General features: G+C 44.0%; 4 protein-coding genes across 4 annotated transcripts; 2 read left to right on the top strand and 2 right to left on the bottom strand.

The window, feature by feature from the left end:
• Positions 1-3,064: 3,064 nt before the first annotated feature.
• Positions 3,065-3,916, top strand: LOC309572956 (placenta-specific gene 8 protein-like; the record flags this gene model as incomplete). Its single annotated transcript, XM_082281522.1, has 3 exons — positions 3,065-3,170; positions 3,396-3,520; positions 3,809-3,916. 3 exons carry the CDS (start codon positions 3,065-3,067, stop codon positions 3,914-3,916), a joined length of 339 nt encoding a protein of 112 aa, XP_082137648.1.
• Positions 3,917-18,890: 14,974 nt separating this feature from the next.
• On the top strand, positions 18,891-31,653 carry ABCG2 (ATP binding cassette subfamily G member 2 (JR blood group); the record flags this gene model as incomplete). The annotated part of the gene is made up of 15 exons (XM_082282681.1): positions 18,891-19,096; positions 20,364-20,423; positions 20,889-21,003; positions 21,735-21,887; positions 22,332-22,489; positions 22,869-23,020; positions 23,454-23,558; positions 24,559-24,809; positions 26,461-26,543; positions 27,298-27,387; positions 28,031-28,155; positions 29,049-29,203; positions 30,113-30,202; positions 30,909-31,006; positions 31,503-31,653. The coding sequence occupies 15 exons, from the start codon at positions 18,891-18,893 to the stop codon at positions 31,651-31,653; spliced, it is 1,992 nt and encodes a 663-aa protein (XP_082138807.1).
• Positions 31,654-42,946: 11,293 nt separating this feature from the next.
• PKD2 (polycystin 2, transient receptor potential cation channel) lies at positions 42,947-62,179 on the bottom strand (the record flags this gene model as incomplete). The annotated part of the gene is made up of 15 exons (XM_082282623.1): positions 42,947-43,646; positions 44,409-44,556; positions 45,337-45,500; positions 45,751-45,868; positions 46,436-46,557; positions 46,877-46,975; positions 49,073-49,193; positions 50,169-50,350; positions 50,764-50,934; positions 52,410-52,638; positions 53,176-53,400; positions 53,666-53,916; positions 54,270-54,403; positions 56,628-56,741; positions 61,786-62,179. 15 exons carry the CDS (start codon positions 62,177-62,179, stop codon positions 43,413-43,415), a joined length of 2,706 nt encoding a protein of 901 aa, XP_082138749.1. The 3' UTR covers positions 42,947-43,412.
• A 620-nt stretch (positions 62,180-62,799) lies between these two features.
• On the bottom strand, positions 62,800-65,649 carry SPP1 (secreted phosphoprotein 1; the record flags this gene model as incomplete). The annotated part of the gene is made up of 6 exons (XM_082282707.1): positions 62,800-63,273; positions 63,737-63,994; positions 64,262-64,306; positions 64,457-64,561; positions 65,446-65,496; positions 65,596-65,649. 6 exons carry the CDS (start codon positions 65,647-65,649, stop codon positions 62,800-62,802), a joined length of 987 nt encoding a protein of 328 aa, XP_082138833.1.
• Positions 65,650-71,496: the final 5,847 nt, after the last annotated feature.

Below are 71,496 nucleotides of genomic sequence, written 5' to 3'. Positions count from 1 at the left end.
CCCATCTGTCGGCACTGCGCTGTGAGCCCTGCATTCCCATCCAGAAGATGGTGGTTGCACCCACCCTCTCTCCATCACTCTCAAGAGAAATGCTAAAGAATTTTTGATCCCTACAAATATCTCCCAGCTTCGTTCTTTAAGGAGAGTATGATTATATTTTTGTCCCCACTCTGCCTTCACCTTCACTACAAAACTTCTGAAGGGCAGGTGGTGGCTGCTCTGCCCATGCTGTGGGGTGGGTGGGTGTGATGGCACTCCCAACTGCTTAAACCCCAGGTGGCCCAGACTGTCCTGTGGATGATGCCTGGCAATACAGAAAAATGCATTTTATCCTAAGAGAGGCCGCCCCTGTGTCACCCAGTGCAGCTACAGGCAGTTCTTGCGGATGCTCAGGTTTGATGAAGGAAAGGTGCTGCACCTCCAGCAGCACATGGCTTAGGGCAGTGCAGGAGCCTGGAAACAAACTGCCCTTCTCTGGAAACCTCTCCCGCTGGGGCTCTGGGCCTGGAGGATGCCAGGGTGGGGAAAGGTGAGGGCGGGCAGCAGGAAAGCAGCAGGGGAGCTGTCATTGTGCAAAGCTGCACCTAAGCTGGAGTTTGCTCTGTTAGTCAGAGGGAGCAGAGGTCATTTACCAGAGCACATATAAGGCATAAGGACCAGGAAAAGAACACGTATCTGCTGGGGCAAGGACAGCTTGGAAAGGAGGTATGGCACGGCTTTGCTTTGGTTGTGGTATGGAAACTGCTCGTGGCTGAAGCAGTGAGGCTGGGGAGGGGAAGGGCTGGAAACAAAGGTGAGGTTTTCTACCTGGAAAACTGCTTCAGGGTTAACTCTGTATAGTGGGTGCTGCTGATGGCATCTTGACAGATGTGGGGAACAGAGGTAGAGGACAGCAGCTTTTGCTCTGTATTGCTCATTTGTGCACAAATACATGTGCCTATAGATGCGGCTTTGTGAGCTGGGCTGTCGGTGAAATGTGGCTGCACGTACCTTGGGATCCTTTTGTCCCCATCAGTCATTCCAGCATGGCTGGTGGTGCCATGGGGCTGCGAACTGTAGAATTGTGATGCATTTGGTGTGCTGGGCCTGGGCCTCTGTCGGGAGGTGAGTGTGTGGCAGAGGCTCTCCAGGCTGCTGCCGGTTCCGCACTGCAGCCTCCACCCATGCAGGGATGTGGTGTGCTCGTACCTGGGGAGAAGGGGAAGTCTGACTGGAAGGATCCTGCCCCTAAAACTTCTCTTGCTGCTGTTGCTCCTGTGCACACTTCTCACTGTGGTCCCTGTGGTTCTGCCTGCTGCTGGACATCCCTGTCCGTGCATGGGAGTCCCATGCTGGGCTTACCACTGCACAGCCTGTCCATGGTCTGTCTCCTCCCCTGCCTCTCCAGGCTCTTGCTTCTTAAATCATCGTGTGCCAAGGCTTCCTGAAGAGGCTGCTGTTTTGGCATGCTAGGAGGTGCTACACTGGCTGCAGAGGTGCTGGGAATTACCTGGCGTCTTGTGGATGAACAAACAGGGCCAGCTGGCCAGGGCAGGGCCAGGAGGCATTTGGAGAGGGACAGTGGGTGCAGTGTCCCCTGCTGCACTCACAGGTGTCTCAGACAGGGACAGCCCAGCCATGCTTCCACTGCCTGCAGAAAGCTCCAAAGTCAGGAGCGAACCATGTGGAGATTTTTACCAGCTTTCTTCCCTCTTACACCATAATTCAACCATCTTTTTCCTCTTCCTGGGACCACCAGGAACCAGGGTTGGCCCTACAGCAACAGGCTGTGCCTGGGACAGTCTGTAAATACTGGGGAGCCACAGGAGCTGCTGGTGGAGCCACCCCTTTGCCACCTGTTGGCATTAGTCAGTACACAGTGCCACAGCTGGTGCCTCTCCGATGTGGGTAATGAGCTCAATGGCATCGTCTGAGTGCTGGGCACAGTAATTGTTCCACCACATTTCTTGTGTTGTTTAATACTTAACTTTGTGTAAATGTGCAATTCTGGTGTGAAAACAATCCTCTTCAAGCGCCTAACAAAGTGGTGCAGAGCTGGGGCACAGGGCAGGGAGTGTGTCTGCATGGGACTTCTGTGGGAGCAGCCTCCTTTTTTTTATTATTTTTGTTTTGTTTTGTTCTGTTTTGTTTTGTTTTGTTTTAATTAAAGCTCCAAAACGAAACTGAGAGTGGCAGAGGTTAGTGCTGTGCCTTGCAAGGGTGGCAGGAAGGGAAGGGGCCCCTGATGGAGGTGCAGGTGGAGTTGTTAGATTGGTCAGGTGATTTTGGGGATGGTGCTGTGGAGCAGGAGCTTTCCTGCCCTCAGAGGATGCTGCCCCTCACTGAGGAAGGATGGGATGGAGAGGAACCCCACAGGCCATGGTGACCCCAGGAGACTGAGGAAGAGGGGCATGAGGTGTTGGCACAGACAGTCAAGTGGAGGAGGGATAGGAACTGGTGACAGGGCTTAGGGTGATGGAAAGAGACAAAGAAAACCCACTGCCTTGAAGCACACTAAAAAGGCAAGGGAAGAAGGAAGGGAGAGGAGGAAGAATATAGGCTGAGATCCTCACAGAACAAAGCAAAGATTAAGGTGACTCCTGAGAGCTTGGGGAAGCTGGAACCAAGCAGCTTTGGGAGATTGTGATCATAAACAAAAAATAAAACCAAAAAATCAGCCCAAAACACAGACAATTTTATGCAGACAATGATGAAAGCTGACCTGGAGATGAGAAGACAGGTTTGAAGTGTTGAAGCACTGCAGCTCTGAAGCAGAAGGACCTCTGTTTTCACAGAGGCATTTTACTTGCATAGGTAAGGGATGATGTGCTGCTGCCTTTGGTGGGAGACTGGTTTTGGGGAGGGCTTTGCTTCAGGGGGTAGTGGCAGCTTCTGGCAGAGCTGTGCACCCCCTCTGTGGTGAGGGTGGCAGTACCCTGGCAGTGGGGACTCCCCAGGGAGCTCTCTCTTTGAATGCAGCAGCCTGAGCAAGACACCCACTTCAGAGAGACCTGCAGCATCTTACCTCTGATGGCTTTTCCTTCAGACCACAAGCTGCCTGGAGTGACCTGACCCTGTGCTGGCAATGGCTTCTCAAACCGTGATCACGGTCCAACCCCAGTTTTCAGCTGTCCAACAGCCAGGGGAGTGGCAGACAGGGCTGCTGGACTGCTGCTCCGACTGCGGCGTGTGTGAGTACAGACATACCCCTCATTCCTGCTGTTGCTCATGATGTGTTCCTGGTGTTTTACCCTGCTCCTTCTGCAGCATTACCCCTGCTGCAAACCCCACTCCCGTGGGTACTGGAGGCAGAGCAGCTCTTGCCTGATGTCAAGAGCCACAGCTCCTGGCTGGCTTTCCCCCCTTTCCTCCATCTTTGCACCCCTCAGCCAAACCCACGTCTCACTGTCCTACAGGTCTTTGTGGGATGTTCTGCTTCCCCTGCCTGGACTGCCAAGTGGCTGGGGACATGGACGAGTGCTGCCTGTGTGGCTCCAGCGTGGCCATGAGGACCCTGTACCGCACCAAATACAACATCCCGGTCAGTGACTCAGCTCAGGGAAGGAGAAAGGGGTGCCCAAGGGGAAGGACAGAGGCAGGGAGTTGCATGGGCATCCCGGCAGACTGGAAGTCAGGGACACATCTGCCTCACCACTGTGAGCTGAAGATAATCGCACCACACACCACTTCACCCCAGCCCTTGCTTGAATATGAGCAACAGTGTGCTGCAGGGCCCGGGTGAGCTGCCCAGGGGTGCAAATAGAAAGGCTGAAAGGCTTAAAGGTTGGTGTGGGAAGGGGTTACTCATGCAATGTCCCTTGCTCCATAGGGCTCCATCCTGGGAGACTTTTGCACTATCCTCTGGTGCACCTCATGTTCACTCTGCCAGCTGAAGAGAGACATCAACCGGAGGAAGGCGCAGGGCATATTCTGGTAAGCTGGGGCTGCTGGTGCTGCCTTACCTCACTGCTGCACAGCACCCAGTGCCTTCCCGTGGTCTCCCTTTCCACTGACACCTGACTCCAGACACAGGGTTGCTGCAGTGACGGAGCAGAAATGGCTGAGGAAAGGCAGAAATGGCTGACCCTCCTCTCCTGTCCTGTTGCAGATACTGCCATCTTCAGTGCACCCTGTGGAGCCACTGCAGGCAGGAGATGCTGCTGCCCTGGATGTTGGGAAACGCACCGTGAGGAGTTTGCCTTCACTGTGCCTGATCCCCTCTTCCCTGGGTAACGCCAGCAATAAAAGCACTGCCTGTCTTCCTGCCCATGTGTTGTTATTTATGTCTCTGTGTCCTTCTGCAGCACCAGAATCAGTGCTGTACTTTTCTAGGCTGTGTGGTCAGAGCCATGATGAGGTTGTCAGGTAAAGGTTTTCTCTTGCACACCCACGCTGGAATGAGTCCAGACCACAAAATTCAGTGAGGAGAAAATAAAATAAAAGTCAAATCTGTTATGGGAACAACTTCTCTGTGGACACTGCTAATGGGCAGAGCTGGTGACAGCATTGCCTGCTGCTCAGAGAGGCCCAAGAGAAGTGATCCCATCCCTACTGCTACCTGGACTGTCCCCAGCACCAAGACACAAGTGGGGAGTGATGGTGATGCTGTGGGATTCCCAGTCTCATTCTTCTTTCCCCACACAAACATTGTCAAGAGACCATCACAGGGGAGCTGCTTCTCTGTGGGTCAGACCCCTGCAGCTGTGGGTGTTAGGTGTAATATGCTGTGGTGGAAGAGCTGGGACTTAGGGGTGCAAGGGTTTATCCATTGCCTGCCATGGTGACAAACAGGGACGAGGTAAGTCTGGGACTAGGGTTGCTCTGGCTCAGATCGGCTTAAGGTTTATTGCTTTGAAGAGAAAAAGGTGGGTTTTGCCCAGAGTGGGCTGCAGGGGGCCCGGAGGCTCTGTCATGTCTGTGCTTCTGTGCTGGCACCTTCAGGGCAGGAGCGGGATTTATTAAAAAATACTTCTTCCACTCCCCTGCTTGCACCATCACAACTCCCGTTGCAGTTTCCCCCGGTGTGCAGGGGTGAGGCTGTGCCGCTGCTGACTGCGCGTATGGGTGTGTTCATACACATAAACCTGTGCGCAAAGAAGCAGGAGAAAGCGGCTGTGCTGTGGTGGCAGTCGGAGCTGGGAGCTGACAGTGTCCGTGCTGTGGGGACAGATGTCACGGGTGGCCACAGGCATGCTGGGTCATCTCTGCTCCCTCCTGGCTGCTTGTACTAAGTCCCTGCCACTTGCATCCTGACAAGCACAGAGCAGGGTCGGGCTCAGACCCAGCCCACAACACAGGCAGCTGCCTGGTTTGAGGTGGCCAGTTCAGCAGCAGCCCGGCTGCTGCAGCAGCTCATGGATGACCTGGGAACACCCAGGATCAAGGGCTTCAAAGCCACACAGCCAGGCATGCTGAGGTCCTCTCTTTCCAAGGACGGGTGCAGGCCCTCTGCCTCCACCTCTCCTCTCACAGGTTGTTTTGGGCTTCCCTGACAGTCATTCCTGCTAACGTCCTTCCACTCCTAGGCCCATCCTTGATCATGGAGTCTCCTCTCCAGGTCTCTTTCTCCTCCAGCGCATGCAGGGGTTGGTCCATTGGGACCAGGGACCAAAGCCATGAACCCTGTAGGGACCTGTGTCCTCCACAGTGAACCAGAAGCAGCCAGAAGGCTGCTGAGCAGACACAAGGACATGGAGGTTTTGATTCTGTGAATTTCTTTATTAAAAGTTACTACAAATGGCCACTACTAAAGCAAGTACGTACTCATGATCACTTACCTGTAGGCATACCTATATGCATTATTTGAGGTGCTACTAGCACGACCCTTGCCAAACTGCTGCCAGTAGCAGGCAGGCAGGAAAAGCCTCTCGTCGCAGGTGATCCACATCACGGAGCCGTACAAATCCAGAGCTGCACCCGCCCGTATCCCGGTCCCTGCGCGGGCGGTCCCTGGCTGTCGCACGGCCCAGCCAGTCACTCCCGATGTTCCACCCTTACGGCGCACACAAGGACGCGTGATAAGCTTGGATTTCCCGCAGGGATCCCGTTTTTCCCGTGAGATCCCTGCAGGCTGTTCCAGCGCAGTGCCAGGACTCGGCACTTCCTCATCTATCCTGCCCCAGGAGCACCGGGGCTCTCGGGCTGAGCGCCACTGGGATGGACCGCATGTCCCAGGGACATGAAGGGACATGGACGTGCTCGCAGCACCCCCAGGCGAGGCACCTTGGTACCAGGAATTCCCGGTCGGCGTCAGCCCTGGGCTGGCAGCTGTCCCCGTGCCCCGGCCGCTTAAGGACGAGGGATGGCCGGAACAGAGATATTTTCCTGGTCCTGAGGCGTTTCTGGCAGCAATGTTAAGCCTTCCCTTCCGATTCGAGGGGTCCTGCATTGTTCTTCTCCACCTTCCCTCAGGCCGCTGCCAGCTTGCTGGGGCCAGGATCATTGTGGTTTCCTTATGATGCCTCCCTCGAGGCCAGGATCGTTGTGGTGATCGTTTTCCTTGCTGGTGCTGAGACGGGTCCTTCCTGACCCAGCTCTGCCCTTGTGTCCTCACGGGGCTCTTGTTTGCACAGGCAGTGCTGTGAAGGCGTAGCAAGGAGCCAGGAGCAGCCAGGAGCCAGGAGCAGCCAGCTCCAAGCCTGGGCGAGAGGCACAAGTGCCTACCTCATCCAGGGAGTGTCAGGGGACACAGGAGCTGCAGGCAATGCCCGGTGAGTGCCTGAAGTGACGACCAAACAGCCCCACACCCAGCATGCTGTCAGGGCGGTCTCTCGCTGCTGGCCAGGGTGGGAAAAGCCCAGGATAACCATGGCTGGCTGGGTTGGGTCTGCTCCTGCTGCCTCTGCATGAATACATGTGGAGGCAAACAATGCCAAAAGGGTCTCAGTGCCACAGCCCCCCAGACCAAAGCCCCACTCACGAGGTCTATGCCTCACATTTGGGGGGCTGGGAGCTGGGAAGGGAGTTCAGGGAAGGTGAACCAAGAGCTGTTGGGGTCTGGCCCAGCTGTACCCCGTTGCCAGCAGTTCTGTGTAGTACTGGGGACAGCCCAGTGTTTGTGGGTACAGTCCCTGTGCACACAGGGGGGGTGAAATGCACCCTGCTTAGCAGGCGGGTTTAAGCAAGATGCCCTTCCTGGGCTGCCCTTCTGAGAGAGACGTGACTCTTCTGGATGGGGAGGGGAACAGGCATCTCCTGAGGGTCTCTGGGGTGTGCTCCCCGGAGCTCTGACTGACTACTGTCTCTCCTCTTTTTAGGTACAGAGGGGGCACCACTGCCTTGTGCTGCTTCCTCACCTGCCCCCACAGCCTGCGGTCCCTCAGAGCATGGCTGCCCAGAAGAGCCAGGGTCACCCTCATCTCACTTTGCTGTCAGGAATGGGACTAAGAGTGACCCTCCACACAGTGAGGAGCATGTGACATGTATTTAATCCCCAAAGGAAGAGGCCAGGCTCCTTGCTGGGAAGGGCTCCCTGTAGGGGACAGCCCATGTGGCTCTTGGGTGAAAGACACCCTGGTTCCAGCTGATAGGCACTTCAGCTACTGGACACTTTGGATTAGAGATACTTCTGGTTCTCACAGTTCTGGCTGATGGCTGCTCCAGCTGCTTACAGCTCAAGGTATTTGATGCTCCAAGTGATTTCAACTCCTGCATCTTCCAGCTCCAGCTCCAAATCATGGTTCTGGCTGCTCTGCCATTGAGGTACAAGATGCTCTTGCCAGCAGGCCTCCTCTCCTTGTTACACCTTGGGTTAGGGACACTTGGGTTTCTCCTGAATTTCAGGTCATTCCAGCTCCTGGACATGGTATGCTAATTACAGGCAATGGATGTTCCACTTCAGGATATTTGAAGCCCTGAGCTATTTGGGCTCCAAGCACAGTTCAGAGAAGGGATGTTCCTACTACCTCTAGAGGCAGAAATTAAGTCTGGGGGCTGTTTTCAAATAGTCTGAGGAACTCCCAGAAATGGGAGACAGCCCATCCCACAAAGCACACTATTACAGTTGGAAAACACCTCCAAGATCGAGTCCAACTATCAACCTAACACTGCCATGTTCATCACTAAACCACATCCCCGGGTGCCACATCTACACATTTTGTTAACACTCCCAGGGTTGGTGATTCCACCACTTCCCTGGGCAGCCTGTTCCAATGCCTGACCACCCTTCCCATGACAAAATTTCTCCTAATATCCAACCTAAAACTCCCCTGGCACAACTTGAGGAAATTTCTTCTCATTTCCTCTCATCCTATCATTTGTTTACCTGGGAGAAGAGGCTGATCCCCACCTCTCTACAAACTCCTTTCAGGTAGTTGTAGAGAATAAGGTGTCTCCTGGGCCTCCTTTTTTCCAGACTAAACATCCCCAGCTCTGCACTGATCCCACAGGGACATGAGATGATGCAGTGAGGCATGACCCTGAGCATCAGGCACTCTCTGAAACTCTTCTCTCTTCAAGGCTAACGTAGTGTGAGTGTTGATGTAGTGGATGGTGGTAAAAGCACAACTAATGCAAGCCCCTCCTGAAACAGCAGGGTGGTTCCAGGGTGGTTCTCTACGTTTCCAATAAGCTCTTTTGCTGTTCCTCCATTTTTGCGGCAGAGCAGTGGTGGTGCTGCCTGCATGAAGTACAGGGAAATAAACCAGACCACCATGTTGCGGTGGCTAAGTCCACTTTACACCCCTCAAGTTGCCTTGAAAGCGGTCTCTCCTTACAACACGGTGCTAGAAAGTTCTCCCTTTTTCTACATGCTGCTGGTCACTGGCCCTCTCCCCCTCCCATCCCTTTTCCCATTGGCCCCTGTTATGTCATTCAGCCTTGCCTCTGCCCCCTAGCCCTCAGACTATTGGTTTTGGATGCTCTGCCTGCCTTTGGGCGTTTTCGATAAAACGGGCACGGACTGTCGGTTGTTGTTCTTGCCTCTGTTCCCTTGGGGTGTTGTCATTAAACGCCTCGGAATTGCATACAGAGAACCCCTCTCGCCTCTCTGTCTCCGGTTTGTGCACACACTGTGGGTGTGAGCGGCTGTTCGTGACCACCTGTGAAGGTGAGACTGTGTGCATGCGTGGGTGCTGGCAGAGGGCCGCCCAAGCGGTCCACGAGGGACCCATCAGGGAAAAACGCGGCATCGACCCACCGAAGCCCTCACTTCTTTACCACCAAGTTTCACATCCCACACTGTTGCTAATGGACAAACTCGGTACTATTTCTTTTCTTCCCCCGGGCCTGGCCCCTAAGCAGCTTTGTGTTTCAGGAATCTGTGCAGCGTGAGCCGGGAGAGCAGAGTGTCACTCACTAGAGGGCACCAGGGAAGAAGGATGCTGAGAGCTCCACTTGCTTCTGTGCTTCACAGTCTAGCACACGAAAGAGGAACAGTTTTTCAGCACTGTCCTGCTGCTGCTGCCGTTTGTCCACAGGAAATTCCCCCATGACTGGACATTTCTGCTCTGGCACAAGATCACAGCAATTTAGCAGTGAGAAGGAAACACCTCAGTCGCTGGGACATATTAGAACATCCATGAATGGATGCATAATCTCTGAGGGTACCTATCTAGTTGTCCTTGCCCTTTGTTTGTGTTTGGGACATTTCACAGAGGATGCAGTGCTTGCCACAGGGGTGCTTCGACTCCCTCCCTGGGACTTGTTGTCTCAAAGAAATCAGAGAGCTGTGAAGGAAAACAACTGCAGACATGGAAAGGTGTTAGCTGGTGTTAGCAGCTTAAGGAACTGTTGTGTTCACCAAGAGGAAACAGAGCTCTTAGATATTTCCTAGGTATGTTAATTCTCAAGTAAGCCAGGCTTTGGCCTGAAAAGCAACGTAGAGCCAAAACACCTGTAAGACAAAGCAGGGTTGTGAAGGCTTATAGCTCTAAGCCTAAATTCAGGAGGCTGGAACACATCAGTGAAATGCATCTCACTCTGAGCATCAGAGAACCTGGTAGGAAACCTCCCACTCAAGTAAAATGTGTGATGTTAACATCACAGTGATTTTACTGGTACTTTTCTGGGGCACAGTCGAAGTCATTTGATATGGGAATGTTAAGCCTTACAGGGGAAAGGTTCATCATGTTATTTCCAGGGCAAATGAGGCAGACCAAATGATTCCTGAGAGGTTTGACACCAAGCTGGAAGTACTGTACTGTTCCACGCCAGCCTGATCTGCAGCTCAGGAGAATTCCCGGTGAGCATCATATTGAGTAACGTTAGATTCATCACCTCAAGTCTTTCAGTAGCAATTACTCATACAAAATGTGTTTTCTTCTCCTCCCTGTAATAAATTTTTATTATGTTTTTCAACATTGCCTTCCTGTGCTGAGGTGGAAGTGCAGAGCCTCATTCAACTCTAAACAAAGAAGGGTCACAGCCCAGTACCTCTCCTTGGCTGGTGTGGTTGCTGCACAGATTCCACCTTTTGTTTCGGTTAATGGACAGCTGGTGGTGACCTTCTGCCAGATTTAATATTTAAACAGCACATGGAAGCTGCTTGGAAGCATTTTCTGATAAGGGGATACCTCACTTACGGTGTGTGTAACATCTCAGGGTTTATGTGTTGTGAACTGACCAAAGGTCAGCTGCATGTTGTGGGTGTGCCTCACATCTGACCAAGCACAAAACACAAGTGTGAAAGGTTGAACTCCATGTTCAATCAGTTACTAACATTAAGTAATCCTGCGATATACCACAGGTTTGCCCAAAGACAGATGAGGATTGTCCCTTGTCATGCATTCTTATCTGACAAGCACCTGGGGTAGGCACGGCCTTGGAGACAGTAAGATAGAAAAAAATTTATGAGGGTAGAATTTATTACCTAGTTTTGCACTCCTGAGGGCACAGGTTTTGAGCCCTGCAGCAGTACATGAACCCTGGGTCCACCTGATCTCCTGGGGAGCCCTGCAGCAGCAAAGCCAATGAGATGCCAGAGTGTGCCCTCTCCCTCCCTAATGAAATCTATAACCTTGTCTCTGAGGAATCGTGTTCCTACAGTGCATTTCTTCTATTACTAATTTGAATATGAATGGTTCTGTATTATCCTTATACAAGACAATTAAGCATCTCAGCAGCTATCAGAGTTGATAACACAGTCCCTTCAGACTCACTTACACGTGTCTAAGAGAAAAAACTTCCCAGTGAAATTAAATTGCTCCTGGCCAGTTCCTGAAACTGCATAAAGACAGGCTGAATTCCTTTCACTCAGTGTTTCAGACTCTAATGCAAGCTGGGGCTTTCCTTCAGACAGTCTGCTTCATGCCTGAAGACAGGAAAAACTGTGAATTGATGCACTCAGAAACGATCACAAGGATACCTGTGGCTCACAGTTCAAAACCCCAAATCATATTGGCTCTTAACAGTAGAACAAATATCTGTGCAAACAAAATAACCACAGTTTTTCCTCTCCTTTTGTTGTTGGTTGGTTGGTTTAAGCATGAGCACCAGTCATGCTGAGAGCAACAGCACCTCTCTCTGCATCTTGTGCAACTGCTCTGTTTTTTCCTAACTCATAGAGGAATATCCTGAGTTGGAAGGGACCCAAGAAGGATCATAAAGTCCAACTCCTGGCCTGGCATAGGACAGTCACAAGAACCACACCATGTACCTAAGAGTATTGTCCAGAATCTTCTTGAACTCTCGTCAGGCTTGGAGCTGTGACCACTTCCCTGGGAAGCGTGTTCCAGTGCCCAGCCACCCTCTGGGTGAAGAAACTTTCTTCTAATATCCAACCTAAACTTCCTCTGACACAACTTCAGGCCATTCCCTGGGGTCCTGTCAGTGTCTCCACAGAGAATATTTCAGTGCCTGCCCCTCCTCTTCCCCTCACAAGGAATGAGGTGTCCCCTCACTCTCTTCTTCTCCAGGGCTGAACAAGCCAAATAACCTCAGCCACTCCTGGTATGGCTGCCCCTCTAGAACATTCCCCATCTTTGTTGCCCTCCTTTGGACCCTCTCTAATGGCTTAATGTCTTTTTTATATTGTGGCACCCAAAACTGCCCTCAGCACTGGAGGTGAGGCCGCCCCAGTGCAGAGCAGAGCGGGACAATCCCCTCTCTTGCCCAGCTGGCAATGCTGTGCCTGATGCCCCCATCACACAGCTGGCCCTCTTGGCTGCCAGGGCACCGCTGACTCACATTCAACTTTCCATCAGCCAGGACCCCCAGATCCCTTTGCACAGTGCTGCTCTCCAGCCTCTCATTCCCCAGTCTGTCCATACATCCAGGGTTGCCCCATCCCAGGTGAAAAATACAGCACTTGTCTTTGTTTAAACTTCATGTGGTTGGTGATTTCCCAGCCCTCCGGCTTGTCAAGGTGTCTCTGCAGGGCCTCTGCCTTCAAGAGAGTCAACAAATCCTCCCAGTATAGTAACTTACATAGAACACCTTTGAGTCCTGCATCCAAGCTGCCTGGGAATAGCCCGGATCTGATACTACAAATTGTCTGCTGAGGTTTCCGGCCCAGGCTGCAGATATGCTCCCTGAATGAGATAACACTATTTCTGCACCTATTCGGTCACATGTGCATCTTCTCAAATGCCACTGGGACTATGAAATGATTTTCACTAGCTGCTGGCATGCTTAAAATCTCGTATAAATACAGTAGAGGGTTAATTATTATAAAATCATTGCTAAAGGAAAGAACAAGGTCTCAGGAGCATGGTTCATGGGCAATGATATACTTACCTATCCCAAGTTACAGCCACCTGAAAAATCTGGCTCTGTAGTGTTCGTTACAGGAGAGCTCTTACAGGCAGCCTTGATGTTTAATAATTAGTGATAAGTCTTGCTAGGAAAAAGAGAGGATAAAAATCATTATTTTAACTGAAAACTATCCATAATGTGTACTCTTCTGAGTCATCTGCCAAGAAGAAAGATTGTGACTCCATGGCCTTGTGCATTTGTCAAAGCTCTGGCAGAGCCATCACGTGGGATGGCACCAACAGAACCAAATGAGTTCCTTCAGCATCCCCCAAAGTTTGCTCAACCTCATCTTTGGGGTTATTGGAAGCTGCAACTGTCCTGGAAAGCAAAGCTCTATCAGAGAGCACATATGAGAGGTGGCATGCCCATCATTGATCCTGCACCCAGTGTTAGCACAGCTCCTGGAAAGCTGTGGCTGATGCTGCCCAGTAACCTCAGCTGGGGACCAGCGCTCCTACCTTTTGTAACAATGGCTGCCTCAGCTTTGGTTCCTTCCACAGCACCAATGACATGCCCACATACTGTCCTGTGAAAACCCTGCTCTGATGGGCTCAGAAAAGCCTCTGCATTTTTGGAACGGAAGGAAAACATACCCACCTCCAGGACACTGGGAGAGAAGACACCATAGCCAGGTGAGCCTTTTCTAACATGCCATGCTGGCATTCATCCCACCCTGCCAGCTTTGCCAGCCCTGTCCATGGTTGCAAGCCTCAGGCAGGTGGAGATGTTCTCCTTCACTCAGTGTCACCGCTACTGGCATGGTAGGGTTGGGGCAGCTCCCGGCGAGGTCCTGCCCTTGCAGCTTACGACTTGTTCAGCTAAAAAGAGAAAAGGTGAAGGCTGTGGCTCGCCCTGGCCCTGCCCTCCCCAGAAGGCCCTGTGCCTTCCCCAGCGTACAGAGAGGGTGGAGACTCCCCGGGGTGACGGGTCGCAGGGAAGCCAGCTGCCAGCTCGTCCTGCAGCAGATGTGATGATCCGGGTGGCGCTGCCCTGTCCCGCAAGCTGAGCGAGCCGTCGGCGCTGTGCTCCTGTACACCTCCTGCTCCTCCCTTCCCTGGATCCTGCATGCCTCCCAGCGCCTCTGCCACCTCCTCAGCAGCCCCGCAGCGTTGACCCGGACCTGCTGCTGGTGAGTGAGTCGGTAGCAGCAGTTCAGCCCTTTTACTGAGGCACCTTTAGCTCGGTGTAGTGGCGTGCTTCCTCGCCCAGGAATTGCTTACCGTGCCATTGCTGCGGAATTATATTCAGCAGCTGTTTTTCTCCAACAGCCAAGGAAATCACAGCGAAACGCTCGCCTGCCTTCTCCTAGCTTTTCAAGGGATCTGGTTGGGAAGGCAAGAAATCAATGAAAATGTGCTTTATAAAATGCTGGGGGGGGGGGGGGGGGGGGGGGGGGAGGGAAGTTTCAAGGCTTAAATTAAAACAAGTAAAAAGGTGAAAAATGAGAAAATTTTACAGGAGCTGCCATCCTCGGTGTTCCCTCATGCACATCCACGTGCATGCAAATGCCTGCACGCACCATGCGCTACTTGCTCGGTCCCCAGTTAATACACAGGGCTCTTTTCATGGAAGGTAGGTTACAAATCCCCGGTAAATCGGATGCCAATTAACTTACAGACTGCCAGAATCGCATTATCCTTATTTACTCAAACGCTTTTAATTTCCTGCACGTGTTCCTGAGAAAGAGGAATGTATGGTCCTGGCCCCTTTGCATCCCCACAGAAATTCTCTGGTCAGTCCACATCCCTGGAAATGGCTAAAGAAGCAGGGTAGAAAAGGTATACTTACAATTTCTGTGAATTTATATATATCCCAAGTCCAAAATGCACATACAGTACTGTCTCAGCCTGCAGGTTGCAAGACTTAACTTTCTACCCATTAAAAATATGAGAAATAATAACACACTTAATTGTGGTTTCTCTGGCATGTTCAAGTATCCAGAAAAAACAAAAGACTGCTTCTAAAAAGGGTTTGGGGCAGCTTCCTTTAGAAAATTCTGCTGAAAGCTGCTTCTGTCTCTAAAATTCTTTCTCCTTAAGTAACTTCAATGCTTATTCTCTACAGAGATAAAATCTTTTGAGTAACTGCCTGGATTTTAAAAAATGCACGTCTGAATTCTGTTATCCGTAATTTTACTATCCCTCCTAAAGTATTGTTTTTTAGTATTATGGTTTTTTTCTACTTGAACTGCAAATCCCTCTGGTGCCAAAAGCTTTGCAGGAAGACTGACGGGAATAAATGTTCCTTAGCTTTTTGTATAGACAATATATCTTAAGGCACACAAATACTTTTACTGAAACTGTTTGAAAGACTCCAGGTATGGTATTGTTGAGGCTCAAGTGGGTTTGTATCAATTGAACTTTGTAGCACATTTCGTTGTTGTTTGATGGTTTTGTTCAGTGCCCCTGTGTGTGTAGGAAAAATGAGACTTTCTACTTTACAAGTCTCAGAAGAATACTCAGGAAAGTGACTGTACTGAGACTTTCATTTTATGTGCATTGAAACAGTGGGCAAAGAGATTTCTTGGTTGTTTTTAAGAAAGTAGTTTCATTTTGCCATTAATGAAAGGTTAAATCTCTAGATCCAGTACTTCGTCTCCTGACAAAATTTTCTGAGACTAAATATCTCTGAAGAAAAGGATTTTCTATTAGGCTTGAGCTGAAATGATGCTGAAATCAAAGGCAATAAAAATATTTTAGATCTATTTGGCAAGCCAAAATTTACAAAATTTCCTGAGTTTATAAGTTTTTTATTTTGCTGATGCAAAGTGTGCTATAGCCAGGGTTGATATGATAAGGATATGAAACACTTTATTGAAGTTAACAAATACTTCTGAATACAGCAGGCAGTACATGTTGTCATTGAATCTCCTGCTCATTTCTGATCTAAAGTAAATATTTGTAAGCCATTGGCAATGAAATCTGAGAAACTTCATTTAAAATTTGCATAGGAATTTATTCTATTAACATTCATCTTGGTTGTTTCTTTGTCCTGCAAAAGCTCTGACTTAAAATGTTTCATGGCTGTATATCACATTAAACTCAATTAATTTTTTTTAAACAATTAAAAGCTGCAATATTTTAGAGATTCCGTTTCTAAGGAGCAATTGCAAACAGCTGATAATTACATTAGCTGTGAAGGAGCAGGACCCTCTGTTTGTCTGGTGAAGTTTATTGCTAGATCAGAAATGGGAATGTTGATTTTCAAAATACCAAACTGATTATCTCGCTACAACTCTTTACTCCACGGTGAAAAAGAGGCATGCAAAAAAGCAAAGCAAATCAAATGCCTAATTCTAGCACATGAGCATCATTTCTATTGTCAACACTTCATCTTCTCCCAGCACACTGTTAGCTGAGATCCAAATTGCCACTCTCAGAGGCTTCCACAGATCACCCACGCAGCACCACCGCTGACCCCATCTCGTGTTGGTGCCAGCCCTGCTCAGAGGCAGAAGCTGGGGCTTGGGACTTCCTCAAGCCCCTTCCCAGCAGCATGTCCAGAGCCCTGTCATTCTGCCAGCCAAAGGAGGTGCTGTGGTGGAGACCTTGCAGTGGTTATGCCCCTTTGAGAACAGAGCAGCCAACACAGGTTTCACACAGTGGAAATAACCACTCCAGCTTTAAGCAAATGAGCATTCTGCAATTTCTTTCTGCAATAAATTCTAGCAGCTCTGAAAGTGTAAAATGCTATCTTCAGTATTAATGTAACCTTTGAAGTAGATTTTTTTTAAACTTTGATAAATGGCATGTCCCCACCAATACACGTTTTTCTGAAGGGAGGAACAGAACACAGGTAAATCCAGGTGTTCCACCTACAGCACCCTATCCTGTCCCTGCAAGTGGCACAAGCACCCTGCAGCCAGGAAGGGCTGTGACAACTTACACCAGGGGTCCAGTGAGACCTGAAACCAGCCTCTGCTCACAGCTGCTAGTAGTTAATGCTTTCCCAAGGGACAATAGCAAAGAACATTGGTTTTGTCTGGCAATTTGGGCTATCAAGCTTTCCTGAACTGGAATTTTCTTGCTGACAACTGTATTAAATAGCCATTGAGAGGCTGTTTGCTATGGGTGTATGTAATTCTTCCCATACCTGATTTATTTATATAGCTTCTACACACATTTTTGCAAGGATGTGTACAATCTCATCATAACTTGGTTGATAGATTAAATTTGACTATGACAGACTGTCTGTTCTTAGGAACGACTCTGTGGAAACAGTGTCATCCTTTATTTGTGAAAACAGTTTATAATTCTCTGCTTACTGTCTACCTGTCTAGTTCAGTCTGGAAGACTGAATTTCTTTAATTCCTTAAAAAAAAAAGGTTGTTCTCTAAAGAGCATTTCAGAAATTTCAGTGCAAGTGTTGAGCTTGGTTTTTATGCCAGTCTTTGGAAAAAAAGACAAAAACCCCAACAAAATCAAATGAAACAAACAAAAAAAAAATGTAACCATTCTGTTGATAATGCCTGAGGTCAAACTCTACCTCATTTTTTTTTCTCATTTGCTTGTAATGTTGCATCAGCAATACTGAAATATTAAGCTGAGAAAAAAAATGCGATCAAGCAAAATACTGATCCAAATACCTTATATATGTTGTGATATATCACAGTCAGAGTCACACTGTCTCCTGACTTCTGCACTCACCTTGTGCTGCTTGGTTATCCAACAGCTCAAGGGATTTTCTAATGCCTACCCTTGGTGTTGCCCCTGTGGTTGAGTATTTGGCAAACAGCTCGGCAAACAGCTGTTCAGAACTTGGTGAGACTCCCACTGCAGTTCTGAATACACATCTCTGAGTTACCAAAGCATCCTTTCAAAAGGTAGTGATTTATGTCCAGACAGATTAGCCCAGAAACTACAGGAAAAAATAGCCTTATAAAATTACCTGTCCTCCTCCAGGTAGGTAAATCTTCTCTGGCACAAGTGAGAGTGTATGCAGTTTATCAGTAAAAGGCCTCTGTATTTTAAATGTTGCACATTTGATTGATGTTCAACTTATTAAAAATGCATTCTAGCTCAAATTAAAGCTAGACCCATTGTAATTACATTTTGAACACAGTTGCTTTGCACTGGGCCAAGATTACTGATTACTAAAACATTAAGACCTTATCTTTTAGTCAGCACAGAAGACTGCAGCTTTCTCAGAAGAGGCAATCTTGGGCTAAATTTGGGATAGCATCCCTGGGAGACAGATGAACCAGCTTTATGTGCAGATAGGCTGGTTGCTGAACGTAGAGCTTCCAGAGGTTTCACTGTGCCAATAGCCACAAAGGACAGCTCAAGCTGTCTGTCAAGCAGCCTTAGCAAACTGACAAGATAAGGGCTTGGGTTTGGGTTTTTATGTGACCGTATGAGCCTGTTAGATTAAATGGTGGTGGGGTTTTTTTTTTGTTTTTTTTTGTTTTTTTTTTGCAAGGCTCCTTTTTACTAATGGCTCTCAAATTCATTCAGCATGTCTGAAACTGTCTCATAATTTGCCTCCTTCCTTGCTGTAAGCAGTGTAACTGTGCTGAGTTGGAGGACTGGTCACCCATATCAGACTTGGCAACCATATCAGTTTCCTTGTTGCTATATCCTTGGAAAAATTATTTAGATTAATAGAACAGTTGTTGCCTGTGGCCAGGTGCTGCTGCTGAGGGGTATTTGGACCGGGAGGATTCTGTGGGAAAGATCCTGGGGTTGTGAGGGTTGTGGGGTTGTGCCACCTGAGGTGGCAGACACAGCCACCTCCAGCTGGTGTGACAAAGCTGAGCATGTCAGTGATGCTGGTAGAGCCTCTCTAGAAACCTGTGTAAGAAAGGGCAAAAGTTGTTGTTCAGCAGCTGTGAGAGAGAAGTGAGAAAATGTGAGAGAAACAGCTCTACAAACCCCAGAGAAGGAGGTCCAGGTTCCAGAGTAGATATTCCCCTCAGAGGGTGGCTGGGTGGGCAGCTGTGGCCACCCAAGGTCAGCCCACCCCAACAGACCATCAGGGTGGAGGGAAAGTCTTCTACCTCCCTAACCCTGGCAGACCCAGCTCCTCATCAGCTTCGTGTCATCTCCAGGTCTGAGCCCACAGGACCCAATGTTCCTATCCAAAAGAGAGACTCCTAGATGGGCATCTTCCAAGCCTACCATAGGCCCAGTGCTGAACACCGGGCCCAAAAGACACATGTTTCCTCTTCATACTTAATCAAATCTTCCCTTTCCCCTTTCCTGTTTTTTACTTCCAGAGGAAAGATGGCAGAATGCCAGCCACACCTATGCATTCAGATGTCAGACTCCAGTACAAATGGCATTCCCAGCAGAAAGCAGTCCTCACCAGACTTTGCTGGCAAGGCAGGAAGTGTGCTCACCTTCCACAACATCTGCTACCGTGTGAAGACAAAGACTGGGTTCCTGTGTTTCCGAAAAACCGCTGATAAAGAAGTTCTGAGAGATGTCAAGTACGTATTTAAACATCTCTCTAGAATACATGTAGGTTTTATTTCTGCCCAGAGAGTTGACTTCACTCGTGTCACTGAGCCATTCAGCACAATATGCAGATTGAGATTTAGAAGAATTATTTGTATTTGTGGTTGCCTTGTGTTTGCTGCCAGCTGTGCTTAAACCCAGGCCCTCAGTCACTGGGCTGAGTCTGTACATCAGAGAGCTCACTTCCCCTGGCCCTGGGGTACAGCCCTCCTGGTTGCTATCAGCACGAGGCACACCAGCCAGCTCTGCTCGCTCTACACTACCTGGCAATCCTCCTACTGTGCCAGGGTGTTTAGCTGAGATACCAACAGCCTGTCCCCCACACTTGTGTCTCCTTCCCTCAGGTGGCCTTGGGAAAGGTTAATTTTTGGGGGGGTTTAACTTAAAATGTTTAACACATTAATATATATGAAGGTTAGGTTAACTTTGAAGAGATGTAAAGGTTTCTGGGTTTATGGCATTTTTTTGTTGAGTTCTTTTGGTGTTTTTTCCCCAACAGTGAGCACTACTGCAGTAAAGCAGTCATGTCATTATGGCCTTTGTTCAAATAATCAGTGAATAAAGTTTGTCCATTCACAGTTCAGTAAATTCAGTGGCAAGTGTTCATACAATATGCCATTTCAAATTACCCGTGACTTTCAGCTCTCCAACTCCAGTTTCTATCATAAATATTCACCCTTTTGTGTAACTCTGTCTGTCCTGCTCTTTGCTCAGGGAATTTCCACACCTGCTAAACATGAGCTCTTAAAGGTTTTGTTGCTTTCCTCAAAAGCCATGTGTTGTGGTACCTCAGTTGACTCACATGGGTCATTTGTGACTTTTTCCATCTGGCTTTTGAGTTTCATGGGGCTTTAATGCCAGATACAGAGAAACTATCAACTGCATTTTAAGTACAGACAAATCCCTAGTTTATTCTGTCTATAGGGACCATTATTCTCTCTGTTGAGAGAACAGAATATGGCTAAAGCAAGTGCATGCTTCTCTTGTAGAGATCCATGGGGTAAAAATATATGTACATATTTTGCTACATTTTAGTCATGTTTCTGTGCTTAGGAATAAAAGTTAAGGTGAAATCTGATCATAAATATTGCTTGTGATTAGGCATCTTTATTAATTCCAAAATTAATGGGATGCAGAAAGTAGTAGTACAGATAAGTTACACTGGCCTACCAGTTGAAACAGGCAAAGAAATAACCCCACCCTAATTATTTTGTAAAACCTATCTGTTTTGTCTTACAGTGGCATCATGAAACCAGGACTGAATGCGATTTTGGGACCTACTGGCAGTGGTAAATCTTCGTAAGTGCCCCCTTTGCCCTCCACAGAAATTACCCCACGGGGGAAATGAAACTGCACACTTCTAGCATAATGCACTTCTCTTTCAGAGAAAGAGTTTTTATTTAGGTCTGTGCAAACCTCACTGTTTTCCGAGAAATACTTGAATTCAAAAAAGGCAATCAGTTTGTATGAGAAAGGTGAAATTCAGTTTTAGTCCACACCTTGCTGACACTTGCTCCTTACACACCATTCTAGCTTAAAATCAAGTGATTGAAAAAATGGACACGAAACTGCACAGATCTCATTTCCTTAGGAAACCAGGACAAAAGAAACTCAGTCCTTGGAAGTTGCTGGGGGTTTTCTAAATTGCAAACATTTAATGTGATACGCTTTTAGGTAGCTCTTCGTTCCGTGAGCTGGGTTTATGGTTCAGAGAGCTTTGCCCCCTGCATGTTCATCTGACAAAGTAACCAAATTTCCCTTTAGGCTGCTCGACATTTTGGCTGCAAGGAAGGATCCCAATGGGCTCTCTGGTGACATTTTGATCAATGGAGCTCCTCAGCCTGCCAACTTTAAATGTACCTCTGGGTACGTAGTACAGGTAAGTAATTTTTATCACTGCGGATTCTACTGGGAGAAGTTGCTGCTGTGTTGCAAATATCTTGCCTTGACCCAAGAATCTAGGAAAACTCCTTAAAATTGCAGTCAGCATGTTACAGAAAGGCAGTCTCTCAAACCACATGTAAATCTCAACTTCTTGCAATTGACAGGTTCCCTTTGCAAGAGACAAGAAGATGGTATCTAAAAACCTCCCCTCCTTCCTCCTTTGACAAACAAGTTGGGAACACCTTCATCCTAACCCACATGGACCCAACCTCTGTTTTCCTTCCCTCTTTTCTCCCTGCTCTCACCTGTGGTGGGCTGAGGCTGCACTGACAAACACACTGTGATAATGACCTGAGCTGTAGTTACTCCTTAGGCCCCTTCAGCCCTTCAGTCTCTCCCTTGACACCTCCAAAAAAATGAATAAGGTAAGAATTCATAAGGGATAGTTTTTAGCACTTTGCTCTTTATGCGTTTTGATATCATGCATGATGGAGGCTGTTCCTATATGGCATTGCTTTATGAATTAAGGCAAATACAATTACATACATGAAATCCACTCTCTGCTATGACACAGGCATTGAAGATGCACCTTACTGCATGTTCTGGCTGCTGCTACTGTTCCTCTGCATGCAAGGACAGCATAAAACATAGGTAGATGCAGTTCTCAGAGGAATAAATAGAAACTGCTGAGCAACCACTAAGTATCTACCTTTTTTTTTAATGAAGGATGATGTAGTGATGGGAACCCTGACTGTAAGAGAAAACCTGAAGTTCTCAGCAGCACTTCGCTTGCCAAAGTCAGTGAAGGAGCAGGAAAAAGATGAACGAGTGAATCAGATCATCAAGGAACTGGGTTTGAGCAAAGTGGCAGATTCCAAGGTAAGGCCTGTAAACAAGGTGCTTAAACCATGATCCAGTAGTAAGTGGTTTATTAATTAATCAAATGGCTCATCATGGCAGAATAAAAAAAAAGTAAACTTCAACAGGCTGTTTCAGTAACACAGTAATTAATAACATTTCTGTACGGAGATCTGTACAGACTGTGCTCATGCTGCCATATGGTATTACACTGCAGGGAAAGGGAAAAGGAAAGGGAAAGGTGAAAGGTGAAAGAGAAAGGTAGTGATTGGAGAAAAAGACAAGACCTCCAGCAATACTAACATTAAGAACCAGGCTGTGTGTGAGATAACATTTACATCTGCTCCTGAGAGTAGGGCCAAAATTCCTTACAACTCTCCCTAAATACTGCCGTGTGGGAAGGATGCTGTTCACTCAAGGATTTCTCTTTGGGCCAAATAAGACAAGTTTCTTGTTTTCTATCAGGTTGGCACCCAGTTCTCTCGCGGGGTGTCTGGAGGAGAGCGGAAAAGGACCAATATTGGGATGGAGCTCATCACGGATCCTGCCATCTTGTTTTTGGATGAGCCAACCACAGGACTTGATGCCAGCACTGCTAACGCTGTCCTACTGCTACTGAAAAGGTGATGGCCTTGGAAACAGCTTCCCATTCTCAGCACTCCACTCTGCTGTACTTCAGTTGTATTTGACTTGAATTACAGTTAGAATGAGCAAACAGGGAGTTCAGACATCTAATTATTTACCAGTGAGCCAAGGATGCAAAGAGGGTAGGAAAAAACCTGTTAATTCTCTCTCTCCAAAGTGAGAATTCTTTTCTCACACAGACACTGTAAATTTGGCCCAAATATTTTCTTTTTTCCCCTTTCTTCTCCCTTCTCTGGCATAGCAACTTAATCAGACTTCATCAAGACTTAACTGAACTTTCAAACTCATTATTATTCTCAAATTCTAAACACTGAATCAATTCTCAAAGCTGACATCTCTGTCATTCTTCACATTCAGGATGTCAAAACAAGGAAAGACAATCATCTTCTCCATCCACCAGCCTCGGTACTCCATATTCCGACTGTTTGACAGCCTGACACTGCTGGCTGCAGGGAGAGTGCTGTACCATGGCCCGGCCCAGCATGCCATCCAGTACTTCCAGTCCATCGGTGAGCTCAGCTTCCAGCAGGGCCAAACTTTGGTTTGCACCAGCTTGAGTAAAATGCCAGTAGCTCTGGGCCGGAATTGGACACAGTGTGTCCAAGCAAGCCCAGCATTGTAACAGGCTGAGCATTTCCCTGGGTGTTTCCTCTCTTGACCCACATGTGGATTTGGATGAGCTGTTCCTGGGTGCATCTTAATTAGAGAAAGCCCAGGCTAGGTCTGGGAAGAGCATGCTGCCAGCCGTCACCTCGCTTTTGCTGACAGTGCTGCCCAGCAGTGCTGCTCATCCCTCAGGAAATCATGGACTTTCTGAAGGCTGCCACGCCCTTGGTGCAGACTGCTCCGTGGGCAGGATGTGTGGCTGTGCTCCTGACAGCCAAGCACAGCCCTTGGCCAGTCACACAACCCCACTCAGGGCTCTTAACACTGTCACCACAGGCTACCAGTGCGAGCCCTACAACAACCCCGCAGACTTTTTCCTGGACGTCATCAATGGAGACTCCACCGCTGTGGCAATGAACAAGGCTGATGAAAGTAACACAGGTATGAAACCCAGAGCTGAGTCAAGTTGTCCTAACATGTGTGGGAATGGGAATTTAAGAAACTGTTTTGTTAACCCTCAGCACAGAGAAAGAGCTTCTTTCATCTTCAAGGCAAAGCAGCTGAAGTCCTGCGGAACCAGAGACAATAAACCAGGACAATTGTTCCAGTTAAGGACATAATTTGATGCAGTTATGACTTGCATATTTTACCTAATGGAACAGTTTTTCCATTAGGAAATTACTGTTTTCCTTCCTCTGAGCAGGGTGGGAAGGGGTAGAGATAGGGTACCACTGCTCACCTGATGTTTCCCTGAAGTTGTGCAAAGGCAGAAATTATCCCCAAACTAACAAATCAGCTCTCACCTATTTTATGGAGCATGTTTTCTCATCCTTTTTTGCTGCCACTCACTAATAGCTTACCTCTTTTCCCAGGAGTGAAAGGGCAAATGAAATAATGAATACTCTGTGTGCCCAAACACAGTTTCACTATATCTTTACCAAAGGAGCAGCCATCATTTTACAAAAATGCTGTGATCAGGGTCTGGCAAATATTATAACTGGCAACACACATCATATCTGCCATTGGAAAAGCCCACACTGCACTATAGTTGAGAAAAAAAGGAGGTCCAGCTGAAATTTATTTATGACCAAATTAGAAACATGCAGGATTACCTGGATCAAAAATCTGGGAAGTCCAGGATTATGTAATCAGATCTGTGAAACAGATCACTTACAGAAACTTTTGGGGGCAAAGGGGATGTAAAAATAATTTTTTCATTAAATGCCATATTGCTGCCAGGTTGAAACTCCCTGGGCAGACAGGGGTTTGCCTGGTCAGAGTGCTGAGAGGCTGCTGCCTGTGGGACAGGTTGCACAGACAAACACAGAGGTTTGGTCTTATTTATACAGACTCTTATGAACTGCCTGCTACAGGACTGAGTGCAGTGAATCACTGGAACTACATGTGCATCTTAATTCTTCTGGTTTTTTAATCTTTTCAGCAGAGAGCACTGAAGAACGCTCTGAATATGATAAAACAGTGGCTGAACAGTTAGCAGAAAAATACTCCAACTCTGCCTACTACCGAGAAACAAAAGCATATTTAGAGAGCGTTTCTTCAGGAAATAAAATGAAAACCAAAGGAATTTTCCGGCAAATCACATATGCCAATTCCTTCCTTCACCAGCTGAAATGGGTGTCCAGGCGCACATTTAAAAATCTGATAGGAAACCCTCAGGCTTCCATAGCTCAGGTAAGGCTATTTGCATCTATAATTTTGTTGTATACATTGAATTTATTCAGCTCCTGGATTATCAGGCAAATCATTGGGATGGTTTTGCCTCTTGATATTTTGACTGCAGTAAGCATCTGAAGAAAGAGTGCTCAAGATCTAGGAATGTGGGGAAAGAAGGTGTCCTGAATGCTCCCAAATGTTGGACTGTTCAGTAATTAAGTTTGGACTAGTGAAAGACTTTGGGAGGCAAGACCCTTCCCAGCAGGGCATTTTGCTGCTCCCAGCCAGAAGCACATTAGGTCCCAAGCAGTTTCACACATTTTCTCAAGAACATTCTTCAGATTTGACTCTAATTGTCCAGACTCAGCACTGTGGGGTTTGGCCTCAAATCCTTTCCCCTGTCAGGAAAAGTTAACAGACTGCATTTGAATACTTAATTAAACTTCAGCACAAAATGAAGTGCTGGCAGTTGGCTCAAGTGCAAAAATATTTTCACAGTCTCGTAATGTGTGTGCTGTTTGGTCATTTGGCTGTTCATACTGGTGATGATGTCATCTGGATGAGGTGTCATGAAGTCCACAATGGGGTCTAACACCCACCATGGAAGATAAACACCAGGCTCTGTTAGTGCTGCTTTTTCAGAAGGATCAACACCAAAAGTGTTGACTCCTTCAAAGCTGCACATTGCCTTCAAAAATAAAGAATGTACGGCTGGTCTCTGCAGAGTGACTGATCCTCGGGAATCCCCTAATTCATGGACCAAACTCTGCCGTCACAGCACCACCAAAACTCCCACTGCAATTCTCAGCAGTTCTAGAGAAGCCAATAGAAAAATTGGCCTGTATCCAGGGGTATAAATTATCTTCATCATGGTTTATATAATGAGTGAATAAATGGTTGGTGTGGAGGTAAACGAGTCCAGAATCCCTAGGTTAAAAGGCTTTGAGTACATATGTGTGCCTGTATGTTGATACTATGGAGATCCTTAATAATTGCTTTGTAAAAGCTTGACCTTGTGACAAGAATTAGGCTCTCAAGAACCTCCTTAATAGCCCAAGGTTAATGGTCCTGACTTGTTTCTCACAGTCTTTTTTATCTCCCCACTCTAATTAGGGATGGATTTGTCCAGCATTCTTTTAGGGGTACATGGCTCATTAAGCCTTTTTTTCATTAATCTGCTCCAATTTGGTCTTGCTTTCCACTGCAACTGGTTTAGGAGCTGAATTATCCCTGACATTTGCTCCTTTTGGCAGGATCTTAGCGAGAGGGTACCATGGATCAAGTCGTTTATGGTGTTAAGACTCATGCATTGCTCGGGCTTAAAAATGACAGAACTGCCTGATACCATCAGTTTTCCTGAGCTTTTTGTCATTTGCATTTAGCATTTAAAACGTGTGATGCACACACTTTAGTCTTTTAATTGACATCCTTGAGGTAGCTGTTATCTCTACTATTTAAATAGTTACAGACTGCAAATACCAGCACATCTGCAGTCCTGTTGTAGCATCTTGTTAAAAACAATCCCATTAATATGATGTCTGATAGAGCCCAGTAATTACACACTGTGGAGCATGAAAATAAGCTGTCTTCCTCATCCTGGCATTCAGGAAATGATACTGAAGCAATGATAATGATACTTTCCCTCCTCTTTTCTCTTTTTCCCATTTAGGTGTGTGTTACAGCTTTTCTGGGACTGATTGTAGGTGCCATTTTCTTTGGACTTAAAGAGGACTCTACTGGACTACAGAACAGGTCAGTCAGTCTAGGTAATGGATACTCAAAAATTTGATAAAGCTCCCTTTAAAGGAGCCTAATACCTCTTTAAAGCAAGTGCTTCCCTTCACATCAGTAGGTAAGGCCAAGTCTATGTGTCTTGGAAGCGAGGATGTGCTTTTGTCCCTCTAGCAAGGTCCCTGCAGAACTGAGAGGGTTAAAATGTACAGACTTGTGGCTACTTAAACCTAAAGCTTTAATCTTGCAACTCTTTCTATTCACACACCTGAATTTACCAGCAGTAAGCCACCTAAAGCTAGATTTTCAAATTATGCTGGTCTATGTATCATTTTGACAGGGGTATGTACCTGACCTGACACGTGAGTTTGCAACTATGAAACCTCTGCGTTCTTAACCTTGAAACACTTCATAGCATTTACTTAAAAATGGCCAAGTTTTAAAGTGGGTATGAAGTGCCTTAAATTTTTTTGTGGACAGGTGAAGACTACTTCTCATACTGCTTATTTCGTTCCTCACAGTTTGCAGCAGACCAATGCCTCACAATCTAAGAATCAGAATTCAACAAGTCAGGAAATTGCATTAAGAAAAAAAACAAACCACAACCCCTCAAAAAAAAACTAAAAAAAACCCCAAACAAACAAAAACCAACTCAGTTGATTTTCTGTCCTTTGACTGCACCAGAAAATGTGCCATCCTTGCATGCCAAAAACTACTCTGTAGTGGAAACACTACATTTACATCCCATTTTCAACAACTGCTTTCTATTTTGCAGAGTGGGTGCAATGTTCTTTCTGACCACCAACCAGTGTTTCAGCAGCATCTCAGCTATTGAACTCTTTGTCGTGGAAAAAAAGATATTTATGTAAGTAAAGCATACAAAAAGGTTATCAGGCACTACCGTTAGACAGTGAGATTGTCTGACATGCTGTAGCTGTCATTTAAGTACAGCTAGTACAGAGTTTTCAAATTATTTCACTGATAGTGCTCATTGCAAACGTACTCTGGTAGTCTGCTAGTAAGTTGTCTGCAAACACCCCAAAAGGTACCTATGATTACCAATGGCTCAGAGATTAATATTATTGACACGGCAGGAAAAAAACCCTTGAAATACTCAATTTTGGCATTGATTAATAAGTTTTTGATTTGCTAGTGAGGGCAATGGATATAATCTAACTGGATTTTTTAAAGCTATGCATATTATGGCATAAAAAATATGAAAATTATCCCAACTTTACCTCTCTGTCTCAATGACGTGACACATAAATTTACTAAAAATCATGTGCACAAATCCCCATGTTTATTTGCATATGAAAATGTCACCAGTTCTGTAGTGTGTGGCTTACTGGACAGTTGCATTACAGCCTAAGTATGAAAGATTTTCTTCCATTTTGAGAAGAAAAATTCATCCATTTTGAGCTAGAATTCATTTGTCTCCGGGTGAAAATAATAAAACTAGTTTTTAGTGGTTAAATTTGTAATGTGCTGTACCTATCTCTGTGTTTCAGACATGAATATATCAGTGGGTACTACAGAACGTCTTCATACTTCATAGCAAAGCTAATGGCTGATTTAATACCCATAAGGACTCTGCCCAGCATCATCTTCACCTGCATAGTTTACTTCATGCTAGGCAAGTATGGCCACCTACAGCCTCATTCCAACCCCCTCAATAAATCAGCATGGCACGTGCACTTGATAGATGTGTATGTACACATGGATATTTATATAGGTTTAAGCCCTACACTGGCATGGTAGTGGTTACTGAGCTTACTTGTAGCACACCATGTTGTTTTCTACAGAAAAGGCACAAAGATTTAAGCATTCATCAGAGAATCTGTGACATGTCTCATCTCCACTGTCCCTAGAAGGAAGCCATAACCATTACCACATAGTTTTGATCTATTCCTTTTCATCTACAGCCATCTTGGCTTCTGATTGCTTTACTTTTCTGATCCTTGCAAGAACACCTAAAGGAAAAGGTTTTGTTTTAAGATCTTAATACTGTGTGAATTAATACCAGCTTGTAGGCTTGGGTCTGAGTTTTTCCCCAAGCAATGGGACACAAGGACACATCAGCAAGAGGCTCTCAGACTGTGAAACTGGAGTGAGACAGGCCTTGCTAACAAATCCATAGCCACCCAAAGGCCGCTAGGTTGTTTAGGAGAGCTCTCTGCTGGAAACTAATGGAATGCTGTACAGCTGCTGCTCACGGAAGTGCACTAGAAGTTTCTCCTTTGATGGACAACTTCAAGTCACTTTGGATGTATGAAGTACAGTACTTCTACACATTCTGCTATCCTCACTGTTACTGCAGTTTTGGGCATACTACTTATTCATCCTGTCCTCCACTGTCAGGACAGACACAAGCACCGTGGCAGTCTTGGGTCTCAGTGACACAGCCTATGCTGGCAAACAAAGTGTATTCTGTTGGCAGGACACACTAGGAAAGTCAGGATAGTGTTCAGGTTATGGCACAGCTTTCAGCAGGATTGTACTGAAACCCTTCTTGTTCTGATCTTTAAGGTTTGAAACCAACAGTAGAAGCCTTCTTTATAATGATGTTCACCCTTGTGATGGTGTCCTACACAGCCACTTCCATGGCACTTGCCATTGCAGCAGGACAGAGCGTGGTCGCCATAGCAAATCTACTCATGACTATCACATTTGTTTTTATGATTGTGAGTAGCACTGTTCAGTTCTCTAGACTGGATCCTGAAATCCCAGAAATGCTGAAATGCAGAAATCCTACTAGCCCAGAGTTCAGCTGAATTCTGCAAAAAGTCTGTTGGGGTCAACATATCCTGATTTGTCTGATTTGAGTATCCTGATGCTGCGGGGTGGAATATTCTGATTTGTCCTTTGATTTAACAAGAAGTGGGGGGCTGGAGGGTTGGGTGTGAGGGGGAGAGTGGTTCCTGTTCCTCTTGTGAGTGCCTCTGGCAGCCACCAAACTACTTGAAAAGTAGGAAAGCCACTTGGGGCTACACTTCATTCTCTCTCCCTTAACTTTGTGAAAAGCAAATGTATCTGGCTGAGAACATGCCCTGCAGCCCCCTGCTTTCTGAGACCATTACCCCAGCTGTCTTCCTCAGCTGCAGAGCCCACCTTCAGCATGTTAAACTGGACAACACACAGACAGCCACAGTCAGGAGACAGGCACCTTAAACAAGGCAGCAGCGCTGAACCCACAGCCAAAATCCACATTGCCTCAGGCTCAGGGAACCCTGGCAAAACCCAGAGCACACCTCCGGCAGTCCTGCACATGGTGGAGCAGAAGAGTTCACGTGAACCCGTGTGGGACCCCCAGACAGGAAGCACATGGGTTTCCTGCTCAGGAGAAAGCATTCCCTGTTACTCATTTTGGGGGAAGGATCTGAGGTTATGGCCCAAACCTTGGTAACATATAAATCCTTCCCTATCTCTTGTTTTTCTACTGGAAGAGTTTCTTCCTCTAGGAATGCCTTCCCATTCTTTTTTATCTGAAGAAGCAAAGTCAAGAGCTAGAGAAGAACACATGATAAAAACATGTACTTTGTAATTTGTTTTTCTTGCTGTTGTGGCTTTTTTTTTGTAATTATTGCATCTAGCTTTTCTCTGGGTTGCTGGTCAATCTCACAAGCGTCCTGTCCTGGCTCTCCTGGCTCAAATACTTTAGCATCCCTCGATATGGAATGACAGTAAGTGCTCTGTTTTCCTGTCTATAAACCTGGAAATGGTTTGCTAGAAAGGAATGTCTTTAATAATGATGAAAAAATCTTCAAACTTGATGGCCTAATGAGCAAAAGGATAGCTAATTAAGTACAACAACCTCTGAGTGTTGTGCAGTACCTTGAAACAAGAAGGACTTCTCATCAACCAGCACCCACTGCTGTTTACAAGACCTCATTTCTATAATTTGAAAACACCTCATATGAGAGACACAGCTACTACATCCACTGGAATTCAGCTGGACAGAAATGTTTCAAAGTAAAGAACAATGTTATCCCCCCCCCAAAAATTAAAAATCTTCTATTTGTCTTTTCCATCAATCAAATAAAAAACTTGTCAGGCTAAAGCTTTTCTCCTAATTTGTGAAAATTTAAGCCAGGGTGATATATTGCAGAGAAATTTGGTCTTTACTATGCCTGTGCAGAAACAGTCTGGCCTAGGGGAGGTGGTAAAGCCTGTTGTGATGCATGCTTTAGAGGGTGTGGGCTGCATGCATTCCTCTCTTAAAAGAAAGAGAACTCTGCTACTCTGCTAAAAAAATGGGGATTTGGCCCATATAATAGTGATACCATCACATTTTTAGAATGAATTTTGATTGCATTATATCTCATCTTGTTAATGTATCATTCCTTTACCTACTAATTTCTGTTGTCATTGTTTCTTTTATTTTAAAAGGCTTTACAGATCAATGAGTTGACTAATCTGAACTTCTGCAAAAGCAGTAACAACACAGTTTTAAGCAGTGAGAGTAGATATCAACAGATAGGCCAGTCGTAAGTATTTTGGTACACTGAAAAGAGTCCCACCATCAGTAACTTTAGAAGTCCCAGAACATTAGTCTGAGTATCAGAGATACTCACTGATGGCCAGAGAATCTGTGAGTTTTTACATGGAAAATGAACCTTTGACTGGGTTTTTGCATTCTGACTGCATGGAACGTTCTCCTTGTTGTCATATTTAGTACTTGTAACACTAGAAATATCTGGCATTATGCTTCTCACTTTTCTTCAAACTGTATTCAGTGAGAGCTATGCACACATACACTACAATTGTACAGCCTCACAAAATCCATTTCGGCTTCCTACGTGAAACTGGAGGTGCAAGAAAAGCAAATTTACAAATGGAAAATTAACCACTGACACACAGCTGGTGTTTGCCTGGCCTACTACCTGCATGTAATCACACTACAACTTCCAAAGATCTTCCTAGTTCCTGCTGACTGGTTTACAAAGTGACTAAGTTTATCAATGTGTGTGTATTTTTCTGTAGGACTTGTACTGGAGAGGAGTATCTGGAGAGTCAAGGCATCGATTGGAGCCCCTGGGGCCTGTGGCAGAACCACCTGGCTCTGGCCTGCATGACAATAATCTTCCTTATCATCGCTTACCTGAAACTGCACTTCATGAAGAAGTTCTCTTAAAACCAGAGGGAAAGATGCAATTCCCACTGTTCAGTAGTTTGGTGAACTGACTGTGCAACTGACTTGATTATTTTTAAAGACACCTTTCTTTGTACTTTTATTATTATCCAAGTCAACAACGTGAATGCCATCCTTGTATATTAAATACTTACTGTCAATTTCCTCTGCCAAGATGTTTAGCACGGCTCACTCCTCTTTGCCACAAAAAGTGTACAGCTATTCATTTCTTCAAGAGACTATTCAGCCTTTCTGCATGTTCTAACTAAGAACTTGCCAAACACTATAACTAATGTTCAGTGGCTTAACCTGAAAAAAATAGTGGTACCATGCTTTAATTAGCACCTACCTTCACCACCAAGTAATTCAGTCCAAAGTGATGCTTATCAGGACACCAACACAGTCTCAGCTGCTTAAGTGGTCACAGGATATGTGAGACAGGGACAAAATCCTCTCCATCCCAGTGCCCTTTTCTATTTGGGAATCATTACTGCTCTAGAATGTACTTATTGATGCCATCAAGCCTTTCTTGCCTCACTCAAGTGGTAGAAGCACTTTTTTAAATAAAGGTGTTCTGACTTACTGCGCCAATTCCCATAATCCTTGTCCTGAAATTTGTATTTCCTCTGCATAACTGCAAGTCATCTTCACTGTCCCATTTGTGCTGCTGCCATGATTAGTTCTTAGTCATTTTTATGGTGACCAATTTCAAGTGCATGACTAAGCAGGATGGTAGCACCTTTGTAAGGGTCCATAGATAGCAGCAATCCCTTCCTGGCAGGCCAGCTTTTCCCTGGCCATGTGCAGCAACGCTAGATCATCTCCTTCTTTATTTGAAGAGTTATGCACAGTAAGCACATAAAAATGCATAGAAGACAACTTTACAGCTCTTTCTTGGGCTGTTACTGTTGTTCTCATTGCTCCTGCAGTGTTTGCCCCAGTTTGTGTAGGTCATAAGAAACAAACTTACAAGACCTTATTCCTGTAAGAGATTTAGAATCATAGAATACCCTGAGATGGAAGGGACCCACAAGGATCATCAAGTCGAACTCCTGGCTCTGCACAGAAACCCCAAGAGTCACACCCCGTGCCTGAGAGTGTTGTCCAAAATCTTCTTGAGCTCTGTCAGGCTGCTGCTGTGATCCCTTCCCTGGGGAGCCTGTTCCAGGGCCCCAGGGAGAAGAACCTTTTCCTGACATCCAGCCTAAACCTCCCCTGACACAACTTCAGGCCATTTCCTTGGTGTCCTGTCACTGTCACCACAGAGAAGAGATCAGTGCCTGCCCCTTCTCTTTCCCTCATGAGGAAGTTGCAGACTGAATTGAGGCCTCCCCGTTCCTGTATGGCAAAAGCACAGCTTGAGAACAAGCAACCAGAATATGTTGTTTGCAGGATGGTAATCTACTTCCAATAGAATATTTTATTAAAATTTTCTGAGGCTAGATTAGTTTTAAGGCAAGTTTAGAGGCTATCTGTAAAAATCTCTATGAGATTTATATAGACGAAAATTCAGCTTTTATCTTTCCATAACATTCAGAGCTGGGATGCTGCTTATACATCAATTAAATTATCTAAGCTTTTGGGCAGCTCACGTGTTCTAAACATCTTCATACATATGACATTAGGATTCATGTTGATCTAATCACTAATTATTGTACTGCTTTTTTGATAAGATGTCATGCTGCTGGGGAAAATGAAAGCTTCAGAGCACAAAAAATTGGGAGAGAGTGTTCTGTACCATTATTTTACTTACACATCTGTCCTTTTTAAGCAGAAGGAAACAGTGAGGAGATAACAGCTATGTGGTTATTCAAAAAAAAACTGACAGGAAAGGTACTCCAGGTCCTGTTACTACAAAGAAGAGAAAGCAGAATTTTTGCCTTTGGAAAAAAAAGAGAAAAATAAAATCATCACAGATTTAAAAATGTAGAAATGTACAGCCCAGCTAATTGCAGCTGGTCCTTGTAATTTCAACATTTAAAAAGTTACAAATGTGATCAGACAGTGTTCCAATCAGAAAAGAAAATAATTTCAGTATACAGCAGTGGTTTCTGAGAAAGGAAATAATCAAAGTTGAACTACTCACATTTTGAACTGGCTTTGACACCCTATTGCACAGATAATATTTACCACATAACTCCTAAACTCTTCTTGCTTTCTACTACTAATTTCAGCAGCTGGTCATCTATAAGCACATATTTATGTAAAACAAGTATTTCTTCCAGCACTGTCCAATATTTAACTCTGTAAACTTGTAAAACTCTATACCCCAGTTGCATGTGCAGAAATTAGAGTAGTAGTCATGTCAGACTTCTCTGTCACACTATAGCCTTTAAATGAAGCTTTTATTTTTCTCTTTTTATCCAGCACTGTACTTTACATTTTCTAGTGAAAGGTGTCCCTGCCCATGGCAAGGGGGGGGTGGCACTAGGCGATCTTTAAAGTCCCTTCTAATCCCAAACATTCTATTATTCTGTGATATATCTGGTTCTCCCCTTTAGTTTGGGACTGATTAGTACAACTACATTGCTTGCAAAAGCCAGGAGACACCTCAATAATGCGTAATATAATAACTCTAACATGTACTTTTACAAGCACTGTAAGCAGGGGGGAAAATTAAGAGAAGGGAAACGAGTCCAGAATCCCTGAGGTTAAAAGGCTTTGAGTACGTGTGTGTGCCTGTATGTTGATACTATGGAGATCCTTAATAATTGCTTTGTAAAAGCTTGACCTTGTGACAAGAATTAGACTCTCAAGAACCTCCTTAATAGCCCAAGGTTAATGGTCCTGACTTGTTTCTCACAGTCTTTTTTATCTCCCCACTCTAATTAGGGATGGATTTGTCCAGCATTCTTTTAGGGGTACATGGCTCATTAAGCCTTTTTTTCATTAATCTGCTCCAATTTGGTCTTGAAATGATCCCTGCTTTCCACTGCAACTGGTTTAGGAGCTGAATTATCCCTGACATTTGCTCCTTTCGGTAGGAGCTTAGCAAGAGGGTACCATGGATCAAGTCGTTTATGGTGTTAAGACTCATGCATTGCTCGGGCTTAAAAATGACAGAACTGCCTGATACCATCAGTTTTCCTGAGCTTTTTGTCATTTGCATTTAGCATTTAAAATGTGTGATGTACAGAATTTAATGATTCTGATTATATCACTAGCTCGACTGAAAACATGTTTTCATGTATGAAAATTCCTCTTTAGTTTGCTTACACTTTGACAGGAAGTACTTTAATTTGGACTCTTGGAAGCTTTGAAAGACTTACTTACAGTTAGGTTTTAGAGTATTCAGTCTGGATGAAGATTCTTCTTTTACATCCTCCATCTGAACTACTTTAAAATAATTAAAATAAATCACAAGCTGAGTGTTGTTACTTTCTAAAGAGTTATTAAACCCATTTAATTCCATTAGTTTGAACGAAGCTTCATGATAACAATAATCTTACAAGATACCACTTTCAAATTTTATTGCTTTCAGTATAGAAATGAAGGTTTTGATATTTTCTGTGCCAGTAACTGAGAGTAATTGCTTGTTCCTTGTAGTGAATGTTCATAAAGGCAAGAACAGATAGCAAACTGGGTAGATACAGATAATACATCACCCAGTTGAAGTGCTCATGTCCCAGGAAGAATACTTAAAACTTACACAGGTTCTGAAAGCCATTAATTCAGAGAAGCCTGGAAAAGCTCTATGTTTATTTAATAATAAGAAAAAAGTAAAAGGCAGTCTAAGTGCTGATAGCAGCCTAAGGAGAAAACCTGTTTTAATTGAGAGCTTTTAATATGCAGAAGGGCACTGGCAAAACTGAAATCACTGGTATTCAATTTTTACTCTTTTAGCTTCTTCTTTGTAGCTAAAAATATTTAATAATAAATAACATAAATTGTTGGAGCACTTCTTCTCTAATGAAGAGTTATTTCAGTGGAATTTGAAGCAGGTCAGTAATCCAGGTAGCAGAGCAATATGAATGGCTTTTGATGAGGAGGCAGAAGGCTAGACAGTATGAAAAACAAATTTCATCTTTACAATTGCTGCCTTATTTTCAAAATTGATGTTAGTGAGTTACTGAATTGAGTCTGTAACATATTTACATGCAGTTGGACAATTGCATGATTTGGACTGCTGGCTTTTCAAATGACACATCTAAAAGGCCCATGACACTGACTCGGGGTTTGTGACTTATTTTTTACAGTGTACCAAGGGTTTCTAAATTGTATTTGTTCAAGCAAAGTTTTAACAAGTGCCTGAGTGCTTGGTGACCCTCTAGTTCTCACTCTGGGCTTACATGTTTTGCTGATGAAGCCACTACCACTGTCTGGATGCTTTGGGCTGCACAAGAAATGTCATCTTTCTTGACTTCAGTGCTGGTAGATACAGTAAGAGCCTTGTGGGCCATATACTCACCACCTGTGAGGAAAGACATTTAATTTGGGATTTCCAGGAGGCTTTGAGATATGTGCTTGTAGAGAAGCATTCCACTAAGGCAGAGAATAAATAAGTAAAAAGATTTGCAGTTCTGTGTTGTTCCAGCACAGAGGAAGGATCAAAAAAAAAAAAAAAAAAAAAAAAACAAAAAAAAAAAAAAACATAAAAGCCACAAAGAATTTATGTCAGGTGGACATTTGAAGTTAACAGCCAATAATGATGACAAATATATCCACTAGAGAAGGAAAAAAGAAAACAATTAAGATAGCAACATCACAAAAAAAATTAAGTAATGGATGTTTTATCTGGTCTTCAGAGACTAAATAATTATAGATTAAGACCTCAAAAAACCAGTTTCTTTACATGTGGAAACAGATGGATAGGCTCAAGGGCAGCCTAACCTAGCCTGCTAAAAGAAGTAAGCTCTGCTCCTCCAGTTTCATGTATTTCCTTCATATTTCAAGAGAAATAATGTTTGCCTCCATAAGGTTTTGAGTCATGTCTGGTTCATTCTCAAGAAAGATGCCTTGCCAATATCTTAGTCACCCTGCTTCTTCAAGAACACAACACTCCCTCACTCTCCAGGATTATGAAATAGCCACCTGCCTTCTGATTACTTTTCCACTGACCCAGTGGGAACAGAGTCAAGTGCTTAGGATGCAATACCCAACTCTGTATGACTGCAGACAGGCACTGCAGGTAACATGATGGAGATTGTTTCTGGACACACACCTGCATCAGTTCAAGGTGAACCAAACCTCCTCGAATGATCTCTGTTATGGATTTGTAGTTACGTATTTTCAGTTTGCAAATTTTCCCTGGGATGCTGATAAACATTACAAATATTCAAACTTTTCTTTCCTGGATGAAAAAATTCAGTATTTCTTGCTACAGTGCCAGGTTTTTTGCACACTTTATACAAATGATCTCCCAAAAGAGAACACCATCATTTGGGGAAAAAAAAAAAAGGTTGTAGGAACCCAGAGTGCTGAGAATATTTCTCTGCCTGTTTTTAAGGGTTTTTACCCCCCTGGACAACACTGGTATAGCTTTAAACCTTGGAAAGAATTACCAACAGTCAGACAACAACTAGAAAATACAGTGGTGTGAATTAAGTGATAGACTACTATGTAAGATTGTCACAGGGTGAAAAATTTAGAGGTTTTAGGCTTCTCTTTATAGTAAATAGATAAGAGTAAAAATTATCAAAATGGAGGATTGTTGTTGTTCTCTAGACCTTCTTCTCCTTCTCCTACCACTCCATGTTCTGCAGTAAAAGTAGTTTGGAATGATTGGATAGAAAATTCTGCAGTTCCTAGTCGTGTTACTGAATAATTGGTAAGAAAGTAAAAATAATGTACGTTTTTAGTAACTATTGGTTAAAATATCTTTAAAAGGCTGTGTAAATCTTGATAATTGCTCTCTCTCGCTCTCACTCCTACTCTTCCTCCTTCCATGCTGTACCTGGGTCACTGTACTAGTTTGAAAACAAACCAGTGGAAGGCACCAAGTCAGAATAACAATTTAATGGGGAAGTTAAAGAAAAGGAAAGAAAAAAAAACTAAAAGAAAACACTGGTTCAAACTGACAGAGTCAAGATACAACCTGAGTCCCTGTTAGGCAGGGTGGTGGTAGCAGTCTGCTAGAATGGTGGCTGCAGTCCTCTGAAGCGGTGATCCTGTAGAAAAGAGGGTCTGCTCTTCCTCAGAAGGCCCAGTGGTGGCTGTGTAGCTCCTGTCCTCTGGAAATCCAGTGGAAAGGCCTCCTCTCTGGTGTTCAGCCTCAGCTTATATCCACGCTGGGATGCTTGGTTCCTCCCTCTGGGTGGAGCATCTCACAATGGGGTAATGAGTCATGAGGCCAAGTGTTGATTGGGCTCATTAACAGATGATAGTCCAGAGGGAGTTATCTATGAGTCATGCGGCAGGATAATGATGGGCCATTAACAGCAAGATAGTCTGGGGGGAGGAGGCAAGGAAACACTGCCCCACCTGATTTCAACGGCTGATGGGGATGGTAATAGAACACACTGCAACCCAGGACAGTCACGCTAGTGGCTCAGTCCCTCTGATAAGACTTAATAAACAACTATCTGGAAGCATTGAAACTACAGAAGACGTCTTGCTTTATCTTTTAAACTCCTTGCAAGGACTTTCAGCAAATTCTCTCCCATCAGGAGACTCGATTTATGGCACAATAAAGTGTCGAAGGTGAATAGTTTTCTAATATTAACTGGTAAATGCCATTTTTATAAGCATCAACTTGCTACCTCCTGAACATTCAGTGAAGTGCAAGAGCTCACTTTGTGTTTAGCTGTGTCTTTTTACACAAAATGTAAATAGGAGGAGGAGGGAGTATAATCTGATAATGTAAATAATAGCAATGCCAACAAAGACTCCTGGAGTTGCTCCCCCGGGTCTTCCATGTGACACACTTCTATTTGCTAAATAATCTGTGATTATGTTCTTGCAGACAAGAACAGCTTCTTTCAATCTAAATATTTCCCTCCTTTTTTAAAATGAGTTCTCCAGTCAGAGCTTATTTTCATTTTCCTGTGCCATAAAAAAAGGGAAAAGTCTCCTGAACGTAAATGCTTTTCCTCTTCCAGTCCACATCTCCCTCCTCTTCTTGCTGGGCATGAAATAACAACCAGTTAAGACAGCTAATGCCCTTGTCAAACCTGTTTCTTCACTTAACTGTTTCAAATGACTAAGCCAGGAAACACAGCCTTTATTACACAGCTGGCATCACAGGAACACTGAGAGAAATGGAAATTTCTTTCCAGTGCCTGCCAGCTCTGCCTTTCTGGAGCACAAGGTCTCATGGCTGCATCTTTCTGCACACAGACATCTGAAACTGGGGAGCTGGGGAACTCATTCTGACAGCGTCCACCTCGGCTCCAGGGAGAGCTGATGGCAGTACAGAAGCGTGCTTATCTCAGACTTGAACTGGTAATTGCAAGTTTAGCCTGAAAGGAGCATTCTTTTCCTTTGAGTGTTTCTCAGAGTTTACATCACACCACTCTCCACGCAACAGCGAAAAGCAGCAGCCTGTGCACAGCACACAGGCATTTCTGGCAGTTTTTATTTCAAAAATACCTTAAATGTGAGTGCCCTGAGAACAAAGCCTAACTCTTCTCACTGGAAATTATTATTTTTTTAAAAGTAGGTCTCAAAATCTGAACAGGACTTCTGAACCAAATTCTGACTCCATAGGAGTTTTATATTGTTAATCTGTTTCGTATGAATATTTTTTTACTGAAGATTTTGTCCCCTGTGAATATCTGCTAATCTTCAACTCTTTTGAAGACTTTGCAAATGAATGAATTTACTGGTCTAAACTTTTGTCAAAATGTCACTGGCAAAACTGTGGCTGATGGAAATTGTCATGATCAGTCCTTCGGAAATCTTACTGCATTTATTACTAACAACTTTTTGAGAGCTACACAAATCCAGTACACTCCCCAAATCTCAAAACCCTTCTTGCTCTCTTCCTAGCACTCCACTGCTGGTAGGCCTGCCCCAAAATACCAGAACACCTGCCTGCAGGAAATCTGCTGTCACACTACATCCAAATTCAGGCCTATTACAGAAGGCATAAGTTTCCTGCTCTTTGCCTCCTGGGAAGCAGTTTCAGTCTCCTTGCATATTCCTTGGAGTAGAAATAAAGCAGAAGAGCTGCCAGAACCCCCAATCCAAGGAAAACTTGTGATGCCACTGCAGTTTTAGCATTACTGGTGATTAAGCAGCATGTTTGTAGCAGCCCTTTGAACCAAGCTGGAAGCAGCTGAATGTGTACTAAGGCATCAGTGTGAGGTGACACAAATAAAAGACAACTCTTTTGAATGTCAGTGTGCCACCTGAACCATTAAGCAGCCACTTCACCTTTCTGTACCTATTTTGCTTGATCAGTGCTTAAAACCTGGAAGTCCTTGTTATACAAGTGAGAGTTGCTTGCAGACCTTTTATCATAACCTTTTTACCCCTTTTCCTCAGTTTTTGACCAAGTTTTTCTGGTTTAGATTTACTGGAGAAGAATATTTGAACATACAAGGCATCCAAGTGATGCCTGTGGACATGGAAGAATTACTCCAGAAAGCTTTTATTCCAAACATGCATCTCAAACTGCACTTCCTAAAGAAACCTAACAAAATCAGCAATGTTACAGCATACACACAGTATAAAAAAATATAAAGGTTCCCACTTCTCACACACTATGACTTTTATAGTGCTAAAGGCTTAATATACTTAATAAAGCTAAATAAGCTAAAGGCTTAATATACTTAATAAACTCAGTATGTGTATTTTTCACTAAGGATTGAGATGGATTTATATAAATCATTCAGTTTTCATTAATAGAGTATACTTTCAAGCTGGTGAGACACCTGTCAAGAGAGAACTATGAGTGTTACATGTGAGCCCAGGCTTTCCAAGCACTACTCAAACCCTCCAGATGCTGTAGTATTCCCTGAAACAAGGGTAAAAATAAAAGGGAATAGAGAAAAAAAAGAGTTAAATTACACAGCAAATGTGAAGTAATGAAGAGTTACTGGCAGTGGGAGCTGCTACCTGAAATAGCAGAAGGCAGAGCTGTGCATTTGCAGAAACACAAATCTGAAATAAAGTCTTAAAAACAAGGACTACTTGGGCAATAAAACACTAGGATCAGCCCAGTCCTCTGCGCTCATTTACACCCTCTACTCCCTTTATTAGGGAGAATAATCTGAGAATAAGATATGAGATAAAAGCAACACAAATAAAACGTAGGATTCTTCATGTTTCATCATAAACAAACCAAGTGCAGGGCACAAAGTTTGCTTTGTAGATTATATAAAATGTTTATTAGGAAGTAAAGTGCTCAGTTTTACAGATCAATACATTCTTGATCATTGTAGAAGACTTGCATAATTAACAGCTTCCTAATAAGACCAAACACTGTACATTACTATGCAAAAACCGTACCTTTGACAAATGATACTATAATCTAAAATTGAAAAATGCATCAATAAAATGTCTGTAACATTTTTCAAGTGGCAATGCACTTATTGCAAGGCCCACTGTCAACACACATGGGTGCCCCAGGGAAACTTACTGCACTTCAAGATGAAGTTTGTTATCAAGTAACGACACGTTACAGAAATACACCCCAACAAATACAGCTATTAAAGCAAACATTTTCATAATAAACACATAGTACAAACAAAAGATGAACCGCGTGACTGAATTTACATTTTGAAAGACACATTTTGGATATGAATATAAAGACAAGGCTCTGTATATTTAAATTGCTTTGGTATTGTATTTTCTGTTTTCCTTGCACTCCAGCTGGCCATGTGTACAGCTGGTGTTTCTTTTTGGTCTGTTTGTTTACAGTCAGAAATGCAGTTCAACACTGAAAAGCTTTCCTCAGAAAGGTTTCTGAGGTGCAAAACCTTTCAATCAAGGCAAGAGAGAGCTTAATCTGAATGCCCTCATCCCACACAAATGACGTACCCACTGTGCTGCGCACTGTTTTGGCAAGTTCATGAGAACTCTTGGGAAAGGATATGAATTTCTTCCCAATACAGGACAAAATAATCCACAGAAGAACCCCCACAAGAATCATAACCCGTTCTCACACATAATTCTGTTCCCGAGGCACAGCTACTATGAAATTCCAACACTGAATTTCCTCCACTTCCACCTAACATCAATTAGGTTTCTGTGCGTATGGTTTCTCATAAACTTAAAAATGGAAAGGCACGAAGTCTATTTGGTTTTAGCAAGTTCTCTGGTTAGAGGAAAGGCATTCAGAGCCACTGCTCATGCAGGCAATGCCACTGCAAGAATATATGGAACACGGAAGCTTTGCCTAAGTGGCACTCCCACAAGAACGAAGAGCTAATAACTGCTTGCTGAGACAGAAGGCACCAGCATAACACATGCTACTCATACTTTGTTAAACTGGCATTTTTCCTCTATATACCCTACCAATAGCTGAGATGTGATTGATTATGTAGCTTTCCATTATCCTTTTCACCAACTCTGAGTCTTTAAACACAAGACAACTGCCATCTTCAGGAAAAAAGCACAATTGACAGCCTCCCTCCTAAACCAGCATTCCACATATGGAAACATATTCCTAGGCAAAACTCCAAACACTGCCTCAATGCTCTCTATAGGAAACCAACAGAATTTCAATGTTGCATCTCCTCTCAAAAATAAAGCTTCTGTAACAAAGAAAGGAGAGGGCATTAAATACTAAAAATCAGCGATTATACTATGAACACCTTCCTAAAGGAATCCTGTGCTGCACCTCAGCAGAAGAATCTATGTAGAAATGTACCTAATAATTTCACAAGCAGTTCAGTTAAATATAAATACAGATCACATAGCTGAGATGTGATTAGAGCTTCACATGGCACAAGATCAGATTTTCCCAACTGTCAGAAACTCCTCTGCCCCCTTCCCTGTCACACCCAAGGAAAACTTGGTGATTTTCAATCCCGTGTGCTTTTAAATAACGTATTTTCTGCAAAGTAGCTGTATTTATTTAAGAACCTCTGGAATGTTTATCCCAGGAACACTTAAATCATGAAAACATAGCATTAGAAAATGGGCACTTTGCAACATAGCTGAAAATTATTGTTAGTTGGGTGTGAAGAGGCAGTTCTCAAAAGTTTCTTCCGAAATCCTAATTATAATGCATTCAGTTTCTACCACAGAATTATGTAATTTACAGTTGTACAAACTAAGTGCACTTTCTTCTGCTTAAAGAAACGTAGTACCTCTAAAAAACAGAAAAAAAGGAATACTTTAAGTAAAATATTAGTATACCAAGAATAACTCAGAAAGACAAGTAGAAACTCAAATTTCAAAGAAGTGCTGTTTTATCTGTCAGCTGTTAAAATGAATAAGACAAACTGCTGCCATCTTATTTTAAAATTTGCTTTTAAAAGCCTTTAAAAACTGTATTTTCCAAGAGGAAGCAGAAAATTAATAGCCTTTTATTTTAGTGTGCCAGCCACCGCACATTATTTTGTCTGAAGCTTGCTGCCCTTATGCAAGTGTTCCCAATAATACTTTTATGGAATCAGAATTCTGTCCTGGTAGATTTTATCCCACCTGATATCCATTCAGATTCCTGCATTTTTGCTTCCAAGGCTGCCACTCTCACTGCTGGCATCACACAGGCCTGAAAATGATTGATGGAGTGACTATTTACTTTATCCCACCAGTGAAAGTTGTCCTCAGTGGTCTGATCAGAGCGATCCCCTCATGCCGGGGAACAGCACTGGGGTATTTGCAGGCTGAATACTGACCGGAAACATTTGGAATCACCTACAAAGCTCAACCTACACATGGATGTTGTTTCCCCCATTGCCTGCTCCCGCATCAATGCCATCTGACTGGGAAGAAGATGGCCGGGAGTTCCTGGAGCGAGGTTGGCCATTCAGTCCCAGGGGCGTTCCCAGCCGATGGCTCATTTGGGAGGCCGTGTCATCCGACTCCCAGCGCTCCAGCTCCTCTCGCACCAGCCGCTCCATTTGCTCCCTGTGGATTTCGTTATCCCGGCCCAGTCTTTCATCCTAAACACATTAAAAGACCCAAGCTGGAAGTGCAGCTTCCAAACTGCAGTCTAGGCAACCCAATACAACCACAGGAAATTTTTACGCCACTCGAGTACTTCCATAGGCTAATGGGGAAACACAGCTCCCACAGCAAATTGTTTTATTTCCAGTGATGAAATGACCAGGTTGTCACCTAGGAAAGCACAGCCTGTATTCCAGCTGACAGATTTTAGAACCCACAGAAATAATACGTTTCTCCCACTGGCCACTTCCAAAGGGCCCTCAGGAAAGAGGGGGTGAAAGGGGAAGCAGTAGAAGTCAGGTTAGCCTGGTGACAGAAGTGAACTACTCCCACCTGTCACACACAGTCCCAGGAGCAACAAAGGAGAATAAGAGCACGCTGGGCCTGCTGGGCTGGATCCCCTAAACTCCAACAGACTAGTCCACAAAAATATTGTATTAATCCCAACAGACACCAAGGGATGGAGGAGCTGCTTCAGCAACCACTGAACACCATTGCTGTCCAGATCACGGGTTTAAATGGTGACATAGGCCTGCTGTAAGACATGTTGTCATATCTGAAGTTTGGATCCCAAAATTTCATGGTTTAAATTTCATGTTTTTCTACCACGTAACTGAAATCAATCACCCATTGCCAAAGCACCCACCTCCCCTTTCCCACCACTCCTCCAATCCTGCCAAGCCAAGCAGTAGGAAGCAGTGCCAGCAGCATGGAAAACATGCAGGTTGTAACCAGACCACGGAGAGTGGGTTTCTTACCTCTGTCACTCCATCTAACAGCCTTCCCAACACATCTCTCCTTTTTAGCTTGGCCCTCTCCATGGCCTCCAGCTTCACGATAACAGCATCGATCTTTGAGACAATACTGCCGATGGAGTGCTCCATGCGATCCACCCGCCTCATGAGTCTGAGGGCAACAAGTGGGAGCTTCAGTGACTCACACATTGCCCGGTCAGCACTGTTCTAGCATGTCAACACACAGAGCATACAAGGATGAGACACTGCTGTTATCCAAGCACGCTTCTGACTTCCCACAAACCAGTCCTACTGTCCAGGAGGGACAAGGTACAGTGCAGCAAGAAAGTAAAATGGGGGCAAAGCACATGGGGAAAAAAAGTACATCTTGCAGTCTGCTTTCACTGCTCTTAGGGCATCATCACGAAAATTTGTTGGTTCCAGTTACACAATTCTTTATTCAGCTAGTGCTGCTGTAATTAATTAATATGGAGATCTATCATTTTGGACAAAATACACACTCATGAGTAACTTAATCTTATTAAAAACAACCATTGAAGATCTCACTGAACCTAAAATAAACTCAAGGTTTTACTACTTAAAAAAGTCTTTTCTGGCATTATTGTAACATGACCCTTTTCTTTGACTTTTCAATGACAAGGTCTTATGGACAGGGGTTTTGTTGCTGGTTTATTGTTTTGTTTTTCTGATTTTCTATTTTCTAACCAACTCCCATGAAGCTCTCTAAGGCACTTCCAGTTCAGTTATTATTTGAAAGCTACTAAAAGGAGTGACTTACGCACAACAAAATCCTAACACTTGCTTTTATTAATAATTTGCTTAATATCAAGGAGAGAATACTATATAACCCAAAGAAGAAAACCCACAATGAAAAAAAAACCTAACCAAAGCCCACCATGCAGATTTTTCCCCCTCAGAAGGATAAACTTACACTTGGAACTCTTCATAGGAAACACCACTAGAGCTGCTGCCCCTCCTCCTGGAGCTGTGCCCACTGTCTTCATCCTCATCCTCCTCGGAGTCGTCCAAGCTCCGTGGGAAGCTGCGGCTGCTCAGAGGACGTGGCAGAGAGCTCCTCTCCAGATCCAGATCCTCCTTTGTGAAAACGCAAGAGAGAGAGAAGATGTAAAAACTTTCACCTGCACATGGGGCATGGTGGTGCCAAGGTCAAAGACTTCCTGCCCTCTATCAGCTCCCCTGTGCCTTTTTATAGTTCTGCTCACACAGCCAGGAACAACAGCAAAAGTGAAGGGAGACAAGAGGATTCCTCTGAGGCAGGAAACCAGCACAGGGCGCAGACTGGCAGACAGTGCTGGTGGAACACCTGTCCTAGTGCTGAGCTCACCCTCTCCTTTTCCAGGTCATCTCTCATCTGCTGATGTTCATGCTCTGTCAATTCCTGGTCCCCATCCTGGTCATATTTGGTAAATATTGCTTCGATCTCTGCATCTGTGTGCCCCTTCCTGAAAAGGCAGTAAAAGCAGTTCCTTTACTTTCCATTTTTCAGATGCTGAAAGAACTCTGCATATTAGAAAACACCTCACTTCAGACAGACTTTCATCCTGAAGACAAAGACATCCCATCATTGCCTATAAATTCACAACACTGATAAAAACCCCTCAGTCCTCACCTTTCATTAGTTAAAGCACCAATCTTCCCTGCACTGAACCTTTCTCCTTCACAACTCCCTTCTATATCTCCTTGATTTGTACCCTTGCCTTGGACTCCTGACTGTCCACAAAGTCCTGTAGTGGTCTGACAGAAACATTACCATTTCCTCCAAGGCCTTAGGTCCTGCTTCCTCAGAGATTTCTATAGTTTTCTCCCCAGAACACAGAGGTTGGGCCCCAGAGGTCCAAATCCTTTCTCTGGTGTGGGATGCCAACGCCAGCCATAGTGCAGAGAATAGTACTCTGCTGTGTGTCTTTATCCACATTAGTGTACTTTTGCTAGAGGAAAATCACATCAAAAACTTAACATCACATGTCCCTGGGGATACTATTCGAGGTAAGAAGTAACAACTCCCCTACCCTTTGAGATCCTGCCGGAGCTCATCAAAATTGAGTTTTCCTCCACCTTGTCTCAGACTTTCTGAAATGTCATCAACAGTAGTTTTCTTCAATTTAAGTTTGATCATGGCTTTGTTGTAGCCCTAAAAGAGAACGTGAAATTTTGTTGTTTCTCATTAAATGAGATTTCTAATAGCTTTTTTGATTACAAAAATCAGCCACTGTACACTCTCATTCAGTGTTTTCAGTGTGATCATTCAAGGCAAAGTCTCATATGACTGAAATACATTGTGATGGGAAGTTTGCACTCATTTAATTTACACTCAGATCAATTTGTTTTAACTGAGATGTGTACTCTCACTATCTGCTGCCAGCTTTACTTTGTACAGTTTATATTGTGTTTTATGAAATAAGTTCAGATGTGAGGAATAAGATGTCAAACAAATAAAACATTACATTCACCTTCCTGATAAGGTCAGACAGTTCCATTTCAGCCTTCTGTTGTGCCATATCTGATTTGACTTCAGAGTAGGTATCATTGATAATGGCCAAAAACATGTTCTGTTCATGAGAAAACAAAAATTTTGAAATTTGAAATTTCAACAAGACTGAGCCCAACTACTTCTATGACCTTCTTGTGCAGGCATTTATATGAATTTTGTTTTAAAAGGCCAGAAGAAAATTGTAGTCTGTTTAAAAAGAAACCAACATCCAGAGCTTGATATTGAAATATGACATGCTGCAGTATAACAACTTTTAATCAACATTACTGGTTATTAACATAACTGGAGAATTACTTTCCACAGAGGGTTCACAGCTACACGCAGCAGTGGCAGTAAACCCTGCAAGGCCAAACTTACACAGCTAACAAATGTAAATTAATCCAGGCAACACAGCTGGCAACAAAAATGCCTGAGGAATCAAGTTAACTATTCATCCCATAATAACCAGCACAAACAAAAGGTTCTTATCTAGTTACAACTCTGCTTGCATTTCAGACTAAAGATAAAAGCGAAAAGCTTAAAATCAGGCACTTGGCATTTATGGCATCAACTCTAAAAAGAGATCTTTCTTGTTCAGAGAAAGGAGAAAATATTGGTCTCACTAACCCTGTGCCAAGCATATAACTTAATCAAACCATGCTGTCTTTACTGAAAGGCTCCTGCTGGACATGGAGTAAACATGCCTGAATTGCAAATTGGATATTCACATCCAAAAAAGAGTAACTAAATTTACTGGCACATTCAGTGCAGAAAGGCGGTGTTCTCTCCTCTGTTTCCTCATGGACTTTGGAACAATCTTTCAGTGCTGTATCTTTATGCATTCATGCCCAACAGCAGAGAAGTAAGAGGTAACTTGACAACTCACTATTATGCTACTTTTTACTGCTATTTTGCCCAACTTTAAGAGTTGGTGCTTTCGGCCCATCTTCCCTAACTTAATTTCCAGGTCTCAGACCAGTCTCAAGGAACTTACATCAACATTTAATTCAGGCAAAATGAGAGGCTTTACAGATATTAATAAACACACAAATAATACTGAGTATTTTGGATAACCTGCTCTGACTTCACCTTCCAGTGCTTTTCTGTTGCCCTTTAAAAAAAGAAACATTTCTTTCCCTTGCTGGACACTAGACTCTGTTCCTCTGGAATGCATGAGGTGCTACAAAGCAAACAGGAAACCTGCTTCATGTGCACCTTTGGCCAGAGTGACCCACATGTTATCTTCCCACTGACTCCTGGTCCACCTCACTGAACACTTAAAATTCTCTGCTTCCTTACTAGTGAACATCCAAGATGATGTCTTTCCCACAAAAAAAAAAATCTGAATGCCATTCCTCCTCATCTCAAATAATAATAAAAAGCTGCACTAGGTATAAGGGTCACTAAATAACATAAAAAATTATCATGATACAGGACTGCTGTACAGTTTTAAGGTTAGTAAAATCCTGCATTTATCCTTGCCAGATAACAGAGTATACAAAAGATGAGTACTCGATTACAACACACTCCCTGATTTATTATTCAATAAAGTCCACATACTGCCTCTCAGGTAAGCTGAGCTTCCTAAATCCTATTTGAAAAGTGTACAGGTAATCTGCACTGGGGAAAGGAGGAAGGCAGGGCCTGACTCTGCCCTGGAGAAGCAGAACAAGATAGAAGAGAGGCAAACCTGCATATCTGAAAGCTGCTGCACTGCTGAAGAACCAGGCTCTTGCAGCAGGCAAAGCTGTGTGCGGCATGCAAGAACAAGGCTGCTGTAAACAGTCCTCCACACATCAGAGGCCTTTATGAACCCAGAGACTGCATGGAACAGTACAGCCACTTTTCACCAAGAGATACAGCCTTGCTGTGTATGCCACCCAGGCACTATTCAGATTTTAGAAATAAAATTCTTCATAATAATAAAAATTTAAAAAAACACAATGTGGAGCACTACATGAGAATGACAACAAACATACAGTGCAAATCAATTTTAAATTAAGAAAAAAGGAAAGAAAAGAAAAAAGGTAATGACCAGCCATGTAGCAGTCAGGCCCCTTCATAGGCCACACACTCACAATTATCAGAAAAAGCCCCAAAAGTAGCAGGAGGAATCAAAGGACAAGTGATGTAAAAACAGCCACTAACCCACCCCCCATAAACAAAGTGTACATACCAAAAGAATGAAGAACATAAAGAACACAAATGTAGTGAAATAAATGGGTCCCAAAATTCGATTCGCTTCTTCAACCTCTGTGAAGTTGAAGTCTCCCAAAATGATGCGGAACTGAGTGAATCTTAAAAAACAAAACACATCCAGGAGTTGAAGAAAACATCATTGGAGCTGTGTGAGGATTCTCAAACTATTTTATTCTAGCAGTGTGACTGATGGGCTGCAGAGAGGTCTGCACTGCTGTAACACTTGATCAGGCACTGCAAAAACAATTCATCAAGCACATGTATAGGCATAACCAAACTCACAGTCAGGTGCCACACAGAGAACAAAACCATGGTGGTTACTTCTCCCTTTTGGTCACAATAGGAAGCAGAGCAAACTAATAATTACTACTGTGAAGCTTTGAGACCCACTCCCATCTCTGTCACACACATAAAACCGCAAACCTCTCCCTCTAAGCTGGAAAAAGCTTGGCACTTTACAGCACCATCAGCATATTTCAAGTTCCTTCACTTTTCTGCAAGAAACTCTTTGCAACACTGCCCCAGTGTAAGGGGGCAGGGGAAATCAGTGACTGAACAACCTGTTAATTGCCTCAGTTACAATCAGGTTATGTTGTACTAAATCGACCAAGAAAAAACTGATTTGCAACCTTATACGAAGACTTCTCTCTCTCCTGGATTCCAGATACTTACAACTTTTGTGGTTGGCTAAGATGAACTCTGTTTGAGTCAAGCAGCTTTGAACACCATCAGGAACACAGCCTTATAATGCATACAACATTTCAGTAAGCATTTAACCACTGAACATGGAGTCATTGCTTTGCCTAGGAATGCAACCAACTGCTGTAAAAATCATGTCACACCAACCAAACCATGTCATTTTTAGCTCACTGCTCTGACTATAGCATATTCTTAATCTCACAGCATTAACACTGAGATAAAAATGTTACAAAAATGTGTTTGCTACCAGGCTATATCAACAGTGCTGTGCCTGTAGCTTATCTGTTTAGATGGATGTCACAGGATTTGCCTCTGATAAAGCAACCAATTTACCAATGCACTGAAATCTTTGCTTTTTTTATACCTGTACTTACATGCAGTCCTGAAAAGTGCTGAAGTCATCAATTTGAGTGCCGAAGACAAGATAGGCCAACTGAGCATATGCTAAGAAAATAATAAAAAACATAATGGCAAAGCCAATGACATCTTTGACGCAGCGAGACATCGTGGTGGATAACTGGCTCATTGTTCTGTTGAAGTTAACAAATTTGAAAAGCTGTTAAAGGAAAAAAGAAAAGAAAATGCTGTAAAGCCAAGGAAGACAATTTCTGAACCTAATTGCTCTCCAGTCTTTACATGAGATGTCTTATTGAACATGACTGGAGACAAAGCAGTATCCAGTAAGAATTATTAACTTATCAATTGAGGAATAATACAAACATTTCTTAACATGTCTGCTGACAAAACACAAGCACTGACTGTATCTTCTAGACCTAAACAAGAGCTGACAAATCCTGTGGCAAATTACAACCTTGCTTTTCATCTGCCAGAAGTTATCCCTGCGTTCTGACTTTCACACATGATTGACTTTGGGAGAAACATGAGTAAACCTCAAATAATGTGTTTCATGAAACTCAGGATACTGCTTACATTCTAACGTTGGAATAAGGACGTGTGTCTTGGAGTTACCTTGATCCAGACAAAAAACACAGTGACTGCAGCAATGTTGTTGAATTGCATTTGCCAGTATGCCAAAGGTTCAAAATTGGGGAATGAGTTCTGATCTTCCAGCAGCTTCTTCAGGAGCGTATCAACAGTTGATGTCCTATAGATGCTAATTCCTATAGCTACCACAGACAGCTGAGGACAAAAGAAACACACAAATTTACAAAAGATGATTAGGGTTTTACAACAACTTGTTTGAGCCATGTACGTCAGATAAAGTCAAGATATGAGGAACTTTGTGCATTTCACAAGAAAACCATTATAGTCCTGGACTACAAATAGTCTGGGAGTAAGATCTATAAGTCATTTCTTTGCCACAGGTGAAGAACAAGACGACAGTGACACGTAGCAGGCTTAGAAAAGTGATGCTGTCACAGAGAAGAAAATATAAGGAAGGAAATATGACAACTCCAAAAGACAAGGGTGAAAACAAAGAGCAGAAAAACAGCAACAGCCAAAAAAGCCCCACAGTTTCTCCAGAGCACAGACTGACCAGTATTGCTCAGAACAAACAACAACAGAGAAGCTGCAGTTTTACCATAGAGGTTTCTTGCTTTGACTTCAGCAAATGAGCTGTTTGTTACTGTAAGTGAACACTTCACCATACAGAGAGAATCACAACTACATAATCCTACATTTAAACAATGCCCCTCAGGCAAGGCGTAAACACAGAATTTTGACCTTTGTGTGAACCGAATTTTACACCCACACTTGAATACTCTTCACTGACTGTAACAGCAAAGCATCTTATCCTTGCCCCTACCATTAAGTGTAAAAAACAGCACACAATTCACGTAAACATCCTCCTAAACAGCCCTTCATTTACAAAGCACTGTGATGCAATTATGATTTCTTCCGATTACAAACACTAACTTCAAGACTTGAAACCTTTGATTCATCCAAGCCTGAAGACAGAAAACAAGTGTGGGACTGGAACTGTTTCAGCACTTCTGGCTTTGTATACTTTTGGTAAGCACAGCTTGATATGAGTCCAGAGAGAATTACACTACGCAGCTTTAAATCCAAAGCTCGTATTTCTGGGACACTAAGATTACTGATGTGCAACACTGTCCAATTAACCAAGACAGCTACTAGCACTCTACATTTTTGACACACTTCTTCAAACTCGGTATTAGCTGGTGAGTATTCAATACCACAATAAAGCTCTTTGTGGTTCTTTGCACACATACTCAAATCCCAGCCCCATTCCTCAAAATGCAAATAACTTCTTTAAAGCAGATGATTTTCTTACTTGAAAGCCAGTGCAATGGTCTGTACCAGATATCTAGAAGAGAGGGCAAGTTTGTCACCTCCAATAAAAGCTATGTCTGTATAAACAAAAACTGTGAAAAAGCACAATGGACAAATACTCGAACTTTGCACCAGGTTGAAACCACTGAAGACAAAACAACCAACTTTGCAAAACACACCAACATTGCAACACAGACTAAAATTGTCTTACTCAGACTGAATAGCCTAATAGGTCTGTAAGCATCCTTCCTAATGATGGTCTTATCCCTTAAACGCACAATAGGAACACTGAGTAATTAATGTCTCCCACAAAGTGCATTTTAGAAAGCAATTTTAGCCTTATTACAAAGGTTACTTACCACAATGATAAGGATATCAAGGCAATTCCAAAGACTTCTGAAATACTGCAGTCTATGAATGTGAATTTCTAAGACCTCTTCCACCATATAATAGAGAACAAAAAGACAGAATGACATTTCACAGGCTGCCAGGAAAAAATCAAAAGTGGAGATGTAATGAATCAGCCTCACTGGCTGAAACTGCCAAGATGTAACCAGGCCTCCAGTGGCTGGAAACTCCACTAGCAACCTGCATTTAAAAAAAGGCAAAGAAAAAAAGAATTTAATTTAATCAGAACTGATGAAAAGCACTACTAAAAGACACTTGGGTTTATTTGAATAATTATCTAAATAATAGAAACAAACCCACATATGATTCAGAGAAGACACCACACAAAAGTTGTAAACATGACCGCACTCAATTTTGACTAAAACCCAAAGCCTTTCAGGAACAGTGAGGAAACAGAGACAGATTTATTTTCATCTAAGCCTGTTTCATGCTGTCTAAACTAAAGGCTGACGCTGTATATCCACGTATTTACCTGAATAAGCCAACTCCCTAGAGAAGTCTCCTGCAAACTGCACCCAAGTCATTGTAGCACCAGGAAAGCCAGGACAGACTCCATGAGGAGTCTCACTTCTTTGACAGGGAGGCATGGCACTTCAGTCTGTCCCCTTTACACAAAACATACACTTACCCATGTCCCCAAAACAAAGCAATCACAAGAAAACCCCAAGCCCACAACCCACACTGTGCAACGGAACACTGCCATGGTTCTGTTCATACCTGACCACGCAGAATAAGTTGATGTTTGCATTGTACACAGAGAAATCAATGAAAGCTGCTCTGGTCCCTCTGTCCAGCCACAGGTTCTTCTTCAGGCTCGCAATCTGCAGAGCTGTCACTTCTCTGGTCCTCGAGAGGTCTTGGTAATAACCGGCCCCGCTGTATGCGGCAATCAAACCCCAGTGGCTGCTCCCATTCAAATCCTTCTCACTGGTATATGTCCAGCTGGTTCAGAAGTGAAACAGAGCACGTTGGTCTTTCCACCTTCAACTTACAATTAACAAAAACAGACACCAACAAAACCTGACCAAAAAACATGTATTAGTTATTATAAAGGTTTCATTTAAGAGGTGCTTGCTACACTGTTTTGATGTACCCCCTCAGAGAAGGAAGTTACAAAGTTCCTTTGACTAACACCATAAAATTAGGAAGGGAAGATGGGTCACAAGTTTATTAAAAAGGAGAGCGTGTCTACAGTAATGCTACATACGCAGTTCCATTCCGGAGTCCAAAAGGAGCAGTATCCTCATTAGCTACAGAATAGACATCATAGCAGTCTTTGATTTCATCCTTTAAATCTTCAGGTATGGAGCACGAACCATTTCTGACTTTCAGCTGCCGAATGCGAGGCACCCCTAGGAGCAGGTTCTCATAATAAATGAAGCTTTTGTTTTCTGCCATGGTTTTGTTGTTGTACCACATCTCCCAGTAAAGACCATCCAGCAAAGGGCCTTCTGCGAACTGGGGAGGATGACAGAATTTTAGTTTGCATGTTGCCAGCACTGATTTTGTAGATCTTCATCCCATGGAAGTGTCAGAATTGCAGTTAAATTTTTCTGACATAAGGCTTTACTGTTACCTGTCCTCCAAGGACACCCCACAAACTTGCCCTACCCTGCCTCACCAACATTATCTGAGTTCTAAATTTTCACATTTTAAAGGCCTACTTTGTTCCATAGCTTTGACATTGTGCACATGGATCATGCACAAGCCCGACCACATTAGGAAGTAAGATCCTGCAGGTTAAATTTACAGTTCATGACAGGACCAGCAAACCACAGCAACGGAGATATGAAAACTTGGTTTTAGATTACCTTCCAGAAGTCATCCATCGTGGACAAAGTTTTGAAATCAGTTCTCTCCGTTTTTGACACAGGCGTTTCCAGGAAGAGCTGCGACATTACCCTTGTGTAATAGTACATACTGGAACTCACTGTCCCATAAGTCACTGCAGAAGATTTGGTAAGGAGTGAGAGATAAAGCAATGAGGGAAAGAGGAAAAAAAAAGAGGAAGAAAAAGTATTTTATTTGTTTTGAATACATCAGGTTGTATTTGTACAGATTTTGTAGTGGAACTATTAAGCTTCAAAACAAAATCCACACCAAGCAGCATTTATCTGTCAACTGTGATTAAAATACAAAAAGCAGTGAAGGTAGACTGATCAACCAGTTTAAAATACTCTCTTCTCCTTCCCACACCTCCTTCTATTACTAATGCTTCTACCAAAGCTAAACTCAAGGAAAACAAAGGCACCATCCAGAAGCCTGAAGAGAGGCAGGTAGTGCCTTTTTAGGTGGCTTGTGCTATCCAAGGCATGCAAGGAGAACTGGCACAGACAGTACTAAGTCCTCAGGAGAACTATGCTCTGCTTGAGCAGATAATGACAGTCAACCACGATACTGCAGGGCACTGGGAATGACATGGATTAGGCAATGGACCTCCACCTCAGATGTGCAGTGCCTTTAAGAGAAACTCCCCACAGAAAATAAATGACTGTGTAACTTCTTTTCCCCACACCGGGCCAAACATTTGGCTGAGGGCCACAGAGCATAAATTATAAAATTATGTACAAAACTAAGATGATTTGTGGAAACAGTCTCTGGCATGGATATTGTTGCCACCTAGAAATACTTAAACCACTCTATGGCTAAAACTCAGAGGAGTCTAAAAGGTTAGGCCTACACTGAACAATCACTGTCAGTTGTGACAATTTCATAAAATTTATAAATTTTGTGTTTCCCTAAACAACCAGAGAACAAGAACTATTTTTAATAGACTTCTGCTGTGCACATGGAATGTATCACATGACTGTGCATTACCTGGATAATCTCTAAATATGTACTCTCCAAACCACAAGAGAACAAGAAATGCCCACAGCATTTAGCCTGCGCTTGGAAGCTCTCTCCTAGAGCATGCCAAGCCACAGACCAGACTGACCTACAGTTATTGCTCATGTGAAAAATAAAAAGGATACTTAAAAAATACTAACGAGTTAGCAATATCTCTAGATATTTAACAGATATTTACACTTCTCCTTTATTCTGTTAGCAAAAATCTTTTTCTGTAGCAAAACAAATAGTTAACAGCCTGTTAAAAGTTGAACTTCTCCTACTGAAATAAATTTTACTTTAATGCAGTCCCCTCACTGCTACACCTCTCTTGGTGGTCCAGCATGCCAGCCACAAGCAGCCTTGCATTGCTTTGTTCATAAACCTGCTCTAAGCGTTCTTAAATGACTCAAAAAGGAAAAAAACCCACTATATTTAATATATAAACACACCTGCAGTACAACATCAAAACAGTTGTGTCAATGGTATAAAATTTGGGCTTTTTAGTAATCCTGCAGTATTCAAGCAGAGCAGACTTGCCCTCAGAGATAGTATACCAATGTAGTTTTGCATTGGCTTTTCCACTCCAAAATTCCCTCTCGCAAAAATTAAAAACATCACCTTGTTGTATTACAACTGATCATAAATGGCAATTTTAGTGTCTCCAACATTTCAGCCTTTTTGGGGCAGAACTGTCCACACTAAAAACTGGAGACTTGAAACATACTGGCTTTCTAAAGATACACTAACTCAGTGTACACGTGTTTTGTTGGTCTTCTCCCTAGCAAATAAATAAAATAGATCTTTTGTAACTCCACAAAAAGTTCTTTCTTGCATTTTAAGTTGAATTTTCCTCTGTTCTGTGTTCTTTAGTGTTATGATACTTCATATGGTATCAAGACAACAAACAAATGACACGAGTCTCCGGCTGTGATCTGTACATAACCTTGGTGATGAACTTCAAACATGGTGATTTAGTTCAATTATTTGTCCTAGATGATTAACTCCTCTTCATATTTACCAGTTCTACTCAGTGATTTCAGAAGTGCAGCAGAAGTATTACACTGCAATGTAGTACAACAATTAAAAAATGCCCTCTAAAAACAAAGAATATTATCATCCTGCCTAAAGATTCAAAACTTGTTAAGGTGCAGGAAGTTGTAGTATTTTCAGTCTCAAGCAACAATCCATGCGCAGAATAAACAGAAATATTTGATTCCAAGTATTTGCCTAGACACCTGCCCATTAATTCTTCTCCCACATCAAACAATCTTCATTCAAGGTAGTACAGAAGGCAAGCAGGTAGTACAGAACTAGGTGCACTGGTGCTGAACAGTACTTACAGACACACAGGACCACAAGGAAAATCATGTATGTGATCAGCTCCCGTAAAACACTTTTCAGGTACCGCTCTCTGCTGGTGTTGCTCTCTTCCATGAGTCTCGTCCCCCACAGACCTTAAAAGGAAAAAAAATATATAATGATGTGCACAGATGTCTGGTACAGATACACAAGTGACGTAAGAAGTGGTGTTGAAAGCTTAACCTATGTCATGTCTGCTGCAGGTTCTTCTATGGATTGTAAACTGATCTAAGTTTAAGCAAGAGGAGCTTCATTAGTAGACTGAACGGGACCTGAGGCAGTATCAGCTATCAATGAGATACCATAATAATTTAGGAACAGCTCAGCAGAACTCTAACAGAATCTGTGGAAGTGCTGTCACTTCAAACCACATGACACAAAAACAGATACAAGGAGACATGCACAGACAGCCATCCTTCAAGAAATGGAAGTGCAGTGCTTTGGTATTCTTTTCTTTTAAACAAGAAAATCATTGTTCAATGCATGAAAATGCACATCCATTATTGAGCCTTTAGGAGCAGTGTGGCAGGAGGATACTTGAGTCAAACCAATTTTTAGAACGCCCAAATCATAACCTTCCCCTCCCAAATAGGCAAGGCACGTCCAACAGAGACACAGTAAGGATGTTGGTGAGCATTTCTACATGGTTTCTTTCCCTGCACAGCAAAGAGTTATCAATTAAACATCAGTAGCAGTCTAAATGAGCAACTGCTGTCCAGTCTAGCTGTCAACTTGAGCAACTGTGTCAGCTGAACTGTTTCTGCCTGTTACCCACTTCATATTATGTTTGACATGCCCAAAAAGACAGGAAGAAAAGCTACTGAACTTTGGTGATCCCTTCCACATGGGTAACAGAAAAGCAAAAGGATCTTGTAAATGGAGTCTCTACAAGGAGCAACCACCTTGAAACAAACTGCAGTTAGCAACCACCACACTTATTTCCTATGCCTAGTACAGAACAGAAAAAATGCTGGGAACAGCTGCTGATGCTCAGACTGTTTACTCTTCATGGAATTTCTCTTCATTTACACCAAAAGCAAGGCAATTTGACCTTAGTTTCTGATGAGAAGAAAAGCATTTGAAACTAAAAACTCACTCTTACAGAACTGCACTAAACTTTCATCCTTTTCAGGTGTTTTAAACAGCCAACCTTTCAAAACATCCTTTACATTCTCAGTAGATGGAAATGAAGTAACCTCAAACTCCCTAGGAAAAATCTTGGATCTGTCAAACATACCACAGTAATTTGAAATGGAACAGTAACAAGGGACAGCCAAAGCACATTATAAAGCTGAAAATGAAGCATGAATTCAGTCAATCTGCAACCACTGCTGTAAGACTAAGACAAAGGGCTAGGGTGCCTGCTGCAGACCTTTGTTTGCTAACACAGATGGGAATAAGGAAGCTCTTCCCTCTACCTGCATAAATGAGAAAAAAAATAACATGTTAGATGTTTCTTGAAGCCTATCAGCTACCACATTTTTAAGTTGTGACATAAATCTGGAAACTTCTCTTGCATAGGTACAGCAAGTTCTAATAGTCTTAGCATTAATCTCTGTTCACATGGCTTAATTAGTAACTTACAACCTTCCCTAGTGTTAGCCCTCAAATAAGAGAGCTTTTTCAAAGCTGTTCTTTAAGGCCAAGTTTGAAAATGTGCAGATAAAGACGGCAACTTTACTACACCGAGTGCCAAATCCTCCTCCCCATTAGGTCATTCTTGAAGACAAAAATACAAATCCAAAAACATTTACAGAGTCACTAATAATAAAGAATTCAACAAATTCAGCCTCTAGCACAGCACTACGTTGCACTAGCAACCCTCATAATAAAGGCAGGAAAACATTATGGAAGAGAGGAAGAAAAGGCTGGAAAAGCCAGTGAGCTAAGTTGGTGAGAAAGCCAAGTCCCAGCTGTCAGCACATTACTCACCAATAAGAAATGTGGTGAGCAGAAGCAGAAAGCTTCCAAACTCAAACTCTGTCATATCAGACTACTGTTAGGAGTCAAGTCAGCAAAGAACAGAAAGTTACAGCAAAGGAAAAACCCAACCAAACAGCACCAGGGATCATACAACGATCTTTGTGCTAAATGAACTCTGAATTTGCCTATCAGCTAGCTTGGAGCTTTCATTAGCTGTTACATTTTTGCAATATACATATATTATTACCCTTTTTGCCTTATTAGAATATTGATTTAGATGCATCAAGCACAGTAGAGGTAAGCAGTGCTGGATTTGACATCTGCTGCAAGGACCAAAACTGTTTTGTTTCCTTATATATATTGGCTATTCATCAACTTTCTTTGACAGAATCTGTGTACTTTTATCAAATAAATCTGCAACTAACAATTGCTCATACTCATGCTGTATGTAGCATTCTTCATGAAAGTAACAATTAATGAGTGACTAGGAAGGGTATTTGGTACCTTCATCTGACAATAACTAAGAAAACCTTTCAAGAAATGCCCAAAACACATCAGTGATGACACCCATGAGGACATGGCAGCACTGGATGACCAAGTACAGCTCTACAGGTCAGGATTACCTTTCCAGCCTGGCTCTGGAAACACACCTTGTTTTTATCCATTAAAACTTCTAGTAAATTCCTCCTTAACAGAGAAGAACAGTCATCCCCTCTTCTCCTCTCAGCATCTGGGACGGTTGCTGAAGAGATCTGTGAAACTAGATGACTAAAGCCACTTCACAGACACTCGTGTTAGAATCTGAGCAGAATCCACAGAAAGAAGAACCTACAATACTGGTAGTCTGAAGTAGTTGACTTTCTATTCACTTAGTAACTCCTGTTACAGTTTCCCCAACAGCTGCAATTACCAAAATCCCGACACCTTAAATCCTCTCTGCATTTTTCTTTCATAACTGACAGCAAGTAAAGTGCAAACTGTCATTGAACATCCTTCAGTACTGAGTGGCCCCTTTTTTGTCATGGTAACACTACCTCTGGTGATATCCAAAGGATTTATCCCTCTTGTTGAATTCTGTCTAGCGAGATGGAATTTCATCAAATAAATCTATGCCAACCTTCCTGTAGTCATCTTGAAATAAAGCTGAGTGCACCATTTTCCAGTCTTCAAAGATTCTCATGGATATCCACGGAATGTCAAAAGAACTATGGAGTGTTTCCAATATTAAACACTCAGTTATTCTTCAAGTGCCCTATAATAATGTCAGGCTTGCAATCAGCCCTTTAACTGTGCAGCACGGGGATCACATTCTTCAGAGAAGGTGCTACCTATTCCAAAGCCAAGTACAGCACCCTGCAGCACCTCCACAGCACCAAAGTCTCACCCAGACATTTACTGTGCCCAGGAATTTATGGCAACATTCTCATCAAAGAGCCAGAAAAGGATCTGTTGACTACAATAACTGTAGCTACACTTGCCTACAGATGCAGGTCAGGAATTGACAGAAACTGTTTTGAGCATTACTGCACAAATCACAACACAGATCAAACAGGAGCAACACATGCCAGGTCACCACTAAGTCACTCTCACACTCGCCTCATGTACAAACTGCTGGTTTTCACCACAGTTAAAAACATACACAGGAGGTCCCTTCTTGGCAACAACTAAGATGAAGGGGGTATCTGAACTTAAACAGAAGTTTTTATAAAAGGAACATTACTTTCTCCAAGTGAAGCAGCTCTTTTCCTAGACAACTACATATCTCAGCAACAACCCACTGCAACACCACTGAAGACTCAGAAGAGAGCAGTGCCAATTCATGTGCAACACAATTATTACTGGTATTTTTTCCTGGTCATTCTGGTTTCTCGTTATGAAGTGACTTGGGTCATTGAACATGGTCCCAATAAAATCTGCTAAAAAGAAAACATGCTCTATTCCATAATCTCTGCAAATCTGACTTTGATACAACTAAGATGCTGCAATGCTCAAGAGGGATTTATTTTGGTGTAATACAGCTGAAGCCAGAGAAATCATTACAGCAAATGATCTTTGAATGCACATGAAAATCAGAGAAGGTACAAATCCTTGCTCGACATCAAGTTTGTTTTGATAGTTCCACCGATGCCGTGGCAGCCAGTAACAGTACTATCTACCACTTCAGAAAATCCACATTTCAGAAGAATCATCTTTATTTTCTAAATATGGTTTACTTTTCCTGCAGCTTTTTAACCATAAAGATATGCCCGACACTTAAACCAATCCTCTGTTTAAAATCCTCACAGTCTGAAGCTGACATTTTGAGCTTCTCTGAAAAGGAGGGCTTTCCAATGTGCTGCCACAACCTTAAATCCAAAGAACTCCCCATCCAGCATTTTCTCTGCTGTGTCAAATCAACCCTGTACAAGGCCTGCTCAGTAGAGAGTTAATGCAATAAGCTTTGAACAACACCCCAAATGTTCACTTGATGCATGCCTGGTTTTGCTTCAAACTCTGTCCCTGCTCACCGGCTGTTTGACAACAGGCAGCTCTTGACTATCAAGGGCAGCAGCAAGGCACTGCACAATACTGCAGCAAAGAAGTGATTCAAACACCCTCCCAGCAAACCCACTCTAAGTATCCTACGCCATCCTAACCACATCTTCTAAAGAATGGGGGGTGCTGAGACAGACAGAAGGACAAGCATTCTGCTCCAGCTCTCCAAAGACCTGGTGCTGGAGCAGAAAGCCGAGGTTGGAAAAGGCCTCTGAGACCATCGCATCACCCCATCAGTCAGACCATGGCACCGAGTACCACATCAGTCTTTCCCTTAACACCTCCAGAGACGGTAACTCCACCACCTCCCTTGGCAGTCCATTCCAATGTCACCCTTTCTGTGAAGAAATTCCTCCTAATACCCAACCTAAACCTCCCCTGTGCAGGAGAGTCTTACACGGAAAGCAGCCAGGAGTAAGACCTAGGAGGCAGAGAGGTGGGGAAAGGAAGGAGCGAGGTGTGGGTGCATCTACGTCTGCTGGGGGGCATAACCGGGACGGGGATCAGAAGCTGGATGTGCACGAAGAGATGGGGACACAGAGACACAGGCAAGGATGGACGGAAAAGGACTCCAGACAACTACAGAGGAGAGACTACAATCAACTCGACAGCGCGCAGAAGCGGCACTCGCGGCTCGGGAGCCGTGTCAGGGTGTGGGGTGCGTGGCCGCGGCTCTCTCACCTCGCAGTCTCCGCGCCAGGCGCTTGGCCCAGGCCGCTCTGCGGGGCGCGGCTCCGTCGGGCGGCCCCGGGAGGCGGCCCGGCCCCTCGGCCCCGCCGCGCCCCGCGGGGCCCCGCCGCGCCCGCCGCCCGCCGCCCGTCGGGCCCCCCGCGCCGCTGCCCAGCGACGACGCGGTTCGGCTGCCCCACTCCACGTCCATCTCCAGCACCGGCCCGGCCGCCGCCGCCGCCGCCGCGTCCTCCTCGGGCTCGAAGCCCGGGTTGTCCCGGCTCCAGGCCTGCCGCGAGCAGGCGGAGAGCGGCGGCGACGGCGGGCAGGAGCCGGCCCGCGCCGCCTGGCCCAGCCGCTCCAGCTCCAGCTGCTCCCGCCCGCGCCGGCAGCCGCCGCCCGCCATCGGACCCGCCGCCGCCGCCCCTTCCCCGCCCTCCGGCGGAAAGCCCGGGGTACGGAGGGAGATGTAGTCACCCTAGCTGCCGGCGGGAGCGACGGCCGGGACCTCCTCCCCGCCCTCCTTGTCCTCCTCCGACGCCTCCCTCCCCTCTCCAAGGCAGCCCCGGACCGCCCCTGCGGTAGCGGCGCAGGGGCCGGCTCTGGGTGTTTGGAGTCCCGCTCATCCTCGGTGAAAGCAGAAGGAGGCCTCGCGAAGGGGTTATACTGGTTAAATTTGTGGGGAACAGTGACTTCACATCATTTTAAGAGGAAGTATTAAAGCTCCCCCCGCCCGGCCCCAGCCCCAGTGAACAGTAACGCAGGTACAGGGTTTTGAGGTTTTATTTAAGTCCCGTTACAGCACAACACCGCCCGGCAGCGCAGAGAGCAGCGTCCCCGAGGGGCGACCCTCGCCCCGTGTGTCCCACAGCCTCCGCCGGCACAGCCCCAGGGACCATGGACCGCCCCGAACCCCAAAAGTCACCACGCGAACTACATTAACAAACAGTTCCCCGAAATGAAGCGACTCCCCTCTTCCCTTAGGTAGGGATTGAAAAGGGAGGGAAATATTATTTTTGTCTCTCTTTAAAGGGTGACTTCGTTACTTTCGATGCTGCGACGATCTTGAGAATCCTCGGCACTTTCCAGGGTTTGGTTGCTGATGTCGTCAGAGAGCTCAGCTGACACGCGGTCCTGGCTCTCCCTGCTTTCCGCACTCGGGTGGCTGTCCCGGCTCTCCCAGCTTTCTGCACTCGGGTGGCTGTCCCCTCTCTCTTTGCTTTCCACACTCGAGAGGCTGTCCCCTCTGACACCAGACTTGCTACTGTCGCCTTCTGCCTCGTGGCTGTCGGATTTGTGCCGGCTGTTGTTTTCCAAGCTCCGATCATGCGGATTGCTGTCCTGCTCGCTGCTGTCCCGCCCGTGGCTCTGGTCAGACCATACCACGCTGCTGGCGTGCTTCCTCAGGGAGCTGCGGGAAGCAGAATCCTCCCGAGAGACAGAGCGCTGGCTGTCTGCGTCCATGTCGCTCTCATCTTCCTCAGTGGCACCGTAGATAAGCTGTGTTAGAGAGCAGAACAAGAGCCATTGTCACTCCTGGGGACTCTATCAAGTGCTGCACTAACGCAGGCTGCTCGGGCTGCGGGGATGCTCAAAGCCTGCATGATGCACCTCTGCCCGGAGATACTCTGGTGTTTTATGGAGTTACATGCACCTTTCACATTATGAGAAACTCGCATTTGATCCTGGCCTCAGATTTCACGTGTGCAAGTACATCATGATAGTGCAAACTGCAGTTTTGCACATCTTGCAGCAGTGGGCTACACTCCCACCCCAGCGCATCGGCAGCCGTCCACACCCTCTGACCTGTGGTACCCAGAGAAAGGAAATACATTCCCTTCACTTATGCCTACTTTCCCCATACCAATTCTTTTCAAAACCAACTCCCATAAAATGCCATGTCCATTTTCAAGTTCACTCCCCATTTCCAAAACCATGGGTACCACTGCTCAGTGCTACTTACCTTTTTGGCAGCTTTGTAGAGTTTGATAGACTTCAGCAGTGCGGCTTTTGCCCTCATCCTGTAGGCCACACTGTCACCTCTGCCAGCATTGTCTCCCCGGGTGAAAGGGAAGGTGGGGAATGGTTCAGTTACTGGAATGTCTGTGGGAAAACTCGTGACAACCTCTTCAGATTCATCTGTGTCATTGGAATCGTTGTCGTCGTCATCATCATCATCATCCACATCTTCATGGCTCTTGCTTGACACATCAGGAAAGTGCTGGAAAACATTTTTTTATACATCAGGCAAATGAACACAGATTTGGGAGGTGCAGGCTGGTATCTGTCCCATTCACCCAGGGCTTAGGCACTGCTGAGAAACTACGTGCAGGCACTGCACTGGGTTCACTTCACCCTTCCCGGAGCTTTGTTTTATTTTGGGAGAGATGTTACTGCGAGAACTACACTTGACTGAGGAAAATGAGGGCTGCTACACACTGGCTGCCCTGCAGCACTCAACTAACATGTTGTCCTTCAAAACACTTACCAGCTGTACTGGGACATCCATGCTTTCTTCTGAAGAGTGAAGGGTCTGAAAGCAACACAAAACTCATGTTACGACACAAAGGCACGTACAGTAGAGCTGATCAGCATGTTGACTGTTCTTTAAGCACTTAATCAAAGCTTGCAAATCTTGGCATGGAAAGACACTCTGCTTTCTCTTCCAGTTAGGTGCCTGTACCTGCTGCGATGATGCCAGATCACTCTGGGGGTGCTGCTGACTCTCCTGAGACTGAGAATTCATGTGGTCGTTGTGATATCTGCGCAAGTGATGGCTCCTGGAGTCCTACGAGAGAAAATAAAAGGGAGAGGTTAATCCTCAAAGGAGCAGGCAAAGCTGCCTGCATCCTAACCTCTATTTTCAGGCAGATGTGGCATCTGGAGTACATAGTGCTTCTGTATGGGATGTGTCCTCAGCTATTCATTGCAGTAGGAAGAGAACAAGCCATGATCCCAGATGAACATTGTACCCGAAAGATGTATAGTTGTGCCTCTCCCACTGGCAGAGCCTGGGGAAATTCAGATCAGCTTCTCCAGCTTGTTTTTATTGAGTGGAATTTGGACTTAGGTCTAACAATCCTTGTTTCTGCTAATTCTTAGGCCCTTTTTGGAGGGTGATTTATCTCCCACATCATGAAGACTCTAAACCAAATGCAGTAGCTGGTTCTCAAAGCCAATAATAGATTTTGCAAGGGTAACAGCTGGCGACTGGGAATAAATCAAATAGCTATATACAAGACTAATGCAGTTCACTGACACTGCTCAAAAGAAAATTACAGGGAATTGGATTAAAGTGCTCCTCCAACACCAAATATTGTCATCTGATCCACACTAACGAATCTGGGTTATAGTAATTTTGCCATACTGCAGTACCTCTTTTTTTGCAAGTAACAGCTAACATATTTTTCTTTAAGAGAAAAGATTTCCAGTGCTAGTCCAGAGATAGAACTAATGAAAGCCCACAACCAGGACATAAGACACAGGAAAAAGTCTATGGACATCAGTGGCTCTCTGCTTTGAAACTGGCTCATAACAGCCAGGTGAGGACATGTTCTGCAAGCATCTACAATCACAGAACAAGTACCTGAAAATGTGTTTTGGTGGAAACATAAAAAATAATCAAAAAGTATTTATTAAAGAAAAATTAACAGAAAGACAAAAGGAACTTACATATTTTTCTTCGGAGCTGGCAGAAATGGCATGGTGCTTGGATTGAATCACCTTGAAGGGAGAAAAGAGAAAAAGCATTTATGAGTATTTGCACTCAAGTGCAAAGAAAACAATACAAGTGCTGGGGATGTGTGTTTGTGATTTACTCACTGGCCATGCAGCAGTGATGCTGATAAGGCATAAACACAGAACTGCCACCTTCATTGTGATGTTTTACCTAGAAAATATATTGGAACAGTAAGTCAATAAGGTAAAATACCACAAAAATTCTATAGGATTCCTTTTTCCTGCTGTGCTTCACTGTGCTGAGACCAGGTCCCTGCTATGGATTCAACCTGCCCATGCTGATTTTATTTCCTCTGTCCTCCATCACTACCCCCCACCCAGCTGGTTTGTAATGAATTAGCTACTCAAAAGCTACAAGAATTTTAAAACTAAGTACTGAGAAGAGCTGAGCAGTGGTGAGAATAGCTACATTGAAAAAGTGAACTGACTCCTGTCATCTACTGATGCACAGACAAAGGAAAAGCTTTGCGAAAAACTAAGTGTTATAAATATCAGCTTTGCTTTATCTTCATTAATTTAACATAGTTTTTTTAAGAAGAGGCAGGCTAAGGCAGACTCAATTTGTATTCTCTTGCCAGTTATTTTAAAACTAGTTTTTAGGGTTATTAAGTGAAGTTGCTGAGTAAAGTCAGTTTATATGAACATAAACTGCTCTTATTCATAGACCTGTATTTCCCCCTTCAGAAGTTTGAACAAAATAACCTGGGTTTCCAAACAAGAGATGAAGTGAAATAGCTGCTCACATTGCAGCTTTAGCAATTTAATAAATAACTGATGCCTGCTGAAATTAGGAGAGCTACAGTATATTTCAGTGCTTACTGACCAGTTCCCAGAATAAGGAACATCCCTGAGAATTTAAACCAATTTACTGATGAAGAAGAGTCGTTCAAAACCTTGGTAAGTTACAGCAGGAAAGAAAGCTGCTTAGGACATTTAAAAGGCATTAGTAAGGCTGGCCCTGAGACAGGACACTCCAATAGAGGTATTGCAATTTCAAGTTTCACAGAGAAGTGTGGCTGTCCCATCCACTCAGGATTGTGCAGCACAGACTATAAGCCTGCCAGGAGAAAAAAGGACACTGCCAGGCAGTGGTTACATGAGGGAGAAAGCTTTCTGTGTTCAAGCACCAGCTTTCAGTTTCCAGTGCATGATTCAGCAGCAGGGTTTTCAGTAACCTTCTCCCAACACCTATCAGCACACAAATTTAAAACTGTGATTATGTGTAATACCTGACATTGCTAAAGCAACCTTGCTCCTATAAAAGCACACCTTTTTCCACAGGGAAATATCAAACATCCCAGCCCAGTGAGGCAGTTTTCAAAGATCTGCTCAGTGTTTCCTAGACCAAAGCTGCAGATGGATTGGCACATGCCAGGTAACAAAGCAAAAGAAAATTACCTTTTCTGGTGCTGGAGGAGTGAGCCACAACAAGAGCACTCTTAGTGATCCCAGCAGCAGCTCCAGCTGGCTCCCAGCAGCTCTGGCTTTCTCCCCTCGTCCCCCGACTGCCTGACATCTCTGAGCTCTGGGAATTTAAACCCTGTCCCAAGCACAGCCACCAATCCCCATGTGGCGGAAAAAGATGAGGTCATGAGGCTCCTGGCCACTGTCCTGCCCACGTTCTCCTACACTTCCTCTTTGGCTTTGTGGCTTTTGAAGCAAACAAAAACCACTCTAAGGTTAAAACATTACTTATGGGCGAGATCATTAACCAGCAGGTCTATTGAATGCACAGTATTTGGTACCGTGTAGGAGGGCTTCAGGGCAAGTCTGTCCTCCTTTTGTGAAAAGCCAGAGCTCAGTTTCCCAGAAAACTTTTGTGCCCTGTTCTGCAGGGGATAGGAATATCTAATGTTTACTGGAAGAAATAAATCTGAACATAAAATTCACCAAAGAGGTGTTAATGTTTCCACAAAGTTGTAGAGCTGCTCTCCAGGGCATGCATGGTGCAACAAGAATTGCAAAGATGGTGCAGAATATGGCCTTTTGTATTTTTTGGTCTGACCTGGGTAAAAAAAACGAATCAGTAGTACTAATTGTCTCAGTAGGAATTCTGCATCCAGAAACTTGCTTGTAAAGGTGCCCAAGAGCCAGTGGTGATCTAATTAAAGAAGACTGGTACATCTTTATGAGGAAATCTCTCTCCTTTGCTATTCATTTGTATTCCTTCTGGCTCCTTTCTCCGGTGTTTTGGTCAAGTCTGTTCCAGAGCCCTTTTCAGGCACCAGATACCAGATATTTTACAAACAAACAAACAAACAAAAATTAAAAAAAAAACAAGAGAGAGAGAAAGGGAAAAAAAAAAAAGCACCTATAGTTCCAGTAGGAAGAGTGCCATGACTGGGATTGGGAAAAAAGGCACACCATGGGGTGAAATTCTATGTCTGCTGTGGAGCAGTACATCAGCCCTGCTGATGGGCAATTGTGGCAGCTTGGATGTCCATAGCTCTGGACTGATTCTGCATCAGCTGGGATGTGCTGGAGGAGTCTCAGACACTCTTCCATTTGATGTTTCTTTAAAAGGACAACGAGGTGCCATTCAAACACAGGAAAACATTCCAAACAGCCCTCTCAGAAGGCAGAATATTTACTGTTTCAAGGTGGTTATCTTTCTTCTTGTTTGTGATACCCATCTGATGATTGCTGTGTCCTTAGTCAAGCAGACAAGAGAGACCTGTTGGTACCAGCTCCTGTTACCGGTTATCCTGTGCTCACTGACACTTCTGGGGCATGTTTAGAGATATCGGGAGTAACATACCCACGTTAGCTCAGCACCTGCCCATCATATCATCACACACACTTAACTAATTATGTTTTTGAGCTGCCATTGTCAAGAGCCAGAAGTTCAATTTAGTCTTCTTAAGAGACTGTTCTAATATCCCAGAAGAAGAATCAGATGAAAACACAGTATATAGCATATCCTTAGAAGTTCTGTATGTAAGGATCTACCTTAATGAGGACTGTCCTAGCTTTTATTTTTGGAGCTATGTGACCATTGTTATATGGTAACTCAGGAAAGACTTTTCAACCAAAAAAAGCCTTCAATAATTAGGATTCCAGCAGCATGATCTTCTGCAGATTTAGACAGATTTACCATCTCCCACTGTATCTGCAGCTCGGTGCTGCTGGAAACCAGTTTGCTGAAGCCCTTGAATGCAGACACAAGACTCCAGCTGGAGTGGGTGCTCTTTGAAATGTTGGTTTGAGCATCACGCAGTAGCTGATACTTAGTTACTAGGGTGGCTCCAAAAGGCCACTGCTGTTGACTCCAGGGAACCCCAAGCCAGGCCCTTAGGTAGCCAAGTACATTTGATCCCAAATACCAGTCCTGACCATCAGTGAAAAACTACTTCCATCTGACAGAGCAAAAATGGAGACAGAGTGAAGCCAGTGGCTCACACCACTGGATGTGGGACTGGGTGTGCTGCGTCCTGCTCTCCTGTCCACACCCTGGATTAAATTTTAAGCCTGAAAACCGTACTTTCCCTACAAACCATTCATCAAGAGACACAGAACTGAAAAACAACCATATGCTCAAAGATCCTCTAGAGCTGCCGTCTGGCCAAAACCAACACTTGTGATCTGCATAATGGTGTATTACTGTGTATCAGACTGTCAGGAAAACACATATTATGTAAACAGCCTGTTTCACCAAGTTCAGCAGCAGTTACCAGTCGTGCTGATGGAGCCATTAGATCAGAGGCTTCCTGCAGTTAGTTACAGACATTCCTGTGCAGGTCAATTATTACTGTTGCACCTCAAGGCAAATGTTTTGCAAGAACCTGGAACTCTTGTCTCCCAGCAGTCTCTACGTGACCCCCTGGGAGTTTTTCTGGCAAACAACTGATATTTCCAGTGTGCAGGGAGATGACAGTGTTTTTGAGTCTGTTGCCAAAGCTATATGGTTGATTTTGTAAGAACTAAGGAACAACAGGGATGTTTTGTAGGAATCCAGAAGCTATTACTAAAGAAGACACAGCTATTACTAAATGTCTTCATTTCATGCAAGATTAGCCTGTACAGAGCTGTAGTAAATTTAGCACTTGTCCCATGCCTATCCTTATGTGGTTATTGCTCCTATAAATCATTTTGTCTAGCTGAAAGATCCTTTGCCTTGGTAGGATTTGTGCTTCTTGTTGTCTCACAGATAAGGAACAAGCAGGGCAGAAAGCAGGGAACTTTCACCATTTTCACTTCCCACATTAAAATCCCTAATTCTGGACAGAACGCATGTCTGCTGGTGGCACAGGAGAAGCGACTTGCTTGAGTTTGTACAGGTGGGAGGGTACATGATTCCGGCTTTCAAGAGCTGTCAGGGTCTGTGCAGAGCATGGCTGTGACAGGCTGTAATTTGCTGCATGTAGGTGACGTTTTCTACTTGTCTGTCCTGTCGAACAAAGCTTTTGGCCACAATGCCTTCCATCCTGGGCTGTGTTGGAAACCTGTGGTTAGGCTGCTGTTTTGTGTTGTCAAGAAGCTGTATCAGTGCCTCCCTGTGCGACCTCCAGCACCTACCTAAGATCCTGAGCTGGGACATCAGTGTGATGCCCAGTGATACCTCTGGCTGGCTTGGGAAGTCCCAGCCTGCCTGCAGTGGCCTGTAGTGCTCAGTCAGCTTTCAGGACAGCTGGGTTTTGTTGAGTTTTGTTCAACAAAAAACAAGTTTGGAGATGAACATGAGCAAAAACTAGATGGCAAAGACTAAGGCTGGAAGAGAGAGGTTAATTTCTTCAGCAGCATTAAGAATTTTATCAGGTACTGTTTTGCAACTAGGATATCCCAAAGAAAAGCACACTCAGTAAAGACAGGTTTCTGTGAAAGACAGATGAAAAGCAAAGCTTTCTTACATTGCTACAATAAAATGCTCTTTGGAAACTCAGTGTGTCAACCAATATATCTCCCAAAGCCATTACATTTTCCTGATTAAAGCTTCAAAAGTGAGGAAAATCTTACATACAACAGTGGGTAGACTTCAAACAAACCTTTCTGCCTCTTAAATAGACTGCACAGACCACCACAGTGCTCGTGTCCAGGCCCAGGAGAATATTTGGTATGCAGAAGAGGTATGGGTGTCAGATCTGTTTGATAAAGAAATTACAACAGAGATTTGCTCCTTACATGTGTGAGCAGGGCACCCTGATTGTACATGCTTTGCAGCATAGCTCTGTATCTTTTCCTTTGCACCACTTGGAGCAACAAAAGGAGTTACAGTCTCTCACTTTCCCAGAGTCAGCCCCAGCAGTTCCTCGAGGAGCTGCAGAACTAGGCACAGTACTGATCTAGACCTGCAGTAGGTGAGAAATTGGGACAGAACAGTGATTTTCCGTGAAACAACCCCACCACAGGCTGACAGCATATTAGAAAGTGCCAGTGTCTGACACATTGCACAGTCTTTTGGTCTGTCCTTATCTCCCTCCACTCATAGAGAGCCCACTCATTTGCCTCTGACTTCTGGGACTAGTCACTACCTGTTCCCATTTTCTAATGGCTTTTTAGGAACAGCTTTGAAAAGTGAAGAAAAAAATTAATATTTGAGAAACTGCCATACACCTGTGGCTCACAAATCCTGGAGGCTGGACAGCCTCAGTCAGATCCCAGGTTTCAGAGAGGCAAGAGGCTGCTTCTGCTACAGCATAAATACAGCTCAGCTCTCTATAACTTGCTAAAATGGAACCCCACTGATGTTTCCTCCCTTGACTTTCACAGCCAATTAGAAAAAAAAATCCAGATCTTTTTTCTTCCTGTTGAAATTCATGTATTTTAATACTGAAGTCCATGTAGCAGCAGGAATTAAACCAGCACAGAAACATTAGGTTATTTTCTGGTCAGCAAAGTTACCAGTGTGAAGAGCAAAACACCAGCTTTTCAGTGCTGGGTTTGTAGCTGTGCTTCGTCTCTGAATTGACAGGAGAAGAATTGCGTTTGTTTCAACTGGAAAATAAGAAACACAACAATAGCATGAAGTACTCTTAGAAACAAGAATGA

Source organism: Coloeus monedula (genome assembly GCF_965178545.1).
Source record: "Coloeus monedula genome assembly, chromosome: 5".
In the NCBI taxonomy this organism is placed as follows: Eukaryota; Metazoa; Chordata; class Aves; order Passeriformes; family Corvidae; genus Coloeus; species Coloeus monedula.
This window is presented reverse-complemented; position numbering and strand designations above follow the sequence as displayed.